The 72,089-nt window shown below is 41.2% G+C and overlaps 1 protein-coding gene and 2 pseudogenes across 1 annotated transcript; 1 reads left to right on the top strand and 2 right to left on the bottom strand.

The window, feature by feature from the left end:
* Positions 1 to 28,441: 28,441 nt before the first annotated feature.
* On the bottom strand, positions 28,442 to 29,202 carry LOC101614729 (annotated as a pseudogene).
* An 8,514-nt stretch (positions 29,203 to 37,716) lies between these two features.
* Positions 37,717 to 38,115, bottom strand: LOC101594228 (annotated as a pseudogene).
* Positions 38,116 to 51,822: 13,707 nt separating this feature from the next.
* Gja1 (gap junction protein alpha 1) lies at positions 51,823 to 64,495 on the top strand. Its single transcript, XM_004651237.3, has 2 exons — positions 51,823 to 52,038; positions 61,606 to 64,495. The coding sequence occupies exon 2, from the start codon at positions 61,622 to 61,624 to the stop codon at positions 62,768 to 62,770; it is 1,149 nt and encodes a 382-aa protein (XP_004651294.1). The 5' UTR covers positions 51,823 to 52,038; positions 61,606 to 61,621; the 3' UTR covers positions 62,771 to 64,495.
* The last annotated feature ends 7,594 nt before the right edge of the window (positions 64,496 to 72,089 follow it).

Genomic DNA, 72,089 nt, shown 5'->3' with positions numbered 1-72,089 from the left:
TGACAATATAAAGTAAGGCTAAAATTAGAGTTAGATATTATGAAAAAGTAAGGACTGATTCTGAAAGTTTTCATCTTCATACCCACAAGTGAATATGTATGCATTAAATATGGCCACATAGGGGTGGAGAGATTGCTCAGTGGTTAAAGGCACTTGTTTGCATAGTCTGACATTCCCAGTACTTATGTAAAGCCAGATGCAGAAAGTGGCACATGCATCTGGAATTTATCCGCAGTGGCAAGTGGTCCTGTTATGTCTGTTCTTTCTCTCCCTTACCCTGTCTCTGTCTCCTTCTCTCTCTCTCCTTGCAAATATTTTACAAAATAAATATGACCACATAAAACAATATAGTATTTATGGTTATACAAATAATCACCATAAAAATGAAAAAGATGAATCACTTTTTGCAACTGGCTTTACATGTGTGCTAGATAATTGAACCTGGCTTGGTAGGCTTTGCAAACAAGAACCTTCAACCACTGAGCAATTTCCTAAGCCACTGTACCCAGGATAAAAATGTCTGTGAGTGTGCTTGTGATCACTCTTCTGGGTGAGATCAGCATTTAAACTTAGTAGGTTAATGGGACCGGTCCATCCACAGAGACCCTGCACACATTCCCCTTTTGCTTACTGCCTGTCTGATAAGCACCTAGTTTGCACCTGATTTTCAGGACCTCAGGCTTGGACTGAGTAATATCGCTGTCTTTCATGGGTATTCAGCTTGCAAATGCAGATTGTGGGATTCTCAGTTTCCATAACTATGAATTGACTCCATGTTTTTACATACACTTGTACACACACACACACACACACACACACTCATGAGAGAGAGAGACGTTCTGGAGTTGTGTAGAAAGACAGAAAATAAAGGAGATATGGGAAAGGAAAGGAACTCCTCCCTAGAGTCTGGTTGAGCCTCTCAATAGGTGGAAGTCAAGGCATCCAGCATAAGAAAATTTGCTGTGGAGGTTGTCAACATAGTCAATATTCCTTTCTAATAGAGATATTTCAAATAAGAATGTTCCCATAGCAATGAACCATACTTAGAGCTTATGTACATATGACCTTAAAGTATGACCTTACTCTTTTCCCAGATGTAAACTTGCAATTTTATAGGAAACTTATAAAGAGGACTATGAAGTTCAATAATAAAAACATGCCTCGGGTCCCTTGTGCAATCGTGCGACATGGAGTATTAATTTATCAGCTGGAAATCCTACCCAGTGCACCTCTGGCACCACGCTGTGATTGCGTTTACCAATAGGAAAAAGGGAAAAGTTGATATTGGGACTGGAGCGATGACTCAGTGGATAAAGCACTCCCTGCTCTAGCCTGGTATCCAGCTTTGATTCCCAGGCCCCATGTAAAAAGCCAGAAGCTGCAGAGTGGGGTGGGGGCTTCTGTAGTCGGAGCAGGCTGACAGTGAGAAAAGATCAACACCAGGGAGAAAGAGCAAACCCTGCCTCAAAGAGAGACAGAAGGCACAGGACCAACACCCGAGAGCTGTCCTCTGGCCTCCATGTGTGTGCTGTGGTGCAGCCACCTGACCTCACACATACAAACACAAGCACACAAGTCTATTTTTTTTTTTTTTATTTATAAAAAGAAACCTTGAGCCAGGCATGGTGGCACACACCTTTAAATCCCAGCATTCGGGAGGAAGAGGTAGGAGGATTGCCTTGAATTCGAGGCCACCCTGAGACTACAGAGTGAAATCCAGGTCAGCCTGAGCTAGAGTGAGACCCTACCTCAAAAAAAAAAAAAAAATAAAAAATAAAAAAAAAACCTTCTGTGATATAAATTCAGAGACTTCAAAAAACAATAACCATCCTTATGGCAGTTTCTAAGACACTTAAGTACAACTCTCTCTTCAGAAACCCACAATCTTCTTGGGTGCTGTTAAAGTTATTCATGGTTGTCAACTTAACAGTATGTAGAATAAATAAGGATGTGTGTTGTAGGGTATGGGGGTGTGTGCCTTTAATCCCAGCACCCTGGAGGCCCCAACGTAGCAGGATTGCTGTGAGTTCCAGGACAGCCTCACACTACAGAGTGAATTCCAGGTCAGATTGGGCTAGACAAAGACTCTACCTCAAAAAGAAAAAAAAAAAAAAAAAACAAGAAAACAAACAAACAAAAAAACAGAAATAAAAATAAAAAGAAAAGGAAGAAGAAAGGAAAGAAAAAACAAAAAAGAGTTTTCATTGTAGTTTTTCATCTCTTTGGTTAGATTTATTTACACACACACACACACACACACACACACACATACACACACACACTCACACATAAACACAGCTTTTGTTTCATTCATACTTTATTTATTTATCTATTAACTCCCAGCAATCCTCCTAAATTTGAGACTGAGAGAGAATAGGTGCACCAGGGCCTCTTGACACTGCAAACAGACACCAGATGCGTGTGCCAATTTGTGTGTGTGGTTTTACGTAGGCAGTAGAATTGAACTTAGGGTTTGCAGGGAAACATCCTTAACAGCTGAACCATCTCCCCAGCCCCATGTTCAACTTTTCAGAAAACTAGCCTTTTGTTTGTTGACTGTTGTAATTAGTCTCCATTTCATCAGTTTCTCTTTATTTCTATTTACTTCTGTGTGTGAGTAGACTCATGCCATACGTGCAGCACTTTGTACCCGGCTTTCCATGGATGTTGGGGAATGGAACCCAGGCCAACAGGCTTTTACAAACAAGTGACCTTAACTGCTAAACCATCTCCCTGCCCCATTTCATCCATCTCTGCCCTGATCTTTATTACTTCTTGTCATATGTAGCTGTTTAATTTGGCTAGGTCTTAGTTGTCTACAACTTTGAGGTATATCATTAAGCTATTTGTTTATTTACACAGGGTCTCATGTAACCTAAGGTGGTCTCAAGTGTGCTATATAGATGAAGTTGGCCTTGAACTCCTATTCTTCCTGCTTCTATTATCAAGTACTAGGAATATAGACATGCACAACCATTCATGGCTTCAATGATTTATACAAGATCCCTCTGATGTTTTAAGGTAAGCATTCAGAGAATGACCTTCCTCACAGAACTGCCTTAGCAGTTTACAGCCATGGTTCACACACCTACAATCCCAAAACTTGGGAGGCATGACAGGGGATCAATATAACTTTGAGGCCAACCTGGTCTACATAACAAGTTCCAGCCCACCATAGTAAGACCATGTGATGGTTAGACTTAATAAGATTTAGAGTCACCATGGTAATAAACCTTTGGATATATCTGCAAGAGATTTTCTAGATTGGGATAATTGAGCTGACATGACCCACCCTAAATCTGGGCAGCACCAATCTATGGTCTGGACTTATGCACAATCCAGGAATACAGGAAAAGGAGGAACTTAGCTGAGCTTCAGCATTCATTGCTATCTGCTTCCTGATTGCAGATGAGAGCTGCCTCATTCTCCTGCCAGCATGACTTCCCTTACGTTATGGCCTGTTCCCTGAACCTGTGAGCCAAAATGAACGTTTCCTTCCTCAACTTGTTTTTGCCAAGTATTTTGTCACAGCAATGAGACAAGAAATGGATACAGACCTCATCTTACACAACGAAAACTAACAAACAGAACCCCTAACCAAAACACAAAGCATTATCTGTATTCCAAAAGTTCTGGTAAGGTGTGTTTTTATGTCCAGTGGATCTATCTAAGAGACCCCTAAAGAACATTGACAGAGTATAAGAAGACAGCTCTGGAAGAAAATGTTGGGGAGAAAGAATGAAAGCAAGGAGTTAAAGGAGTAGACACAAAGCAAACTGGAAGTCCTTATGGCTCCTATTCTTGTAGACTTCAGGCCTTGGAGTGCGGCTGACGGAACCTGTCCTGTGGCTTGCTTTGTCTCTTCAAATTCTGGGTTAAAGTCTGCTTTATCAGATTATCAAAACAGCTATGCCAGCTATTTTTTTACTTCCATTCACTTGACTCTGTGTGTGGGTATATTTCTTGAAGAAAATAAGCTAGTTGGGCTGGAGAGATGGTGTAGCTGTTGAGCACTTGCCTGTGAAACCTAAGGACCCCGGTTCGAGGCTCGATTCCCCAGGACCCACGTTAGTCAGATGCACAAAGGGGTGCACACGTCTGGAGTTCGTTTGCAGTGGCTGGAGGTCCTGGTGAGCCCATTCTCTCTTTCACTCTCTATCTGCCTCTTTCTCTCTCTGTCTTTCTCTCTCAAATAAATAAATAAAAATCTAAAAAAATAAAAATAAAAATAAAATAAGCTAGTTGGACCAATTTGTATTTTTGCTTTGTTGTGTATACAATTTTGTGCATCTAGCTTTACATGGATACTGGGGAATCAAACCTTGGCCTGACAGGCTGTGCAAGCAAGCACCTTTAACCATGGAACCATCTCCACAGCCCTAGTTTTAATTTTTTTTAATTCCATCAGCCTGCATGTCTTTACTGGTGAGTTCAAGTCATTTCTCATCACTGTTGAGATTTTTACTCACCCTACCAGTGTGCTGGTTGTTTTGCTGGCTGATTTGAATGTTTGTTTTTTCCTTCCTCTCCTAGTAGCAATGTGGTTTCCTGGTTTGCTTTGGTGGCACGGTGAATTCTTTCCTAGATCTCCTTCTTTATTGATTCCTCATGACCTCTCGTGTTCTCTGTGTCTGGTGACGGAGCTGCTACTTCTGTCTCCTCTGCTGTGTCATCTACGGCGCTGCTCTCATGAGCATGAATCGCCTTAATTTGCTGTTATCTTGAAATGTCCTCATTTCTCCATAATTTTTTTTTTTTGAGGTAGGGTCTCACACTAGTCCAAGATGTGGTACTCACTCTGTAGGCTAGCCTTGAACTCACAGCAGTCCTCCTACAACAAACTCCTGAATACTGAGATTAAATGTATAAGCCACCATGCCCAGTGTGGTAATTTGAATGGATGTCCTTCAATAGATTCAGGAATTTTGTTTTAAAGATTCATTTTTATTTATTTATTTGAGACAGACAGAGGGAGAGAGATTGAGAAAGAGAGAGAGAATGGGCATGCCAGGGCCTCTAGCCACTGCAAACAAACTCCAGATGCATGTGCCACCTTGTGCATCTGGCTTATGTGGGTCATGGAGGATCTAACCTGGATCCTTAGGCTTCACAGGCAAACACCTTGACCGCTAAGCTACCTCTCCAGCCCAGATTCAGGAGTTTTATTAAAGCTTCTTAGCTCTCCAACTGTCTGGCTGGAGAAGGTGTCACTGTGGACAGACCCTAGGGTCCAGCTCTAAGGTGTGTTTGGGGAGTTCCAGCCTCAGATATGCAAAGTGCTTGAGCATTGCTTGGAGTTCATGAAGTGTGTTTGCTTGTGCTGGTGGTGGTTGCTTTTGGTCTCTCTCTCTCTCTTTCCTTGGATCTGGGAAAGGGGGCCAAGTTCCACCATTATGGAACTTTCCCTGGATCTATAAGCTTCAATCAATTTCCTTCCTCTCATAACTGTGCCTGGTTTGGAAGTTCATTCTAGCAATGTGAGGATGTCTGCTACACCCAACTTCTCCATCAATTTTAAAAGACAGTTTGCTGGATTTAGCAATCTATGTTGCAGTTATTTGTTTCCAGAACTTAACACATATAGCAACATGCACTCCTGAGTTTTAGGGTTGTTGAGAGAGAGAGAGACAGGCAGATAGAGGGAGAGAATGGACAGAGAAGGGCCTCTAGCCACTGCAAATAAATTCCAGATGCATGTGCCACCTTGTGCATCTGGCTTTTATGTGGGTACATGGAAATAAAACTCAGGTCCTTAGACTTTGCAGGCAGGCATTTTAACCACTGAGCCATCTCTCCAGCCCTTCAGCTTTTAATATTATTTCTTACTTTTTATTTGACATTTTGACTATAGTGTTCATGGACAGTTCTCCTTCCATGTCTAGTTGAGGCTCTAGATCCCTCATGTGGCCAAGCATGGTGGTGCACACCTTTAATTCCAGTACTGCAGAGGCTGAGACATGAGGATCATTGTGAGTTTGAGGGCATTCTATAGATACAGAGCGAGTTCCAAGTGAGCCTGGGTTAGACTGAGACCATGTCCTCCCTGCCCCCACAAAGAAAATTGAGGGTCCGGAGAGAAGACTTAGTGGTGAAGGTGTTTGCCTGCTAAGCTTATGGACCCAGGTTCAATTCCCCAGTACCCACATAAAAGCCACATACACTAGATAGTACATGAATCCGGAGTTTGTAGTGGCTGGAGACCCCGGAATGCCCATTCTTCCCTCCTCTCTCTCACATGCTGTCTTTCTTTCTATCTGCTTCTTTCTATCTCTCTCAAATAAATAAATAAATAAATATATTTTTAAAAAAATCTAATTCTCTGTGTCTGTATTCCCATTTTTTTCTGTTGATTGGAGACATCTCTTCTACTTTAAAAAATATATTTTATTTATTAATTTTTAGGACCCAAGTTCAATTCCCCGGCGCCCATGTAAGCCAGATGCACAAGATAGCATATGCATCTGAAGTTCGTTACTGTGGCTAGAGGCCCTTGTGCCTACAAAGTATTCTTTTTGTTGTTGTTGTTTATGGTTCAGAGCTTTATTGTCTTGCACTAAAGGAAAAGCATGTGGTTGGTATACAATTTTTTTAATGTTCTATGTTTTATTTTTTGACAACTTCCATAATTCTAGACAATAACCCATGGTAACTCCCTCCCTCTGCCCCCCCCCCCACTTTCCCCTTTGAAATTCCACTCTCCATCATATGCCCTGCCCCTCTCAATCAGTCTCTCTTTTATTTTGATGTCTTGATATTTTCCTCCTATTATGATGGTCTTCTGTAAGTAGTGTCAGGCACTGTGAGGTCATGGATATACAGACCATTTTGTGTCTGGAGGTGCACGTCGTAAGGAGTCCTACCCCTTCTTTGGCTCTTAATGCTTTCTGACATCTCTTCTGCAATAGACTCTGAGCCTTGGAAGATGTGATAGAAATATTTCAGTGCTGAGCACTCCTCTGTCACTTATTCTCAGCACCATGGTGCCTTCTGAGTCATCCCAAGCTCACTACCATCTGAAAAGAGAAGCTTCTCTAATCAAAAATGAGAGTAATATTAATATATGGCTTTGAACATTAAGAGAAGCACTTACCAGGCAGTTTGGTGAGCATAGTCTATGCATTTACCAGCAGACCCCAGCAGACATTACATCCCTAGGGCTCATGACTATCCTGTTGTAGGTTTTCAGTATGAGAGATGTATTCCCTCCCATGGAGCAGGCCTCCAGTCCAATTAAAGAGCTGTTGGTTTCCTCCATAGCAGATATGCTACTTTTGCATCTGTAGGTTCATTTGGCCTGGGTGGCAAAATATAAGGCTTGCAGTGTCCACTGTTGAGTATATCCACTGGTGATTTTTCTCTCTCTCCCATTGGACTGTATGCAGCATAGGTTTTTCCAGCTTTATGTCAGCTGCTCTACATGGACAAGGTTTTCAGCTTAGGTCCAGCAGGATTTCTCAGTGAACTTGCAGCCCAATAGGGTCTTACCATCTCTTCGTGGTGGGAATCCAAGAGCCTCATCAATGGCCTGTAATGTTTTGGGGTATCAGTGAGTTCCTTGGCCAATAGCTCACTAGAAGGTATCCCATCCCTGGTACTGAAATTTTTCTAGTAACAATCTATGGCTTCTAGGTGTTCCACTGTCCAAAAAGTAGGTTTCCATATGACCTATTTATATCCTCTTAGATTTTGATTATCCCTGCCTCCACCTTCCTTTCCTATATCTCTTTCCCTGACGTTACTTAGGTCTTTTCACCCCCCATTAATCTGTTCTTCTACTTACATATTTACAATACCATCCTATTAAGTCCCCTCTCCCTCCCTTTCTATTCCCTGTATAGCCCCGTTCTAGCTTACTGACCTCTGTTACTGAGTTTTATTCCTAATCACATAGAAGTCTTTTATATATTTTATTTTATTATTTATTATTATTATATTATATATATTTTATATATTTATATATATATTTATATATATGACTTATATATAGTTATATATATTACTTATATATAGTTATTATATTTTTATATATTTTATATATTTATAGCTAGGACCCACATATGAGAGAGAAAATGTGATGTTTGACTTTCTGGGCCTGTGTTACCTCACAAAATATAATCCTTTCCAGATCCAGCCATTTTCCTGAAAATTTAATGAATTCATTTTTCATTACTGTGGAGTAGAACTTCATTGTATAAATGTGCCACATCTTCATTATCCATACATCAGTTGAGGGACATCTAGGCTGGTTCCCTTTCCTAGCTCTTGTAAGTAGAGCAGCAAGAAACATGGTTGTGCAAGTATCTCTAAGGTAGCAAGATGAGTCCTCAGAATATCTGTCTAGGAGTTGTATAGCTGGGTCATAGAGTAAATCTATTTTTAGTTGTCTCAGGAACCTCCACACTGATTTCTAAAATGGCTGGACCAGATTACATTCCCACCAACAGTGCAGAAGGGTTGTTCTTTTTCTACATCCTTGCCAGCATTTATGAAAATTTGTTTTCACAATGGTAGCCATTCTGACAGGAGTAAGATGGAATCCCAATGCAGGTTAATCTATATTTCCCTGATGGCTAGGGATGTAGAACATCTTTTAAGATGTTTATATGCTATCTGTATTTCTTCTTTTTTAATATATATGTTTTTATTGACAACTCCTATACTTACAGACAACAAACCATGGTATTTCCCTCCCCTCCCCCACTTTCCCCTTCATAACTCTTCTCTCTGGCATATACCCTCCCTCTCTCCATTAGTCTCTCTTTTACTTTGCTGTCATCATCTTCTTCTCCTATTCAGAGGGTCTTGTGTGGATGTTGCTAGGCACTGAGAGGTCTTGGATATCTAGGCCAAATTCTATCCAGACAATTGTATGTAAGTTGTACCCTCCTTTGCTCTTACATTTTTTTTTCCAAATTTTTATTAACAATATCCCTGATTATAAAAAATATCCATGGTAATACCATCCCTTCCCTCGCTTTCCCCTTTAAACTCCCTTCTCCATCATATCCCATCCGCATCTCAATCAGTCTCTCTTTTATTTGGGTGTCATGATCTTTTCCTCATATTATGATGGTCTTGTGTAGGTAGTGTCAGGCACTGTGAGGTCATGGATATCCAGGCCATTTTGTGTCTGGGGGGAGCACATTGTAAGGAGTCCTACCATTCATTTGGCTCTTACATTCTTTCTGCCACATTTTCCACATCAGACCCTGAGCCTTGGAAGGTGTGATAGTTTTCATTATTAGGGATGTATTCCCTCCCACAGAGCAGGCCTCCAGTCCAATTAGAGGGCAGTTGTTTCCACCAGGACATATGAGCCACTATTGCACTGTTGGCTCATTTGGCTGGCCAATTATAAGGCTTTCAGTGTCCACTGCTGAGTATCGTCACTGGTGATTTCTCTTTCTTTCATTCAACTGCATGCAGAGTGGCTTCTTTCAGCTTTCTGTCAGCTGGTCTACATGGAGGAGGTTATCCATGGAGGAGCTCAGTTCCAGCAGGATTTCTCAGTGGCCTTGAAGCCCAAGTATGTGGAATCTTCAGCAATAGGATCTTACCATCTATACCTGGGGAAACCAAGGGCCTCAGCAATAGCCTATAATGTTTTCGGGCCATCAGGGATCTCCCTGGCCAACAACTCACTGGAAGGTATCCCATCTTGGCACTGAAAATTTTCTAGCAACAATCTATGGCTCCTGAGTGTTCCATTGTCCAAAAAAGTAGAATTCTATATGATTTATTTATATCCTCTTAGATTTTGGTTCACCCTCCCTCCACCTTTCCTTTACTCAATCTCTTCCCCTGAACTTACTTGTGGCCTTTTCACCCCCATTAATCTATTCATCTACTTACATATGTACAATACCATCCTACTAAGTACCCCCTCGCTTCCTTTCTCTTCCTTTTATATCTCTTTTCTACTTTACTGGCCTTTGCTACTGAGTGTTCTTCCTACACACACAGAAGTCCATTAATCTGTAGCTAGGATCACATATGAGAGAGGACATGTGATGCTTGGCTTTCTGGGCCTGGGTTACGTCACTTAGTATAATACTTTTCAGAACCATCCATTTTCCTGCAAAATTCATAAATTCATTATTCTTTACCGCTAAGTAGAACTCCATTGTATAAATGTATCATATCTTCATTATCCACTCATCAACTGAAGGACATCTAGGCTGGTTCCATTTCCCAGCTATTGTGAATTGAGTGGCAGTAAACATGGTTGAGCAAGTATTTCTAAGGTAATGAGATGAGTCCTTAGGATATATGCCTAGGAGTGCTATAGCTGGGTCATATGGTAGATCAATTTTTGGCTGTCTTAGGAACCTCCACACTGATTTCCACAATGGCTGGACCAGATTGCATTCCCACCAACAGTGTAGAAAGGTTCCTTTTTTTCCACATCCTCACCAGCATTTATGGTCATTTGTTTTCATGATGATAGCCAATCTGATAGGAGTGAGATGGAATTTCAAAGTAGTTTTAATCTGCATTTCCCTGATGACTAGGGATACAGAACAGTTTTTAGACGTTTATATGCCAACCATATTTCTTCTTCTGAGAACTCTATTTACTTCCATAGACCATTTTTAAATTGGCTTGTTTGGTTTCTTATTATTTAATTTTTTGAGTTCTTTGTATATCCTAGATATTAATCCTCTATCAGATGTATAGCTGGCAAAGATTTTTTTCCCATTCTGTAGGTTGCCTCTTTGCCTTATTCACAGTGTCATTTACCATACAAAATCTTTGTAATTTCATGAGGTCCCAGTGGTTAATCTGTGGTTTTATTGCCTGAGCAATTGGGGTTGTATTCAGAAAGTCTTTGCCAAGACCAATATGTTGAAGGGTTTCCCCTACTTTTTCCTCTAGCAGTTTCACAGTTTCAGATCAAATGCTAAGGTCTTTAATCCATTTGGACTTAATTCTTATGCATGGGGAGAGAACAGAATCTATTTTCATCCTTCTACAGATAAATATCCAGTTGTCCCAGCACCATTTGCTGAAGAGGCTGTCTCTTCTCCAATGAGTATCTTTGGCATTTTTATCGAATATCAGGTACTATATCTACCTGTACTTATATCTGGGTCCTCTAGTCTGTTCCAGTGATCTAAATATCTGCCAGTACCATGCTGTTTTTGTTACTATAGCTCTATAGTATAGGTTAAAATCAGGTATGGTGATACCACCAGCCTTATTTTTGTTGTTCAGTATTATGTTAGACATTTGAGAATTTTTGTGATTCCAAATGAATTTTTGGATTGTTTTTTCTATTTCTGTGAAGAATGCCTTTGGAATTTTGATGGGGATTGCTTTAAATGTATTGATTGCTTTTGGTAAGATTGCCATTTTCACAATATTGATTCTTCCAATCCAGGAACGAGGTATGTTTTTCCATTTCTTTCTCTTCAGCATGGATGATTCTTTCAAGTATTTTCTGTAGCACTTTATTGGTCTTCACATACTCCTTTAGTCTGTTTTTGTTGTGGAATGTCCTTATTTCTCCATCTATTTGAATGGATAGCTTTGCAGGATAAAGTAACCTTGGTTGACAGTTGTTATCTTTAAGGACTTGGAATACATCACTCTACGCCCTTCTGGATTTTAAAGTTTGTATTGAGTAATCTGCTGTGATCCTGATCGGCTTGCCTTTGTAGGTAACTTGATTTTTTCTTATTCTTTTTTTTTTTTTCCTTTCCTTATTTTTATTTATTTTTTTTAATTTAATTTATTAGTTTTCATTTCAGTGAATACAGGCAGTTTGGTACCATTATTTAGGCTCATCTGTGATCTACCCCCTCCCATTAGACCCTCCTTGTTAATGAAAATGGGTCGTGCATTGTGGAGTTAGCCCCCAGTTATTAGTATGATAAATGTCTCTGCAAATCATGACCCAACATGTAACTCTGACATTCTTTCCGCCCCCTCTTCCGCAAGATTTCCCTGAGCCATGTTGGGTTCATTTTTGGTCTGCTTCAGTGCTGAGGTGTTGGGGGCCTCTGAGGCTTTGGCTCTCTGATTTGGTAGGAGTTGATTTTTCTCTCCGTTGATCTCCTTCCCCTTTGTGCTGGTATCCGGTTCACAGGAAAACATCACCCTTGCTTATTTCGCCAGTTGTCCTTAGTTTCAGTCGGGCCCCTTTTGAGGTATGTTGGGGCAGCTCTCATCTTAGGATCTGCATCTATCTGGAAAAGAGAAGCAGATTCTCCAACGGAGAGTAAGTTAGCACCCAGAAAATGGAGATAACACTTACTTTTTTGATAGACAGTTTGATAGGTGTAGGCCCTCTTATACCCCGTGATTGATGGTAGCTTGATATTGTAGAGTGGGCTTGTGTTTGGGTATGGTTCTGACTTGTTTCCCAGCTCCAGCTAAGGGTCTAGTACCACTGAGTGGATCAGTTAGCCAAATCAAGAGCAATTGATTCCTCACCATGGCTGTGTACCACTATTGCACTTGTGTGGGCATCACATCCGGTTATTTGTTGCTAATTAGGTTAAACAATGTGTTGCTTGGACAGATCTTGGTCATGTCCCCCAGTCGCCTATGTAGCGCCTTCTGGCACTAGACACGCTGACTGTCTGGGGACTGACTCTCTCCTGGCTTCCAGCCATGCCATTCCATTTTACGCGTCAGCTGTGTATGGAGTCTTCAGCAATAGGGTCTTGTCACTGGCCTTTGGTGGGTCATCAAGTACTCTGACAGAAGTCTGTCATTGTTTTGGGAAACCGTGTAGGTTTCTCTGATCAAAAGCTCATTGTGGATGGTAGGCCCAAGCTGGAAGTGGGGGTTACAGGTCAGTGTCCACTAAGAAATTGAGGAAAAAGATAACTAATATACAAGAGTTAGAGAGGAGAGAGATAGAGGGGAGAGGGGGAGAGGGAGGGAGGGAAGATGTAGGAGATTTAGGTCAGTCTTGATCCTACCCTCTCCAGTGTCTTGTGGTTCAGGTGTTTCCTGTAAGGGTCTAGTGAAGGTTCAGCCATTTGGTCTGTCTTTTAGGAAGTAGAATTTTATGGTACCATTGCCCTTTGGGTCCGGATTACTGTTTTCCACCCTTTGATTCCCTCCCCGCCCTCCCATCCATCTTATTGTCTAGTCCATGAGGTGCTTGCTGGGTATGTAAGGCATCTTGGGCAGATTCAGTTTAGGTGTTGCAGATGAGTGAGACTACGTGTCGATTTTTTTTCTGTGATTGGGTAAGTTCGCTGAGAATGATCTGTTCCAGGTTCAACCATTTTTCCTCAAATTTCTTTATGTCGTTTTTTCTTACTGCTGTATAGAATTCCATTGTGTAGATATACCACATCTTTGTTATCCATTCTTCTAATGATGGACATCTGGATTGATTCCAGCTTTTAGCTATTACGAATTGAGCTGCTACAAACATGGTTGAGCAAATCTCTCTGGCTTTTGGTTTGAAGGTTTTAGGGTACATGCCCAGTAATGGTATAACTGGGTCTGTTGGTATTTCTATAGTCAGCTTTTTCAGGAGTCTCCATATTGCTTTCCAAAGTGGTTGTACCATCCTGCATTCCCACCAACAGTGAATGAGTGTCCCTGCTTCTCCATATCCTCGCCAGCATTTATTTTCATTTGACCTTTTGATGTGGCCATCCTTATTGGGGTAAGGTGGAATCTCATAGTTGTTTTAATTTGCATTTCTCTGATGATTAGGGATGATGAACATTTTCTTAGGTGTGTGCTTGCCATTTGTATCTCTTCCTCTGTGAATTGCCTGTTTAACTCTGTGCCCCATTTTGTGAGTGGGGTATTTGTCTTCTTATTGTTTAGACTTTTGAGTTCTTTGTAAATTCTAGAGATAAGGCCTCTATCAGTTGGATAACCTGCAAATATTTTCTCCCATTCTGTGGGTATTCTATTGGTTTTGCTTATTATATGCTTGTCTGTAAAGAAACTCTTCAGCTTCATATGATCCCAATGGTTGAGTGACTGTTTAAGAACTTGAGCCACTGGGGTTTTATTCAGGAAGTCTTTTTCCATTCCTATATCATGGAAAGTACTTCCTAAATTTTTTTCCAGTAGTTTTCGAGTTTCTGGTCTTATGTTGAGGTCTTTGATCCATTTGGATTTGAGTGTTGTGCATGGTGAAATGTGTGGATCAAGTTTTAGTTTCCTGCATGTGGTTATCCAGTTTGTCCAGCACCATTTGTTGAAGATGCTATCTTTTTTCCAGTCTATATTGTTTGGGCCTTTGTCAAATATCAAGTAGCTATAGTTGCTTGGCCCAAAATCCGGGTCCTCAAGTCTATTCCATTGGTCTATACTCCTGTTTTTATGCCAGTACCATGCTGTTTTTCTTACTATGGCTTTGTAGTATAACTTTATATCGGGTATGGTGATGCTACCAGAGGTATTTCTTTTGCTGAGGATATGTTTGGATATGCGAGGCCTTCTGCCTTTCCATATGAAATTTGAGATCATTTTTTCTATGTCTGTGAAGAACACTGTAGGGATTTTAATTGGAATTGCGTTAAATCTATATATCGCCTTTGGTAGGATTGTCATCTTCACAATGTTAATTCTGCCTATCCAGGAGCATGGGAGGTCTTTCCATCGTTTCAAGTCCTCCTCAATTTCTTTTTTGAGAGTTTTTATATTTTCATTGTATAGATCTTTTACTTCCTTGGTTAACGTTATTCCAAGGTATTTTATTTTTTTTGTTGCTATTGAAAATGGGACTATGTCCTTTATTTCTTTTTCTGTGTCTTTGTCACTTGCATACAGAAATGCTTCCGATTTTTGTGTATTGATTTTGTATCCTGCTACTTTGCTATAGGAGTTAATCACCTTCAGGAGTTTTGGGATGGAGTCTCTCGGGTCTCTTACATATACAATCATGCCATCGGCGAATAGCGCTAACTTAACTTCTTCCTTTCCAAATTGTATCCCTTTTATTTTATCCCTTTTATGATTTTTTCATCTAACTAGTTTCAATATTTTTTCTTTGGCTTGTGTGTTTGGTAGTTTGATTATAATATGGCAAGGAGAGGTTCTTTCCAGGTTTGTCTCATTGGTGTTCTAAAGGATTCCTGGCTGGGCATGGTGGCACATGCCTTTAATACCAGCACTTCGGAGGCAGAGGTAGGAGGACTGCCGTGAGTTCAAGGCCACCATGAAATGACATAATGAATTCCAGGTCAGCCTGAGCTACAGCGAGACCCTATCTCAAAAAAAGAAAAGATTCTTGTATCTTTATTGGCACCTCTTTCCCAATTTGGGGGAAATTTTCCTCTATGATTTTGTTGACGACACCTATTGTGCCTTTGGAGTGAAATTCTTCTCCTTCTACTATACCCTGAATTCTTATGTTTGATCTTTTCATAGTGTCCTGAATATCTTGAAATTCCAATTGCATACTTTCCTATTTGTTTGTCTTTCTCTTTGTTGGACTGCATTATATCTGCCACCTGGTATTCTATATTAGATATTCTGTCCTCTCCTTTATCCATTCTACTGATGAGATTTTCTACAAAACTTTTTATTTCATTAACTTCTGCATTACTAGTATTTCTGACAGTTTTTCTTTATTTTTTCTACTTCCTTATTTATGTCTTGTATTGACCTCTTTATTTCATTAAATTGGTATCCTGTGTCTTCTTTGATTCCTTTGATTTCCTCTGTCATTTCTTTGATTTCTTCTTTGACTTCTTTGAGCATAATTATAATCATTCTTTTGAAGTCTTTCTCAGGCATTTTCCTCTAACTCATTCTCATTGGAGGTCATTTATGATGCACTAATACTTTTGGCGGATTTATATTATCTGGACTTTTGGTGGTTCTTGTGTTATATTGTATATATATTTGCATCTTGGGTTAATTTAATGCTTGGATTTTCTAGTTAGCTACAGTAGCATTAGATGTATCAATCAATCTGATGTTATATATCTTCAAGATAGGAGCTTACGGTGCTAGGTGTGGCTCTCAAGACTCTCAGAGTTTCTACAAAAGTGACCCTAGGTGATGGGTTTGTCTGCTATGAGAGTATTCAAGTAGGCTGAGTGGAACCAAATACAGATAGTTTCTAAAGTTTAACTAAACAATGTACACTTTCAATGAAAGATGGCACAGAGTATTTATGCAAGAGTAGGTATTATGACAACCAGATCCTCTAACTGTCCCTTAGGACATGTGGTGCCCCACACCCTTAATCCTAACTACAAGGAGGTTAAGATTTCTGGTCTGTTGAGGGTTCAAAGCTAGGTTGTGACCAAATGAAACTCTTCCCTAATGTATAACAGAAGAGGAAACAAAGATACTATAAATCAAGAAGCAACAAATAATAAGCCCAAAATATAGCTTATTTAAGAATGGCAAATCTGGGCTGGGGAGATGGCTTAGTGGTTAAGCGCTTGCCTATGAAGCCTAAGGACCCTGGTTCAAGGCACGATTCCCCAGGACCCACGTTAGCCAGATGCACAAGGGGGCGCATGCATCTGGAGTTCGTTTTCAGTGGCTGGAAGCCCTGGCGTGCCCATTCTCTCTCTCTCTCTCTCTGTCTCTCTCTCTCTCTCTCTCCCTCTGCCTCTTTCTCTCTCTGTCTGTCACTGTCAAATAAATAAAGAAAAAAATTTTAAAAAAAGAATGGCAAATCTGACCATCCATCAGATTTAATATATAATTTATTGTGATATGGAAGGTGCAATGAGCACTTCCAGTTCAGTCCTATGTACCAGGTTTATTTGGCAGGTACTGACCTGGTGTGATCCCAGTTATCTTTTGGTATGATTTTGGTCTCAGTTGTGCTACACTCCTGTTTGGGTCCCTCTTTGGTGCACTGTGGGTTCAAGTCAGCTGGCTGCATCACTGGATCACTGCTCTGGTCGCTGGTGCTGGGTGCTGTGATCTCCCTTCTGCTGGTCTCTGGTGCTTGCTGGTACTTGCACTGGTGGTGGGGAAGGGGAGGCTGTCAATGGTTGCTCTAGTTCTCTCACTGGTCCACGTGATCCTCTACTTCATGATTTGCTCCTTCATTGTTCACTGCAGCTCTCCACGTTTCTTGAGTTTGGGAAGAGCTCCAGTGTGAGTGGAAATTCCCCTCACCTGGCTTTTCCTGTGGCTCAAGCTGAGCCTGGCAGCTGTGGCCCTGTGGACCTGGTGCCAAAACTGCTGGAGCTGCTTCTGTCTGCCTATGTGAACTCTGGATGCCCTGGATCTCTCCTGCTTTTCTGCTGCCATTTTCATTTCTTATACACCTCTCTTTTTAGTAGAAGAGTTTATTTTGCTGGGGTTTTTTTTTGTTTGTTTGGTTGGTTTTTTTTTGGCTTTTTCTCCCCTAGGCTGCTTTGGCGTGGTTCCTATACCACCATCTTAACGGGAAGTCCCACTTTTACATTCTTTCTGCCACCTCTTCAGCAATAGACCCTGAGCCTCAGGGTGTGAGATGTTTCAGTGCTAGACACTATTCCACCCCTTCTTCTCAGCACTATGTTGCCTTTTGTGTCATACCAGTGATCATCACCATCTGAAAAGAGAAGTTTTGGTAACCAGAAGTAAGAGTAGCATTGACATATGAGTATGAACATTAAGTGTAGTGCTTTCAGGATAATTTGGTGAGAGTGATATATGCATTTATCTAAGCAAGAGCAGACTTTATACCCCTAAGGCTCATGACCTCCCCTGCCATAGTCTTTTGATTAGGTTTTCAGTACCAGGCTTGTATTCCCTCCCATAGAGAGGACTTTCAGTCCAATTAGAGAGCAATTGGTTTCCCTCAGAGCAGGCATGCCACTATTGCACTTGTTCAGTCATTTGGCTTGTCTGGCCAAACATGAGATTTCCAATATGCAATGTTCACTACTGATGACTTCTATCTCCCATAAGACTGCATACAGGACAGCTTTTAACAGTTTTCAGTTGGCTGGGCTACAGGCAGAAGGTTTTTGCTCAACACCAACTAGAATTCTCAGTGACTTTGCCATTCAGGCATGTGAAGTCTTCAGCAGTAGGGTCTAACCATCTCTTTCTCATGGGGAATCAAGGGCCTTGGCAATAGCCTGTAATGTTTTGGAGGCAACAGGGACCTCCCTGGCCAACTACTCACTGGAAAGTATCCCATTCCAGGCACTGAAAATTTTCTAGTAACAATCTATACCTTCTGGATATGCCATTATTTAAAAAAGTAGATTTTCTTTCTTTCTTTCTTTTTTTAAGAAAGTAGATTTTCATATGTCTTATTCAGACTACCTTGAATTTTGATTGACTCTCTCCCACACACACCACCTTTCTTTTATACAATCTCTTCCCCTGACCTCACTTACGCCTTTTCCTTCCCTGTAATCTGTTCTTCTACTTATATATATACATTACCATCCTCTTAAGAACTTCCCTCTCCTCCCTTCCTTATAGACTTTTGATAGATCAGGGGCTTCTGCTACTGATTTTTGGTTTCAGATCACACACAAGTCTATATATTTCTAGCTAGGATCCACATATCAGAGAGAACATGTGACATTTGGCCTGCGTTACCTCCCTTAGTATAATCCTTTCCAGATCCATCCATTTCCCTTTAAATTTCATAATTTATTTTTTCTTTACCACTGAGTAGAATCCCATTGTATAGATGTACCACATCTTTATTATCCATTCATCTATGGATGGACATTTAGGCTGGTACCATTTCCTAGCTATTGTGAATAGAGCAGCAATAAACATGATTATGCAAGTATCTCTAAGGTAGTGAGAAGAGTCATTAGGATATATGCCTAGGAGTTGAACGATATGACAAAACTCTCTTTAGCTGTCTCAAGAACCTCCACACTGATTTCCACAATGGCTGTAAAAGATTACATTCCTACCAACGGTGCAGAAGGGTTTCCCTTTTACCACAACCTTGCCAACATTTATTGTCATTTGTTTTCTTTTTTTTCTTTCTTTTTTTTTTTTTTTTTTTTTTTTTTTTTGGTTTTTCGAGGCAGGGTCTCACTCTGGTCCAGGCTGACCTGGAATTAACTCTGTAGTCTCAGGGTGGCCTTGAATTCAAGGCGATCCTCCTACCTCTGCCACCTGAGTGCTGGGATTAAAGGCGTGCGCCACCATGCCCGGCATCATTTGTTTTCTTGATGGTAGCCATTCTCACGGGAGAGAGATAGAATATCAAGGTAGTTTTAATTTGCATTTCCCAGATGGCTAAGGATGTAGAACACTTTCTTAGATGGTTATATGCCATCTGTGTTTCTTCCAATAAGACCTCTCTATTTAGTTCCCTAGCCCATTTTTTTTTCTTTTTTTAATGTTTATTAGCATTTTCCATGATTATAAAAAAAAAATCCCATTAATTCCCTAGCCCATTTTTTGATTGGGTTGTTTGATTTCTTATTGTTCTGTCTTTTGTGTTCTTTGTATATTCTGGATATTAATCTGCTGTCAGATGTGTAACTGGCAAACATTTTCTCCCATTCTGTAGGTTGTTTCTTTACTCTATGCACAGCATCCTTGGCTGTATAAATGCTTTGTAATTTCATGAGATCCCAGTAGTTGATTAGTGGTTTTATTTTCTGAGCAATTGGGGTTACATTCAGAAAGTCATTACCTATGCCAATATGTTGAAGGGTTTCCCCTACCTTTTCCTCTAGCAATTTCAGAGTTTCAGGTCTGATATTAAGGTCTCTGAACCACTTGGATTTGATTCTTGTGCATGGAAAAAGACAAGGATCTATTTTTACCTTTCTACATATAGATATCCAGTTTTCCTAACACCACTTGTTGAAGAGGCTGTCTTTTCTTCAATGAATATTTTTGGCTTTTTTGTCAAAAATCAGATTGCTGTAGCTTCCTAGATTAAAATCTGGCTCATCTATTCTGTTCCACTGATCTACATATCTGTCTTTGTGCCAATACCATGCTGTTTTTGTTACTATGGCTTTGTAATATAGCTTAAAATCAGGAATGGTGATACCACCAGCCTTATTTTTGTTGCCCAAAATCATTTTGGCTATTCAACGGTATTTTGTGTTTCCAAATGAATTTTAGGGTTGTTTTTTTTTTTTTTTTTCTATTCCTGTGAAGAATGCCATTGGAATTTAATGGGGATTGCATTAAATATATAGATTGCTTTTGGTAAGATTGACATTTTCACAATATTGATTGTTTCAGTCCAAGAACATGGGATGTCTTTCCATTTCCTTGTGTCTTCTGCAATTTCTCACTTGAATGTTTTAAAGTTCTTATTGTAGAGATCCTTCACTTCCTTAGTTAAGTTTATTTCAAGGTACTTTATTATTTTTGTTTTGAGGCAATTGTGAATGGGAGATGTTCCATGATTTCATTCTCTGCATGTTTTTTCTTAGTATATAGGAATGCTACTGATTTCTGTGTATTTATTTTGCTGCTAAAAGTGTTTATCAGCTATAACAGTTTGTTGGTGGAGTTTTTAGGGTCTTGTATGTATTGAATCATATCATCTGCAATTAGTGATAATTTGATCTCTTCCTTTCCAATTTGTACACCTTTTATGAGTGTCTCTTGCCTTATTGCTATAGCTAAGACTTCCAGTACTATACTAAATAAATGTAGGGATGGTGGACACCCTTGTTTTGTTCCTGAATTTAGTGGCAAAGCTTCCAGTTTCTCACCATTTAGTATTATGTTGGCTGCAGGTTTGTCATAAATAGCTTTTATTATGTTGAGATATGTTCCTTTTATTCCCACTTTCTGTAATACTTTTACCATGAAAGGATGTTGCATTTTGTTGATTGCCTTTTCTGCATCTATTGAGATGATCATGTGATTTTTGTCCTTTAGACCGTTTATATGATGTATTACATTTATTGATTTGTGTATGTTGAACCATCCCTGCCTCCCTGGGATAAAGCCAACTTGGTTGGGGCGAATAATCTTTTTAATATGTTCTTGTATTTTGTTTGCCAATATTTTGTTCAGAATTTTTCCATCTATGTTCATGAGGGAAATCAGTCTGTAATTTTCTTTTTTTGTTCTGTCTTTGCCTGGTTTTGGTATGTGGGTGATGCTGGCTTCATAGAAGTTTGAGAAGCATTTATGTTAGTTCTTCCATAAAGGTCTGGTAGAATTGACCAGTGAATCTATCTAGATCTGGGCTTTTTTTAGTTAGGAATCTTTTTATAACTGCATGGATCTTTGTACTTGTTACATGTCTATTTAAATGGTTTATATCATCTTGATTTAATTTTGGTAGGTCATACTAATCAAGAAAAATCATCCATTTCTTTCAGATTTTCAAACTTTGAGGCATATATATTCTTTTTTTTTTCATGGCCAAACATAACTTTATTAGTTTTTTTCTTATAAACATTCAGTTTCTTCCTTAAAAAACAAACTAGAATTTAAATACTTCCCATCACATACAAGTCTGTGTATATTATTTACATATTTCAAATAAAACATTACAGATTTTCTAACATTCAGTAACCCCTTGAAAATAATAATGATGAAACAAAACTGATCAAAAACAGTACACCATGCATGATCTTGGCACAATTTACAATACAGCACCCATGTTACATTTCCTATTTTAAACCACTGTTCCCCATCCAGCTACTTTAATGGAGACACTGTCTCTGGGCATTCATTCCTGTAGATAACTGCACAATCTCAACACTGCCCACATGCTCCCATTACTTGGCACTGGCAGTATTTCTCTGCTTTTTGTTTTCAGAAATGATATCTCTACTTAAGTGTTCTTATATTTACTGTATTTTTCCCTCAACCAGTATGTCTTGACACCGCCTAGCAATATTTTTAAGTAATAACTTAAATGTATAAGAAAATTTCAAATAGAACAAAAGTGTTCCCTAAAAGATCAATGATCTCACCACCCTGGTTATGCACTTACAAAAATAAGAAATACAATTTAGTGGCTGTAAAAAAGTATTTTCCCTAAAAATATTTATTTCTGCAGAGCAGTTTAAGGAGAAAAGTGATCTTAAATCAAAATGCACTCATCTATTTTATAACCTGCACTACCAACAAAATAAAAATGAAAACGTGTGTGAAAATCTAGGAAATATTCACCTACAAGAATTTAATAATAATATATGAAAGAAATAAATAAGGTTTACCTTTACATCACTAATAATGCAGCTTCAGTGACATGAGGAAAGCTGTTAACCAAAACAAACCCAAACCTATATACTAAGAAAAGTACTTCAGAATCACTAACAATGAACATCAGCAAAAATCAACCCACTGTGTGTGAGAGAGAGAGAGACACAGACAGACAGACACAGATGAGGAGTAGGAAAATAAAATAAAACTCTGGAAAAAAGCCAGTGGTTTTACTATTTATGTATGAGAACTTTAATCCAAAGTTTTCTATTATGTAATAGTATATGCACAGAAGAAGGGAGATAACCTGTGTTAACACTCAATATTTTAGTCTGTATATTTTTCTCTTCTCAAAATAGAAATAAATGGAGCTACGAGTGGCAGGTATAGAGCACAATCTTTTCCTTCAAACTGAATTCTCTAAATTGTTGCTAAAACCTTAAAAATGCTAGCCATCTTCAGTCATAATTTTGCTATGTAACTAAATTTCTCAATTATATCTTAAGATAACTTTACTTCTAGAGATTTAGCATCTCATACAACAAACTGCTAACTGATTTCTATGGTAAATGTCAACATGTCAAAACTCTGACATTAACACTACATTAGCAGTGGTCCTTGAAGCACAGATCTGTGTCTATAGGAACTGGTATATTCTTTAATGTCCCAAGTAAGTTTCAAAATCAGATGTTTTCATAGTGTACAATCACAACCTAAATTACAAATGTACTTTTGGTCCCATTTCTTTTCTAAAAGCAGTTACAATTTAAAGTTACAAGTTACATGTGAAATACTTATGGAATTGCATATATTTCAGAAATGGCATAATTAGTACATAAAACTTATTTCAATTTCGGTGTGCAACAATCTCCAGTCTTTTAAAGTCAAATGGTTCACTTGAAAGAAAACCTATTTTAAACAAAACACAAGACTTTCTTCTCTTTTTTTTTTTTTTTTTGGTTTTTCAAGGTAGGGTCTCACTCTGGTCCAGGCTGACCTGGAATTAACTCTGTAGTCTCAGGGTGGCCTTGAATTCATGGCGATCCTCCTACCTCTGCCTCCCGAGTGCTGGGATTAAAGGCGTGCGCCACCACGCCCGGCTAAGACTTTATTTTCTTAAACTACTTCTATTTTAAATATTGGATATAGTTTTCTATACTGCCCTTTCAATCAAAACTATCCTACAGTACTCCAAAAAGTCAAAAGTTTATTTTTTAAAAAGGAATTAAAATAGGAAACAAGTTCTGGGGGAAGACCTTGATTTTTAAATATAAGGAAGTTAAACTAAACTTTTTAAAAATAAAAGCTTACTCATTCAAATGGTGTGTCCCCTTCAAAGCAGTGACAGTAAGAAAGCAATCCTTTATTAAAGGAGGGAAGCAGAGTTTCTGTCCTCAGAGAACTGTCAAGTGACTGGACTTTGTTTAGTGGTAAAGGTGGGTCACACTAAGTTGTTAAAATAGCTTCTGTGCAATTAAAACGATGAAACTGATTTTCTTGCATAGTCCCTAGCCACTTATCATGGCATCTATGAAAACGTCTAGAAACATAATTTTGCAGCATTGCTGAAGTAAGTATTGCTCCCAAGGGAGCTCGTTTGAAGACCAACTCTCATTGGGATGTTATGGTGTGACATACTTACTTTTTAAGAAGTTCTACAACTCAGTATTTGTATCTCACATATTCTACTATTTTAGTGGTTATCAAAACCTCTCTTAGAGAAGGTGTAGACAAAGGTAGAAAAGAAATCTGTCATTTTGCAATTTTTTCAAAGCAAGGAAAATATTAACACGCACAGAAAGGGAAACTGGTGATTATATATGTAAAGTATAAATGTCCACATTCCTGCTTTGGGGCCAGGGATTGTAGTGCTCCATCCGTCCTGGCCATCCAGGCAGTAACTCAGTTTGAAATACACTCCAGACATGCATTCTGCCACCAAAGATAGTGATACTACCATTCAGAATTTACAATGACTAACAAAAAGAAGGCAAGAGACAGTAAAATCTTTCAACTTAAGGCAAAGTGACTTTCAAGGCCACCAGCCAACTAATGCACACCTACTGTTCCAGGGCAGTATAAGGTGCATTGCTGTGGGAAGGGAATCAAGTCAGCCAGTGAAAACCAGCAGTGCCCATTGCTAATGGAAAATACTTCACTTTCTGTTAGCTTCTCTTCACAATGCTAGTCAGTCTCTGTCCCTGGACTCCTAAAACCTGCTTTGGCTTATCAACATTTAACCAAAGCACTATGAGTGACAAGTCTATGGTAACTTACTATGTGATATTTGTTGGGATGCTCCTATCAAAGGATGAGGGAGAACACCATCTGTTTTATAGCTCTATATAAACATCAAAGGAAAATAATTAGCTTAGTAATGAGTTAGAATTTTTAAAAGATCAGGAAAGACAGACAGACATTTATAAGCAAGCTCTTCTGTAAACTCAAGCTTCAATCTTACTGTCATGGGGTCTGTGGTGGTTTGATTCAGGTGTCCCCCATAAACATAGGTGTTCTGAATGCTAGCTCCCCAGCTGATGGATATTTGGGAATTAATGCCTCCTGGAGGGAGTGTGTTGTTGGGGGCGGGCTTATGGGCTTTATAGCCAGTTTCCCCATGCCAGTGTTTGGCACATCCTCCTGTTGCTGTGTCCCACCTTATGTTGGCCAGGGGGTGATGTCCACCTTCTGCTCATGCCAGCATTTTCCCCTGCCATCGTGAAGCTTCTGCTCGAGCCTCTAAGCCAAAATAAACCTCTTTTTCCCAGAAGCTACTCTTGGTTGGGTGATTTCTACCAGCAATGCGAACTGGACTGCAACAGTAAAGTGGTACCGAGGAGTGGGATTGCTGCTAGACACCTGACTGTGTGGCTCTGGCCTGTTGGAGCTGATTTTCAAGAGGAATGTGGAAGGAGTTGAAACCTTGGCCTAGGAGATGCCTGGCAGTGCTGTAAGTACAGCTTGATGGACTAATCTGGTCAGAGCTGGAAGACCGGAAGGCAGTAAGAACTATGGACTGTGAGGTTTGGCTTATGAGGGTGAGAAAGAGCTTTGCTTGGACTGGGATAGCAGTTTGTGTGAGAAGCTTGCTCTTATGCCCATGTCCTGAGAAGTTGTGCAGGGTTGCTTTGCGTAGAAATGAACTGATGTGAGCAGAGGGATATGGCACAGAAAGTAAAATCTTTGGGTGAACTGTTGCCCATTCAGCTGCAACTGAGAGATTACAACCTTTGAGACTGGGCTAGCTGACCTGCGCTGGGGCAACAAGAAGAATTAGATTTTTTTGAAGGGGTCTGGGTGCTCAAGGAGTGTCATGTTCTTCAAAGTCTGCTTTATTCCCCCCTGGATTAACAAATTGGCACCCTACCTGGTATCGTGGAATATAAGAAATGCTGGAAAGAGGGTCATGGTCTTGTGTTTTGGAAATGGCCATGGGCAGTGTGAAGCGGGTTTGCTGGTTGCCTGCATAGAGACCCCATGGGGCCATGAGGATGAACCGTGGCTTGCAGTGGAGACCCAGTGGAGATGCCGGGACCATGAGATAGCTGCCAAGGAGCTGCCAGCCCTGATGAAGTTTCCCAGGACTGTGAGTAACCTAGCTGGAGGGGCGGAATTGGAATGCCAGAGACTTGTTGCTGGTTAGAATTATCGGACTTGAAGATTTGTCACTGGCTAGAGTTGCTGGACTTGAAGCTACAGAGTTTGATGTTTGCCCTGGTTGTTTTAAATCTGGTATTAGTTGAATGTTTCTTTGCTATGCCCAATGCCATCTTTTGCAGTGTGAATATTTATTCTGTGCCATTATGGGTTTTTTGAAGTTATTTTTTGGTATTATGGCTCAGTTAAAAGATCTTGGACTATGGGATGTATGAACATCATTGGGATTGATAAAAACTATGGTGACTTTTAAAGTTAAACTGAATGGATTGTATTTTACATCATGTATGGATATCAGTTTATGGGGGCCAGGGGCGGAATGTGGTTTGATTCAGGTGTCCCCCATAAACGTAGGTGTTCTGAATGCTAGCTCCCCAGATGATGGATATTTGGGAATTAATGCCTCCTGGAGGGAGTGTGTTGTTGGGGGCTGGCTTATGGGTTTTATAGCCAGTTTCCCCATGCCAGTGTTCGGCACATCCTCCTGTTGCTGTGTCCCACCTTATGTTGGCCAGGGGGTGATGTCCACCCTTTGCTCATGCCATCATTTTTGAAAGCAAGTGTTTATTGAGCTGCATCTTTCGCCTGTGTGTTTCCTTGGCTGTGGTCATCTAACGCCATGTCCAATGCCAGGCCTCTCCTTGGGAGAGTGGCTGTTCTTCATCATGTCACACACGTCTCTCTTCATTTCTCCTAAACTCATTAAATGGAACACTTGGAAACATGGCACTTCAAGATTCTGGCCCACTGAGAGCAAACTCCTATCTAATATACTGGGACAATAAGCCCAACTACCAAGTACTGATTTACTGAAATAGCTTTCCACTTTTATAGTGCACTATGTAAAGTCTTAAAAGAACAAACACAACTTTCACTGTCCTCTCTACACATTGCTACTGGAACCCTTGGTCACCAGGTTGACAGGACATCTATGTAGGGCAGAAGATCATTTGAGTGACCATGTAAATTACAATGTCAGATTTTATTCCCAAATCAACCCATGATGGTTGTTACTACCTACTTTGACACTAAAAGATATGTTCTAAGAAAATTAGTTAGGTCTCTCTATGGTTTATAAATAAGCATGTAACAAACAATTGTCTAATATGTTTGCCATTAACAGGCTCTCCTGTTGCTTTTATAATTGGTACTTGAATACCTGCTAGAAATGAAGTGAGGGGAGGCAGCTCCCCAGGATCTTAATTATAGTTACACTGTCCTACCTATTAATGACAAAACCAAACTGACTTCATTTTAGATTCTTTCCCACTAAGCATTTGCAGTCTGTGTAATTTCAGAGCAAACATCTCTATTCTACTATGGAAAAGGCCTAAGTTGCTATTAGAAGGGTATGCATTTCTAATTGAGGACAGCAGATTAATCAGAACTGACAAAACTACAACTAGAAGTCTGAAAAGCATACATCTAAAGAACAAAGCTGACATGAAAAAACTAGATACTTGCTCAAAAATCTAAGTTCCTGAACTTGCTCCTGACAATAATTCATTAGAAAATCATGTCAAATAAAATTTCCAAGTCACTAACGAAGTAGCATTTTCATTATATACCACTTCAAAGAGAAAGACTTCACAGTGGAAAAATGAGGAAGTCACAATGCTTCACACTGGGCCAACTGTGGAGGTAGTTATCATTTAAAATGATAGGCAAATACCAGCTCCATTCACTGAATAGAAATGCTAAAAGGTGATGAACTTCCCTAACCCTTTGTAAATTCCATGGGTAATGTCTGTTCCCAAAATTAATAATATATATTTTAACTTCTCATGGAAGTTGATTCCTAAAATTAAGTCTTTAAGACTCTGTTTATAAGTAATTCATTTAAAATCTACATGCCATTCTAATTCCAGGGTTTTGAAAAGATTTTTCCAGAACTTGACTCCCCATAATCAATCTATTCCCTATGCTCACAGCACCTACTCCAACCACACCCTCCTTCCCTTCTCCTGTGAAGTAAAAGGGGATTCCACAGGTTTATGGCTTACTTGGCAATTGCTAGGAAACCTCGCAGTTTAGCATCACCTCTGAGGATGGCAATCCCATACTTAACCTGAAGGATTACACTAACAGTGCGAAGGTCAACATGTTGAAAGGAGCCAAAACGCAGTAACTTACATTTCAACCTCCCGAGTTTCAATATCACAGATATTAAGAAATGGAGAAAGACCTACTTGTAGAACTTTAAACATCTGTTGAACAAGTATGTGAGTCCATATCAAAAATAACTAAGAAATCATTTTTTTCTTGTTTTACAGTTATGTCCTACATGCACACCTTTACTAATTATGTGTCTTTAATGTAGTAAAACATGGAGATCACCAATTTGAGTAAACTATGGCTTTGATGACAGACTATTTTACAGTGTGCACAAGTGGGTAGTAATCCTAGCATTGTTTTGAGTCCTGTTCAGTCCTATGTTTGTGCCTGCACCTTGGAAGTGAGGCTGGCAGAGTGCTCCAACATAGAAATCTTTTATGGACTTCACAATGCACCATGGTTTACACAACACAGAATCCAATCCATCAGCATTTCATTCAGTAGGCATTTTTGTTTCTAGCACGATATTACAAAAAGTCCTTAAGTAAGGTTAATTTTTTAAAAATTACTGCATATCAGTAAGATAGAATTTACCCCTTTCAAATGTAGAGAATGGTTCTTGGCTTCCTCTCACAACAGGACATAGTTTTATGAACTCAGAATAGATAAGAGGAAACCCAACCAGCCCCCAGACCTAAGAAAGAAACAATCCAGATAAAAACAAAACAGAACACAACCCCAAGTACACTCCACACAGCTCCACCAGGAGACAGCTGCTCAGCTCCGCATACTCTTATCTGTCTTTGGAAGTGAGTTTCTCAATCAGTTCTTGTAGTGGCGCCAGCTCTCGTCTGTCAATAAGGTTGAACTCCTGGACCAAAAAATAAAGTGCTTGAAAGATGTATTGAGATGAGCCTCCTCCTGAAGCTGGATCAAATCAGGGTCAAAGTGCTGGTGGTAAATGTGAGCGTAAACCCTGAAGAGTCGTTTGAGGATCGTTGTTGCCACTGACATGAAATTCTTCGGAAATGGGGCACCAATTATTGATGGAAACAGTGTCTCATCATCTAACTGGTCTTGAACCCATGTCATCAGGTAATCAATATACTTCGGCGCAGAGCACTTGATGGGTTTTTTAATGTTTGTTCCATCTGCCCAGTGATACTCATATTTTGGTCCAGCTGACATCACGGGACATCTGTCCTCTGTGCAGAAGTCCGTAATGGTCCCGTACAGCATGTTGATCTGATTGAAGAAGTCCACCGTGTTAACTGCTACCCACTCGGTAAGGTCTTCCCCCTCGGGAAGCATGATAGCAATGCGCAGGTTGCCACTCTCAAGTGTGGCTTCCGCGTGTTTCAGGAGCTCATACTGGTGTGACCCTTCAGGGATCTTCTTTGGTTTAAAAGTTTTAGAAGAGCAACTACCAAACAAGAAGCTCATGTCGGCTGCTGCGGCTGCGGGATTGGCGAGGTCGGTGGACACCGAGGCATATATATTGTTAAAATATGTCCTTTTAATTGTCTGAATTTCTTTGGTATTTGTTGTAATGGTACCTTTTTCAACTCTAATTTTATTAATTTTCATCTCTTCTCTCTTCTGGTCAAATTTGCTATCGGTTTATCAATCTTGTTTGTCCTTTCAAAGAACCAACTCTTGGTTTCATTGATTCTTTGGATGGTTTTTTGGTTTCTATTTCATTAATTTCTGCCCTAATCTTTATTTTTTTAATTATTTATTTGAGAGTGACAGACACAGAGAGAAAGACAGATAGAGGGAGAGAGAGAGAATGGGCGCGCCAGGGCTTCCAGCCTCTGCAAACGAACTCCAGACACGTGCGCCCCCTTGTGCATCTGGCTAACGTGGGACCTGGGGAACCGAGCCTCAAACTGGGGTCCTTAGGCTTCACAGGCAAGCGTTTAAACGCTAAGCCCTCTCTCCAGCCCTGCCCTAATCTTTATTAGATCTTCCCATCTACTGATTTTGGGTTTGCCTTGTTCTTCTTTTTCCAAGGCTTTAAGGTGATGCATTAGGTCTTTTACTTGTGACCTTTTTAATTTCTTAATATAGGAACTTAAAGCTATAAATTTACCTCTTGGCACTGCCTTCATTGTGTCCCAAAGGTTTTGGTATATTGTATTATCATCATCATTTGATTCTATGAATTTATTAATTTCCTTTTTGATTTCTTCAATGACCTATTTATCATTTGATAGTGTACTGTTTAGTCTCTGTGGTGGTTTGATTCAGGTGTCCCCCATAAACTTAGGTGCTCTGAATACTAGGTTCCCAGCTGATGGATATTTGGGAATTAATGCCTCCTGGAGGGAATGTATTGTTGGCGGCGGGCTTAAGGGCTTTATAGCCATGTTCCCTATGCCAGTGTTGGGCACACCCTTCTGTTGCTGTGTCCCACCTTATGTTGGCCAGGGGGTGATATCCACCCTCTGCTTATGCCATCATTTTCCCCTGCCATCGTGGAGCTTCCCCTCAAGCCTGTAAGCCAAAATAAATCTCTTTTTCCCAGAAGCTGCTGTTGATTGGGTGATTTCTACCAGCAATGCGAACCGGACTGCAACAGTCTCCATGAATTTCTGTATGCTCTGTAGCTTTTCTTGGTGCTGATTTGCAGTTTAATGCCATTGTGGTCAGATAGAGTACAAGGGATTATTTCAATTTTTCTGTGTTTGTGGAGATTTGTGTCCAAATATAAGGTCTATTTTAGAGAGTGTTCCATGTGCTGCCGAGAAAAATGTATATTCTGGAGCATCTAAGTGGAATGTTCTGTAGATATGTAGGTCCATTTGTTCCATGACATCACTTAACTCAGATGTCTCCCTGTTTATTTTTTTGCAAGGATCACCTGTCAGTTGATTAAAGTGGGCTATTGAAGTCTCCCACTACAATTGTGTTTGATGTTATCTGTGACCGTACATCTAATAGTGTTTGTTTGATGAAACTGGGAGCCCCCATGTTAGGTGCATATATGTTTAGGATTATAATGTTCTCCTGGTGGAGTGTTCTTTTATCAGTATAAAATGACCTTCTTTATCTTTCCTCACTAATGTTGGTTTGAAGTCTATACTGTCAGATATTAGGATAGGAACCCCTGCTTGTTTCCTAAACCTGTTTTTTTGAATAACATTTTCCATCCTTTCACCCTAAGGTGGTGTCTATATTTTATTGAGATATGACTTTCCTGGAAGCAACAAGTGGAAGGATCCTGCCTTTTAATCCACAGTCTGCAAGCCTGTGTCTTTTGGATGGTACATTGAGGCCATTGATATTAAGAGTTATTATTGAAAGGCAAGTATTTAGTCTCACCATTCTTCTTATTTTGTAGTGTTTCCTGTTTTCCCTTTACTCATTTGTTTTAAGTGTTACTTGGGTGTGGTTTATTTTTTCCTATTTCCTCCTGTGTGTGTTTTGCTTTCTCTTCAGCATTAAGAATTCCTTTAAGTATTTTCTGTAGAGCTGGTTTAGTTGTCATAAATTCCTTTAGCCTGTTTTTGTTGTGGAATGTCCTTATTTCTCCATTAATTTGGGTAGATAGCTTTGCAGGATAAAGTAGGCTTGTTTGACAGTTGTTACCTTTCAGAACTTGGAATACATCATTCCAAGTCCTTCTGGTTTTTAAAGTTTGTGTTGAATAATCTGCAGTTATTCTGATGGGCTTGCCTTTGTAGGTGACTTGCTTTATCTCTCTAACAGCTTTCAATATATTTTCTTCGGTTTGTGTTTAGTACTTTAATTATAACATGGCTAGGAGAGGTTCCTTCCAGATTTTGTCTGTTTGGTATTCTAAAAGCTTCTTGTATCTGCGTTGGCATTTCTTTCCCAATTTGGGGAAATTTTTTCTTATATGTTTTTGTTGAAAACATCTACTAAACCTCTGGATTGAAATTCTTCTCCTTCTGTTATATCCTGAATTCTTATGTTTGATCTTTTCATATTGTCCCTGATATCTTAAAATTCCCATTCATACCTTGCTATTAGCTTGTCTTTCTCTTTGTTGGATTGTATTAGATCTGCCACCTGGTCTTCCAGTTTAGATATTCTGCTCTCTCCTTCATCCATTCTACTGGATAGACTTTCCACAGAGATTTTATTTCACTGGCTGCATTCTTCAGAGCCAGGATTTCAATCTGGTTTTCCTTCAGTATTTCTATTTCCTTACTCATGTCTTATAATGGCCTCTTTATTTCATTAAACTGGTTTCCTATATCCTCTTTCAGAAGTTGTTTTCTTCTTTAATTCCTTTGGTTTCTTCTTTGATTCCCTTCATTTCTTCTCTGATTTCTTTGAGCATAGATACCATCATTTTCTTGAAATCTTTGTCAAGCATTTCATCTAAAACTGTCTCACTGGTGATCATTACTGATGGACTTATAGTTTTTGGTGGGACTGTATTGTCTTGATTCTTTGAGTGTCTTGTATTATATTGTAGTGAGTTTTGCATCCTGAGTTTATTTGCTGCTTGGATTTTTTACTTATCTGCAGTGTTCCCAGATGTAGCAATCCACCTCTATATACCCTCAGGATATCAGTTCAAGTTGCCCTAATCAAGCCACAGAAGTAATCTTAGAAGTTGAGTTTGCTTGCTAAGTAAGTATTCTAGTGGACTGTGTAGAATAATTCTAAACTTCAACCAAATAACATACACAATCAATAAAAACAAGCATAAAGTATGCAATTGCGGGGATTAAAACAGATAGTCATATAAAGCCAAAATACCTAAGGGTATGTGTTGTTCTACACCCTTAATCTTGTCAGAATTCTGAATTGGATTTCAGGTCAACCTGGCTCTGGATCAGACCCTGCCCCCAATAATGACAGAAGCAAAAATAAAAAAGGCCCTATATATATGAAAGCACCAAAGGCAACAATATTCAACCCCCAAATACAGGTTATTTGAAAATGGTAAGCCAATGGGGAGGTAATATGATGGAGAATGGAATTTCAAAGGGGAAAGTGGTGGGGGGGGGGAGGGAGGGAATTACCATGGGATTTTTTTTTTATAATCATGGAAAATGCTAATAAAATTTTTTAAAAAAAGAAAAGAAAAAAGAAAATGGTAAGCCAACCAAGAACATATACCCCATAACCTGCCCTGACAAGGAAAGAGAGATTAGCTCTTGCAGGACCGTGTAGCTGAATTTTTTGTTTTTTTGTTTGTTTTGTATTTTTTGCTGTTTGGTTTTTTTGTTTGTTTGTTTGTTTTTTGTTTTGTCAGTCAGCCTCTTTACCTTTTGGGATGGCTTCCAGTCTCACCAATGCTGAGGACTCGCCTCATTCCCTCTGTGTTGTGCTGTGTAGCTGTGCCTCTGATCTGTTCTTTGGGCTGTGCTGCCATGGGGGGCTGAATGCTCGAGGTTCGCAGTTCTGATGGTGGGGGATGGGAGAGTTTTGACATCTGGAGTTGCTTGCACTTTCAGTAGCTCTTTAGTTGATCTCAGTTGTCTTTCCTTCAGACTTCTTAACTTTGCAAGAAGGCTGATGAAGTTGAAAAACCTGTTGCTTGGTCTCTGCTGCTGCTGCCATCTGGCACGCCTGGGGGACTGCACTGGGCACACACGATTTGCAGGCCACGATTGCCCCAGTGGGACTCTGGCCATTTTCCTCCTTTCTGGTGGGTCTTGGTCTCTCCAGCTTCTCCACTGTGTCTAAGAATAACCTATACTCCTTCACTTTTCAGAAGAAGAGTGTATTTTGCTGAGGTTTTGCTTATATCCCTCCCTAGGCTAGTTTGGCATGGTTCCTAAGTCACCATCTTACCTGGAAGTCCTGCATTTCTTCTTTTAAGATCTCTCTTCTTAGTTCCATAGCCCCCCCCCCTTTTTTTTTTAATTTGGTTGTTAGATTTCTTATTATTTAGGTTTTTTTGAGGTTTTTTGTATATTTTAGATATTAATCCTTTGTCAGATGTATAGCTGGCAAAGATTTTTCTCCCATTCTATAGGTTGCCTCTTGGTTCTGTTCAGTGTGCTTTGCTGTACAAAAGCTTTATAATTTCATGAGGTCCCAGCAGTTGACTCTTGCTTTTATTTCCTGAGCAATTGGGGTTCTATTCATGAAGTCTTTGCCAAGACTTTTCCCCCTACATTTTCATCTAGCACTTTCAGAGTTTCAGATCTGATATTAAGATATTTTATCCATTTTGGACTTAACTCTTGTGCATGGAGAGACATAAGGATATATTTTCATCCTTCTACAGATGCATATACAGTTTTCCCAGCACTATTTGCTAAAGAGGCTGTCTTTTCTCCAATGAGTATTTTGGGCATTTAAAAAAAGAAATTGTGTTCATTTATTTATTTATTTATTTGAGTGTGACAGAGAGAGAGAGAGAGAGAGAGAGGGCGCGAATGGGTGCAGCAGGGCTTCCAGCCACTGCTAATGAACTGCAGATGCATGTGCCCCCTTGTGCATCTGGCTAACATGGGTCCTGGGGAATTGAGCCTCAAACCAGGGTCCTTAGGCTTCACAGGCAAGCGCTTAACCACTAAGGCATCTCTCCAGCCCTATTTTGGGTATTTTCTTGAAGATCAGGTGTCTGTAGCTACCCAGACTTACATCTAGGTCTTCTATTCTGTTCCATTGACCTACATGTCTGATTTTGTGCCAGTACCATGCTATTTTTGTTACTACAGCTCTGTAATATAGGTTAGAAGCAAGTATGCTGATGCCACCAGCCTTATGTTCTTTTTTTTGTTTTTGATTTATTTTTATTTATTTATTTGAAAGTGACAGAGAAAGAGGCAGATAGAAAGAGAGGAAGAATGGGAGCACCAGGGCCTCTATCCATTGCAAACGAACTCCAGACACATGTGGCCCCTTGTGCACCTGGCTAACATAGGTCCTGGGGAATGGAGCCTGGAACTAGGGTCCTTAGGCTTCACAGGCAGCAACTTTACCACTAAGCCATCTCTCCAGCCCAACCAGCATTATTTTGGTTGCTCAAAATTGTTTTAGATATTTGAGGATTTTTGTGCTTCCAAATGAATTTTTGGATTGCTTTTTCTATTTCTGTGAAGAATGCCATTGTAATTTTGATGGGGGTTGTATTAAATGTGTAGATTGCTTTAGGTAAGATTGCCATTTTTACAATAATGATTCTTCCAATCCAAGAACAAGGGATGTCTTTCCATTTCCTACTGTCTTTTGCAATTTCTGTCTTGAGTGCTTTAAAGTTTTCAGTGTAGAGATCCTTCACTTCTTTGATTAGGTTAATTCCAAGGTAATTTTTTTTTTAATGCAATTGTGAATGGGAGTGATTCTCTGCTTTCATCCTCTGTGTGTACATTGTTGGCATATGGGAAGGCTACTGATTTTTGCATTTTTATTTTGTATCATGCTACATGGCTATAAGTGTTTATAAGCTCTTACAGTTTGCTGGTAGAATCTTTAGGGTTCTTTATGTATAGAATCATATCAACTGCAAATAATAATAACTTGATCTCTTCCTTTCCAATTGGTACCCTTGCTATGGCTAAGACTTCTAGTATGATATTAAATAAAAGTGGGGACAGTGGCCTCTCTTGTCTTGTTCATGATTTTAATGGAAAACCTTCAAGTTTTTCTCCATTTAGTATTATGTTGGCTGTAGATTTGTCATATGTAGTCTTTATTATGATGAGATATGTTCCTTCTATTCCCAGTTTCTGCAGGACTTTAACATGAAGGGATGTTGGATGTTTCAAATGTTTTATTTTATGTCTAATAAGATGATCATGCGATTTTTGTCCTTCAGTCTATTTATGTAATGTATTACATTTATCAATTTGCATATGTTGAACCATCCCTGCATCTCTGAGATAAAGCCTAGCTGGTCAGGATGAATGATCTTTCGAATATTCTCTTGTATTCTGTTTGCCAATATTTTGTTGAGAATTTTTGCATCTATGTTCATGAGGGAGATTGGTCTGTAATTTTTGTTGTTGTTGTTCTATCTTCATCTGGTTTTGGTCTCAGGGTGATGCTGGTGGCTTCATAGAAGGAGTTTGGTAGGATTCCTTCTTTTTCTATTTTATAGCAAAGTTTGAGCAGGTCTGGTAAAATTCACCAGTGAATCCATCTGGGTATGGACTGCTTTTAGTTGGTAGATTTTTTATGACTGCTTGGATCTCCATACTTATCTATTTAAGTGGTCAATCTCAATCTTGATTTACTTTTGAAAGGTCATATACATCAAGGAAATCATCCATTTTTTTCAGATTTTGAAACTCAGTGGCATATATGTTCTTATAGTATGTCCCTGTGTCTTCTTTTAAATTTCTCTGTTATCTGTTGTGATGGTGCCTTTTTCATCTCTAATTCTATTAATTTGTGTCTTTTCTCTCTTTCTTTTGATCAAATTGCTAAAGGTTTATCAATCTTGTTGAGCCTTTCAAAGAGCCAACTCTTTGTTTCATTGATTGTTGGGATCATTTTTTTTTATTTCTATTTCATTAATTTCTTCTCTAATCTTTATTATTTCTTCCTGTATACTGATTTTTGGTTTGTCTTGTTCTTCTTTTTCCAAGGTCTTAAGGCAAAGCATTATGTTTTTTACTTGCAACCTTTCTAGTTTCTTAATACAGGCACTTACGGCTATAAACTTCCCACTTAGGACTGTCTTCATTGTGTCGCAAAGGTTTGGGTATGTTGTGTTCTCATTATCATTTGATCCTATGAATTTTTTAAATTTTCTTCTCGATTTCATCATTGACCCATTTATCATTTAGTAGTGGGTTATACAACTTTCAATTCAGTTTTGAAATCCTAAAGGACTTTCAAATTCTTAAGAATACTCTTGGGCTGGAGAGATGGCTTAGTGGTTAAGCACTTGCCTGTGAAGCCTAAGGACCCCGGTTCGAGGCTCAATTCCCCAGGACCCACATTAGCCAGATGCACAAGGGGGCGCACGCGTCTGGAGTTCGTTAGCAGTGGCTGGAAGCCCTGGCGCGCCCATTCTCTCTCTCTCTCTCTCTCTCTCTCTCTCTCTCTCTCTGTCTCTTTCTCTCTCTGTCACACTCAAATAAATAAATAAAAATGAACAAAAAAAAAAAAAAAAGAATACTCTTGCCGGGCGTGCTGGTGCATGCCTTTAATCCCAGCACTCAGGATGCAGAGGTAGGAGGATTGCCATGAGTTCGAGGCCACCCTGAGACTCCATAGTGAATTCCAGGTCAGCCTGGGCTAGAGTGAAAAAAAGAATACTCTTGCCACCAGATTAGAACAGTAAGCATAATCAATTTCTTAGCAAGAAAGGTCTTACAAATAAACATGTTTATAAAGCTTTACTTGCAAATTCATTCTTCACAAGTAATTCACATATTTTAAATTATGTTCACTTGTGTTTCAGAATGAAAGCAAATATTACTTTGATGGAAATATTGGAGATCACTCATTCATGCAATATACAGTGATAATATTCAAGTCAAAAGGGGAAAAATCTCACTTTTGGAGGTTTTTGTAAATGTGTCTATATATACTCATCTACCTGATAAATAAGTAAACCTATGTTTCTCACAAACCAGATATACAATTGCAGTTCATCTGAAGCACCTGATATCTACAGCTAATTTAGAATTGGATGGCATTTCAATAAAACCAAAATGGGTCCTACAACTTCCTATAAACAAAGCTGTCAATGGACTAGTCAGTAATTAATGCAATCATTTCGAGGATTATGGCTGTTCCTCAGAGTACAAGTTCAAATCTGTCAACACCAGAGGTAATCATTTTATATTAATTTATACAGAATTTCACTTAAAATTATTTATCCAAGTATAACATGGAAACAGTCTTTCCACAAGCAAAAAATGTAGAAACACTTAAAAACTAAGAAGTTATTTTTTAAAGTAACTGATCAGATTCCACACGCTACTCTTGGAAACAGGATCTCTTGATAGATACAATCCCTTCCTTTGGTGGCCTTTTGCATGCACCTAACTGGACCAATTCTTCTGTGTTGCTCTAAGAGCTCACCAATACAAAGATCATGCCATATAGGAATTTTTTTTAAAAAATGCTAGGAGGTAAAAAGCTAATTTGCACCACCGTTCTTTATGACAGAATGCTAGAATATCTGCATTCATGATGATTGTCGTCACACAGTCCTGGTCCACTCATATACCTCCAAATATGACATGCCAAAAGGGGCACATTGAGCCCCAGTGTAAGCCACTCTGCCGCATCACACAGAAGAAAGAAAGCATGGATGAGGTACTTTGGAAGTCCAAGAAGGTTCAGGGTATTACACTGGTCTATAGGATTCTTGTAACCAGTCTTCAGCTCATCAAATGTTATAATGTGCCAAATGGCAAAGAAGCTGAGGGCCATGAGCAGCAGCAACAGCGTGTAGCAGGAAGCCATGAAATGTTAATGCCATGGCCGGGGAAGAACTGGTAGACTTGCTGGTGCCAGCAGACAAAGTCAGTGCAGGGCCCACTGGGTAAAACACAAAGAATGTTCTTAATTTAAAAAAAAAAAAAAAATCAGGGCTGGAGAGATGGCTAGTGGTTAAGGCGTTTGCCTGCAAAGCCAAAGGATCCGGGTTTGATTTTCCAGGATCCATGTTAGCCAGATGCACAAGGGGGCACATGTGTCTGGAGGTCGTTTGCAGTGGGCTGGAGGCCCTGGCATGCCCATTCTCTCTATCTCTCTCTCTCTCTCCCTCTTTCTCTCTGTCAAATAAATAAATAAGTAAATAAAAATATTTTTTTAAACAAAAACACACTTTGAACCATTCTCTTTCTCTTTCTCTGGATCCCAAATAAATAAATGTAATATTTTTCATCTCAATTTATTTATTTTTATTTTTAATATTTTTACATGTCATACAGAAATTTAGGTATTCAAATTCTTAATTTCTTTGCTGAACTTTTCTCACAGGTCCTAACTTTTTGAATCCATATATCTTGTTTTCTCATCCTTTTTGCTATCTTATTTTCACTCTATAGTGTTGACTTTCATCTCCAGACCCTGGAGTGAATTAATTTGCATGTTTAAATCTACTTGTAGGCCATTGATTATTTTTACTGGTAAATGTTTGAAATAATCATCTGGCATGTTAGCCTATTTCATTATCTTTGAGTTCTGCAGTTGAGGAATTATTGTCTTTTGGAGGAGTGGCTTTTTCATGCTATGTTGTGTTTCTGGGTTTTTAATTGTGCATCTGTATGTTTAGGTATCTCTTCTGGGTTTGTTTTGAGATTTTTTTTCAGTGATCAGCTTACTCTCAAGGACTCAATTCCCAAGGCTTAACAAAAACAAGCTGCTATGACACTCACAATGCCAAAGAGGAGAAGAAATAAACATTCTTTTAAAATCAAAAACAGAGCAGGGCGTGGTGGTGCATGCCTTTAATCCCAGCACTGGGAAGCAGAGGTAGGAGGATTGCTGTGAGTTCGAGACTCTATAGTGAATTCCAGGTCAGCCTGCGCTAGAGTAAGACCTTACCTCGAAATACAAACAAACAAACAAAAAAAAACATGCTACTATAATACTCACTATCCCACACAAGAGAAAATACAGAGATTCGCTTAAAATCAATTATAGTCCACTAATACATCCCTAATAATCATAAGACCAAAATGGCAAACACAATGTAGAGTGTACTATGAGTTAAAATATTTATGGTAAATAAATAAATCATAAATGAATAAGTTAAGGAAGGTAGGGACATAACAAAATAGTAGAAAAGCAAGATTAAGTAAAAGAAATAAAAGAGCGCAGAATATTCTGGCCGGAAAAGAGTAAGAAATTAGAAAAAAATAATAATAAATGGTAACTGGAAGTCTGGTGCGGTGGTGCACGGATTTAAGTCTGAGGTAGGAACATTGCCATGAGTTCAGGGATAGCTCAACAGTCAGGTCAGCCAGGGCTAGAGTTAGATTCTACCCCAAGGGGGAAAAAAAAAAAAAAAAAAAAAAAGATTAAAAAGAATAACTGGTCACCGTGGAGGAGCCAGAGATGCGGCTGGGGGGCAAAAAAGGCTGACATGCGCAGCTCTGGGAGGAGCAGAGCCGGGAGCCTTCTACACCATCTACACCGCGGAATATGCCTGCAGCGCCGTGAAGAAGCCGCCTGACAGTGGAGTGTGCTGCCGCAGCGCCGAAGGCCTACTCCGACATCAGCATCCGGGACCACATGAATGCCAGCTCACAGGGACAGAGGTAGCCTCTGCGCACCCACGTGCGCCCCACTCTGTCACCAGCATTGCCAGCCCAGCTGCTCAGTGTCTGCGGATTTCTGCTTGTCACTTGTCACCAAACTCTGTGTGTGCCCAGTGATGTACCGGAGCAGGGCACCAGGAACACAGCTGGGGCGAGGCAGCTGGCTTCTAAGGATACAGTAAGCGAGTCAAACCACAGCAGGCAGGCGCATGTAAACCTGGTTGCAAGGGAAGCGACAGACTCTCCACAATGGTGTAGTAGAGCGGTAGGAGCCAAGGCAATGCTAAGACCAAGCAGCCCGTGCTCTGGACTTGCTGGAGGAACCGGCTTGTGGTGTAGCCAGTGAGCCAGGCAGGAACAGCAGATTATAGCAGGGCCTCCCCACCCTGACCATACTCCCCTCAAACTGAGGGAAGGTCAGAAATGAAAACCAAAAAAATGCTTGCTGTCCTGGAACAGAAGGGGTATGGAGAGGTAACTTGTATTTCCTTTGTGTTTGTCATAACTTAATAAACATGCCTATGACACACAAAGAAAAAGGATAACTGGAGGGGACTGTGGTCAAAATACATTATAGACATGAATAAAAATTGTCAAAAAATGTTTTAAAGGGGCCAGAGAGATGCACATGGTGGCATATGTTCTGGAGTTCGCCTGGCATGCCCATTCTCTCTCTCCCTCCTTCCCTCTCTCAAATAAATAAACATGTTTTAAAGGAGTGGAAAAATGCAATTAAAGGTGCTTTCTTGAAAGGCCTACTGGTCCAGGTTCAATTTCCCAGTTCTCACATAAAGCCAGATGTGCAAAGTAGCACATGCATCAGGAGTTCATTTGTAGTGGCAAGAGGTCCAACTCAACCAATTCCCTGTCTATCCCCCTCTTTCTCAAATAAACAAATATATTTCTAAATGTTTTAAAAATAAAATATATGGATGGGCATGTTGCTGTATGCCTTTAATCTCAGCACTTCAGAGGCTAAGGTAGGAGGACTGCTATGAGTTCAAAGCCAGCCTGGTGCTACAGTGTAAATTCCAAGTCAGCCTGGGCTAGAGTAAGACCCTTTCTCAAAATAAATAAAGAAGAAAATTAAAAAAAAAAAAATTAACTGGGCATGGTGGTGCACACCTTCAATCCCAGAACTCAGGAGGCAGAGATAGGAGGATCACCTTGAGTTTGAGGCCACCATGAGACTACACAGTGAATTCCAGGTCAGCCTGGGCTAGAGTAAGACCCTACTTGAAAGACAAAAATAAACAAATAATAAATAAAATGAAATAAAAAAGATATGAGCTGTTGAATCTACTTCTTTCTGGATCCTAAGCCTTTGAGACTGGCAGGCATGTATAAAAGTGAAAATACTAATGAAAGTGTAATCAAACAGGAGACGGGCATGGAGAGCGTTATCTTTCTGTTGAGGCTGGTGTTGAGTCTGGACTGGACAAGCTCAGGGCTCATCACTTAGGCAGCTCCCCTTCTCTGTATACCACCCTTAGCATTCTGTGGCCTGGGCAGCTTCTCTCACCTTCCTGAAGACTGTCCAGCTCACACCCCATAAGGTGATGTTATTCTAGTTGGGGCTATCTCCCAACTGGACAAGTCTTCTGGGAAGCAGCCCTAACAGGTGGAAGACCTGTCTCTACACTTCCCAGACTTTCTATAATCACCAGCTGCAGGGTTGTCTTGCAGGCTCAGACGTTCTGGCTCTACTGAAGATAGGCAGCCGGAGAGGTTCATCCACTCACTGACCTCAGGCTCAGGCCTGTGAACTCCAGTTATCCTCACCCTATGACATCAGCCCCCATGGGCATGGCTGCCTTTGCTTGTGCACTTCCTGGCAGAGCCACATTTCCTGTGGACTGCACCTTTCTGCTTGTCAGCATCTGGCACCCTCTCCACAATGCCTTCCAGGGCGGTCTCTCACCGGGGGTTGTTTGGTTAAACTAGGGACCCCCAGATTGTGGCTGTTCTTAGGTCTCAGGGTAACTCAGTTTTAAATGATAACTTCCCTCTCACGATGGCACCCAGCCCATTGTGATGGTGCACCATAGTAGGAAATTGCTAAAGAGACAGAGGCAGGAGGATCAGGAGCTGTGGCCAGCCTGAACTACACACTGAAAGGAAAAGAAAAAAAAAAAAAAGATGGCACCCAGCCACTGTCCTCTGAGTCACACAGAGTAACAAAATGGACTTGCTCTTCACTGCTTTTCTGCCAGTGGTCTCACTAATTGCACTGAAACCTACAACACCAGAGGCTGGTGGTCCTGATGGTAGGGTGCCAGTCCTTTTTATTGCAGATCTTCATCAGGTTCATGGACGATGAGGAGTGAGCAAAGGAGATTTACTAAGACGCAGATCAAAAGGCTCTAGCCTGTCAGGGCAAACATGCATCCAGCCAGAGAGGAGAAATAGAAAGTCGAAACTCATAGAAGTGGGCAGGCTCAGCAGTGAGGGTCAGTGAGCAACTGTGCCAAGGGAGGGGCTTCTGGGAGGATCGTGCATTATCTCATTAAGGGTAACTATACCTCCTACCTCTTTAAGTAAGGGCTGTTTTCTTCTCCAGGTGAGTAAGTGACAGGCTCTCTCTATTGGATTAATTCTTAAAGGAGGGGTCCATAGCTCTGACACCTCCACCTTCCTCCCATTCATACCAGTGAGACAGAAGGTGGGCTCCCTTCTTCAGTAATCTGCAAAATTATGGCTTACCTATTGGATGAGTTTTCTGCCTCCTCTCCAGCCCCCAAGGAGCCATATTGCTGGGAGAATTGCCTGTCTTTGTCAGCATTTTTCATCATTTTGTCCTTACATTTGTAAATTTCTGAAGCTCCTCCTCTTTATCTATTTTGAATAGAATCTATCCTTTTCTCACACTGCCTCTTCTCCTTTACTGGGTCACACAAAAGCAGCTTCTAGTCCATCACCTTCCCCAGAGGTCTAATATTACACTATCCTAATCAAAATGTGGACCTTGAAGCAAAGTGTGATGCTGCACACTTATAATCCCAGCACTTGGTAAGTGGAGGCAGAAGGATCCAGAATTCAGTCATCCTCAGCTACATAAGCAAGTTCTAGGCCTGCCTGGACTACATGAGACCCTGTCACAAAACAAAATAAATGTAGAACTGTGGAAAATTCATATTCCATAGGAGATCATTGGGGAAGACGTTTCAAATCTAAAAAGGTTTGGGGTGTCTTTAAATAGTAATTCATGGATAATTTCGTATTGCGCTGATCATGAGCTCAGGTAATTTGTTGTGACTGTATGAAGCTCCTGCTACAATAATTTTGAACTTCATTTTTTTAAATTTTATTTATTTATTTATTTATTTATTTATTTGAGAGTGACAGACAGAGAGAAAGACAGATAGAGGGAGAGAGAGAGAGAGAATGGGCGCGCCAGGGCTTCCAGCCTCTGCAAACAAACTCCAGATGCATGCGCCCCCTTGTGCATCTGGCTAACGTGGGACCTGGGGAACCGAGCCTTGAACCGGGGTCCTTAGGCTTCACAGGCAAGCGCTTAACCGCTAAGCCATCTCTCCAGCCCTGAACTTCATTTTTATATCCAAAACCATCTAACAGGAACTAATGTACTTCCATTTGTTAATAGTAAGTGGAAGTCTGTCTTAAAGGCCTAACAATCATTTGTAGAGTTATTCAAAATGAAATATTTTTAATACACATAGAATTTATAGTTACAGTGGTACATAATTACTTAGAGATAGTATTGTTTCGTGCTATACTAAGTGAAACTATTAAATTTGCCATCATCCACAAAGGACATGGACTGCATAAAGCTGTCCATAGGTACCTCTTCCTGTGGCCCAAAGCCACTGAGACATACAACAGAAAGGCATGTTAACGACTTTGGTAAGTGGTGCTATAACCAAGCATTGTAAATATTTCATTTGGGAATTTTTATCTCAGCTGACTTTTAAAAGCAATGTTAAGTCTTTTCTTTGTTTTTATTTCAATTCAATTAAAGAATTATGGGAATAATTTTGTTCTTGTACCACTTACACACTTATTAACATGCTGAAATTTGAAAAATTGTACACATGAGGACTACTTTCACAGTTCCCCCAGTTCTGAAGTTTCCCATGCTCTGAGAACAATGTGAAACATAAGAGGAGGGCAAGTATCACACAGAGGAGAGAACTACTTTGCTAAATGATTTAAAAATTTATTTATTTGCATCTCTGTGTATGTATATGAATATATGGGTGTATCAGGGCTTCTTGCTGCTACAAACCTACTCCAGATACATGCTCTCTGCTTTACATGGGTCCTGGGGAATCCAACCTGAGCTAACAGGCTTTGCAAGCAAGTGCATTTAACCACTGAGCCTTTTCTCCAGCCCACAAAATGATTAAATAATTGAATAATATTCATTTTACCTAACCTTAAGTAGAATATAGAAATATGTTCTCTAGCCAGGTGTGGTTGTGCACGCCTTTAATCCCAGCACTCAGGAGGCAGGGGTAGGAGGATTGTCGTGAGTTCAAGGCCACCCCAAGACTCCATAGTGAACTCCAGATCAGCCTGGGCTAGAGCGAGACCCTACCTCAAAAAACCAAAATAAATAAATAAATAAATATGAGAAATATGTTCTCATTTGTTGGATGGCTGACAGACTATAATTCCTATTCCTATCATAATTTAATTATTTATTATTTGTTTTCAAGGCAGTGTTTCATAATAACCCAGGCCAACCTAGAACTTATTCTGTAGTATGGCCTCCAGCTCACAGTGATCATCCCACATCTCCCTCCTGAATAATACTATTATTAGGAATCTTTTTTTAAAATTTTTTGTTTATTTTTATGTATTTTATTTGATAGCTACAGACAGAGAAATAGAGGCAGAGAGAGAGAGAGAGAGAGAGAGAGAGAGAGAGAGAGAGAGAGAGAGAGAGAAAGAGAGAGAGGGGGAGAGGGAGAGAATGGGCGCGCCAGGGCCTCCAGCCACTGCTAACGAAATCCAGACGCGTGCGCTCCCTTGTGTATGTGGCTAACGTGGGTCCTGGGGAATCCAGCCTCGAACTGGTGTCATTAGGCTTCACAGGCAAGTGCTTAACCCCTAAGCCATCTCTCCAGCCCTATTTTTAAGAGTCTTGACAACAGCACTCCTGTGCAATCACAGAGAAAAGGCGCATGCTTGCTCTTTGAGCTTCTGCCTTTACATGGATACTAGGGAATCCAACACGGGATGTCAGGCTTTTTGAGGAAACGCTTTTCACTGCTGGGCTATCTCCCCAGCCCTGATGCTCTCTTTTTGAAAAACCAAATTTGTGTTATTTTTTAACTGTTCTTTGCTTGTTTTTTAAAATTCCATTAAGGAACTCAAAGAGTTAAGCTAAGTCAGTGTCACACCACGATTAATAGTTCTCCCTGGCATCTAGCGTAGTTCTTGAGACATAATAAATACTGACCAAATAACTAGATAAAATATTCACAGTAATAATAATAATAATAATAATAATAATAATAATAATAATAATACCTCACCAAGATTCATTTAAAGAGTTGAAATCAAAGGCTGGAGAGATGGCTTAGCGTTTAAGGCGTTTGCCTACAAAGCCAAAGGATCGGTTCGACTCTCCAAGACCCACGTAAACCAGATGCACAAGGGGCACATGCATCTGGAGTTCAATGCAGTGGCTGGAAACCCTGGCGCGCCCATTCTCCCTCTGCCTCTCCCTTCCTCTGCCTCTCTCTCTCTCTGCCTCTCTCTCTCTCTCTCAAATAAATAAAATAAAGTTTTTTAAAAATGTTTAAAAAGAAGAGTTGAAATCAAACAAACATGAAATAGTCAAATGTTTTATCGGTTACTTCTTTTGATGTTATTTTGCGCTTTGTACAGTAGGTGGAGCCAAAGACATATTTATCTACCGACAAGGTTTCCCTTCCAACACAAAAGAAAACAAGACAAATCTTTCTAATTCAGGTACTCTTTTTGTGTTGCTTCACAGTAATAATCATCTGAAAATAAATGTGGACTACAGAAATGTGTTGAGATTTTACTCAGAAAAACCTGGGCGTGGTGGCGCATGCCTTTAACTCCCAGCACTTGGAAGGCAGAGGTAGGCGACTTGCCATGAGTTTGAGGCCAGGCTGGTAGTACAGAGTGCCTGGTCTACCTGGGCTAGAGTTAAACCCGACCTCAATTGTACTCAGGTGGAGTCAGACTGATTCTTAAATTGTTTTCAAAGCTGTTGAGAAAATGAGAAGCAAGTTATTTATCAGTTAAGGGAGTAATGTGGAGTTAAGCAAACTGTCAGATTTCAGAAACATACTGCTTGGGAAAAGATTCTCCTAGGGTTTGGTAACAAGACGGGCACCTCTACTCTCCAGGAAATAGAGCTGACCACGGTCCTGGGAAGAACAGCTCACTGACCACCTGACCAGCTCAAGTGAAGCACTCCTGTGTTTGCACCTTGTTGAGCCCCAAATCCACTAGTCCTCCTGCTTTGCTGAGGAATAAATATTAGTTATACGAAATCTGAGACATAGAAAGAAAGGATTATTCTGGTGCTAATGAAAGCAAATCTAAATCAGGTTGGCTGCTGGAGACGCCTATAATCCCAGCACTGGAGGTGGAGGGAGGAAGATCTGGAGTTACATAGTAAGACTAAATTTTTTTTAAAAAGGAATTCTGTAAAATATTAATATCTTATCCCATTGCAGTCATCTTAGGACCTCTTAAGCCTAAACTGCTCTTTCATTGTACAGATCCATTTGCATGATCTCATAGATCTTACAAATTTAATCCTTTAGCCAGGCATGGTGGCTCAGGCCTTTAATCCCAGCACTCGGGAGGCAGAGGGAGGAGGATCGCTGTGAGTTCGAGGCCACCTGAGACTCCATAGTGAATTCCAGGTCAGCCTGGGCCAGAGTGAGACTCTACCTGGGGACAAAAAAAAAAAAAAAAAAAAAAAATTCAATTCTTTAAATCCAGTGGTATCTTTGAGATACGACCTTCCGGCCATCTCAGCACTTCACTTTCGGTAAGATCTGAATATTCTGTTTTAAATGAATGACTCGCCTTTCAGACTTGAAGTCCTTAGCCTGCTCTGTGGGTGCCTTCACTAGCCGTGTTAAATATCCTTCCCTTCCCAGACTTTGCTCCCTTCTTTTTGTCATTCATTTTCTTTGTCTTCATTAAATGGAGAGCTCCACTAGAAGCCAGTGCTTTGTCTTGTTGATGCACTACCTACATTCCATCTGGTAGAAAACATATCAGCGGCCTGGCTTCAAATATCAACTCCTGGAGATTACTCAGAAATGTTACGATTTTAACTTGGACTCCACAGCACATGTTTAAATGTTTGTCCAGGTCTGTCTGGGTAGGTATTTTGATTCATTCTGAGACTCCAGAATGAAGTTATATCTTTCTGCAGGTGAGTCACCCCCAAACTTCCTATTCTTGTTAGCAATATTTCCCCAGTCAGAACCCCAAAATCATTTCTACTACATTCTCCGCTCTTGTTGAAATGCATCATCAAGTTTCGGTGACTGTACCTTCTTTTGCTTTCTAACTGTGACCACAGCATTCTAGTTCACGTACTTCACACCCTTCACGCTCCTAGTTGTCTCTCCCACCTCCGGGAGCCTTGTTTTTTTTTTTTTTTTTTTTTTTTTCTCCAAGATAAGGACTCACTGTAGCCCAGGCTGATCTGTAACTCACTCTGTAGTCCCAGGATGACCTCCAACTCACAGTGATCCTCCTACCTCTGCCTCCTTAATGCTGAGATTAAAGGCTTGTGTTACCACACCTGGCCTGAAGACCTTTATAAAAGACTGGTTCTCACCATTGTTGTCTAGGCTGGCTTCAACTCTTGAACTCGATTCTCCTGCCTCCGATTTGAAATATGGAAAAGGCCCATATAAATGTGTCTGGAGTTCATTTGCAGTGGCAGGAGGCCCTGGCATTCCCCCTGTCTCCCCCCCCCTCCTTCCTTTATGTCACTCTCAAATAAATAAATAAGTTAAAAAGCTGGCCATGGTGGCCCTATGCCAGAAAAAAATAATAATAAAAATAAATAAATAAAAATATTTTTTAAATTTAAAAATTAAAAAATGAATATAGTGCTGGACTGATGCCTTAACAGTTAAGGCACTTGCCTGTAAAACTAAAGGACTGATGTTCAATTCCCTAGTACCCATGTAAAGCCCGATGCACAAGGTAGTGTAAATATCTGGATTTCATTTGCAGCAGCTAGAGGCCTTAAGACACCCATTCTCCCCACCCTTGTCTCTCTCAAATAAATAAATAAAATAAATAAATAAAATATTTTTTAATACTGAATTTCAGGTCAGCCTGTGCTAGAGCAAGACCCTACCTTGAAAAACCAAATAAATAAATATAAAGATGTGCCGGGTGTGGTAGTGCACGACTTTAAGGCCAGCACTTGGGAGGCAGAGGTAGGAGGATTGCAGTAAGTTCAAGTCCACCCTGAGACTACCAAGTGAATTCCAGGTCAGCCTGGGCTAGAGTGAAATCTTACCTGGAAAAGACAACAGCAACAACAAAAATTTTAAAAGGCAAATCTAATTAAGCAACAACTGCAATAACATTCCCATGAAGTCAAGCTTCTAAGTACAGATAAATACTTTTTTTTTGTTTTTGTTTTTGATTTTTCGAGGTAGGGTCTCACTCTACCCCAGACTGACCTGGAATTCACTCCGTAGTCTCAGGGTGTCCTTGAACTCACAGCGATCCTCCTATCTCTGCCTCCTGAGTGCATATTAAAGGCATATGCCACCATGCCTGGCAATAAATAGATTTTTTTTTACACATATATTTTATTTATTCGAGACAGAGAGAAACAGAGGAAAGGAGAAAGGGAGGGAAAATAGGTGTGCCAGAGCCTTCTGTTATGGCAAATGAACTCTAGATGCATGTGCATTTTGTGCATCTGGCTTTATGTGTGTATTAGATCAAACCAATGCCATCAGGCCTTGCAAACAAGTGCCTTTTACCCCTGAGACATCTCTCCAGCCCCTTTTTAAAAGAATTATATGATCAAAACCAAATTTTATTTATATATATATATATGTGTGTGTGTGTGTGTGTGTGTGTGTATGATTAGTCAAAATGTAACTCAGCAACATTCAAGTCTCTACTTGCCATTTTGGGATGCTGCAAGGTGTCCATGAGACAAAATGTGTTCTCAATGTTCCAACATGGAGTCCAACTTCCTTTCAGTATTAATATTCATAGGATCACATTTTAGCCACATTATTCCAAAGAGAAAGAAGAAAAGAAAAAGAGAAGGGGAGAAACTGTAGAATGCCTTTTATTAATGAACTTTGGGCAAAATCTTTTGGGGACCTTTAGGAAAATGATCATGGGAAAATAATATTAGAAATAGAAGAGATAGTGCATTTGTTTTAGAAAAATTAGTGGATTGTGCTATAACTAATGTCTTTAGCTCTGAAAATGTTTCAAGTGATATCCATGATCTAATTTGGTATGTAAATAGGTTATTTAACTCCATTTCCAATGGATCATACAAGCTAACAGGTTAAAGAAAAAGGGTAAGAAAATACATAGACATCAACATCCACGTAACAAGCAAAACTGGAAATGCATTTTGTAACTGGGCATGGTAGTGCATGCCTTTAATCCCAGTAGAGGTAGGAGGATCACTGGTGAGTTTGTGGTGCCCTGAGACTACACAGTGAATTCCAAATCAGCCTGGGCTACAGCAAGACCCTACCTTGAAAAAAAAAGAAATCCATTTTTTTTTAAGACAGGTGTGCTGTTGCACAGCTATGATTTCAGCACTTGGAAAATGGAGGCAGGAGGATCAGTAGTAGTTCAAGGTAATGCTTGGTGACACAGCAAACTCAAGGTTACCCTGAGCTACTTGAGGTCCTGTTTCAAAACAAAACAAAAGCCAGGAGTGGTGGCACACGCCTTCGACTCCAGCAGAGGTAGGAGGATCCCTGTGAGTTCAAGGCCCCCCTGAGACTGCATAGTGAAGTCCAAGTCAACCTGGGCTACAACAAGACACTACTCCCCCCCCAAAAAAACATAAAAACCCCACAAAATTTAATACACCATTTTTCAATTTTATTTACCGATTTTTTTGCCTAGTAAAAGTTAAGCTGGAGCTAGGCATGGTGGTGCGCACCTTTAATGCCAGCACTCAGGAAGCTGAGGTAAGATTATTTTGTGAGTTCGAGGCCAGCATGAACTACAAAGTTAGTTCCACTAGGCTAGAGTGAGAACCTGCTTCAAAAAAATTTTTTAATTAATTTTAATACTAATGAAAGAAACATGTAAAAGAGAGGATAATATAAATACAAATCCAAAACTACTTATATATTACAATTTCCACTGCTCTAATGTGACCTTCCCCCTTCTTTAACTTAAAGCATACATACCCTTGCTAACAGGATAATCAAAAAGTAAGAGAGAAGTGTCGGGGGGAGTGCGGAGGGAGGGAATTACCATGGGATTTTTTTTATAATCTTGGAAACTGTTAATAAAAATTTAAAAATTTTAAAAAAAAATTAAAAAAAGAAAAAACTAAAAAAAAAAGTAAGAGAGCAAAATTGTGTCTTGAAACAGCACTATTTCAAATGCTATCTTATGTACTGGGGGAAGAGTGCGGACCAGGAAACGTTTGCCTTCCTTTTTTCTGATGTTTGCATGCGTGAGAAAAAACATTTAGCAATATTAGATAGCCAAGAGGTTTTCCTGCCCAACCTCAGGAGCATCACTAAGCCTGTATATGGGAACTGTCCTACCACAGACCTTGACAAAGCAGGGAGCCTTAGAGGAGCTCTCCACTGCAGGAGGCCACAAGACTCAAGCTGTCATAAACCCTGATTTAGCAGGGTCTGGAAGAGCCACAAAGCATTGGTAGAAGCTGAAATCATAGCGTCCCCAGCACTGCTGTTACCGGGCAGAAATCCCTGTAGCAGCTTCAGAGGGACATGGTCCTGAGTTGGGACAGGGGATGACACTTTCCCATCCAGGTAATGGTACCTTGATACAGTCTGTTCTTATGCCAGCCCACCACAGGTTTCAATGTTAGAATGGTGGTATGAATAGGCCTGAAATAAAAATTTTCAGTTTCTTTTTTTTTTTGGTTTTTCGAGGTAGGGTCTCACTTTAGCTCCGGCTGACCTGGAATTCACTATGGAGTCTCAGGGTGGCCTCGAACTCTGCCTCCTGAGTGCTGGGATTAAAGATGTACGCCACCACGCCCGGTTTAAAACTTTCAGTTTCTTAAGTTCTGGTAGGAGTTAGATATCAAAATTTCATAGTCAGAACACATATATGACACACAATATATGAAATATATTATTCATAAAATAGAACATTTTCCTCTTTCTGCTTAAGTGGAAGTAAAAATGCAAAGCTGCAGAGAAACTGCCGGATGGGGGTGTTGATAAACAAGGGATGCGTCTGGGTTTGAAATACTTTTCCCATCCCCACCATTTACTTCTTTTGTTAATTGTCCCTGTTTAAGAGGAAGGGAATTAGGTAATGAGCTAGGTCATTCACACCCACCACAAACTTCACACACCTTGGTCAACATAAAACAAGTTTGCACTAGCTATACTCTTCACCCCAATTTTTATGGATTGTTCTTTAAAAAAAATCTTCAAAAATGTAATGTAAAATAAGCAAGCTCTGTGGCCCTTAGTCATTTGGTAAAAAAAAGTACTAAACAAGTTTTTAGTCTGTGACGCGTCACTCCACGCCGGGGCGTTCGTGTTTCTGGTGCTACTTTGTGTTTTCTCATCAGCACATTTAAAGTACAACTTTATCTTGACCTCGCTGCTCCAGCCTCTCCTCTCCACGTTAGGCTGCCTCCTCCCCACCTCCCCGCCTCTCGGTCTTCCCTCCCCTTTCTCCTGGCCCCTCCTTCCAGTTGAGTCAGTGGCTTGAAACTTTTAAAAGCTCTGTGCTTCCAAGTTAGAAAAGCGCTTTTACGAGGTATCAGCACTTTTCTTTCATTAGGGAAGGCGTGAGGAAAGTACCAAACAGCAGCCGACTTTTAAACTTTAAATAGACAGGTCTGAGTGCCTGAACTTGCCTTTCTTTTGACTTCATCCTCCCAGGAGCTCAACCACTTGGCGCGCCTGCTGCACTTCCATTAAGCGAAAGAGTAAGTTTCTTACCAACTCCCTCTACCTATTAGCTTCTTTTCTACAAGTAAAACTTTTCTATTGGAGTTTCCAAATGATTTATGGTACTGTAAATGGAAAGATGAGCTTCAAAGCCCTCCTGTAGTTTCCATTTAAAAATGTGGATATATATTTTGGCTGATTTTCAAAGTTTGTATAGCCCGTGCAACAAATAAAAGGTCCAAACTTTTCCCATTAGGATAAAGAACCAACTTACTAATTTAGGCTCTTTGTTTTGGGCCTGTTTTATTTACGTTTTTGTACTCACTAATAGTGTAGGTGATGTTTTTCTGTGTGTGTGTGGGGGGGGGTCAGAGGCCTGGCCCGGGACTTGACTGACGTTACAAATATCAAAGCGCAGATTTGCTTAGCGTGCTTCCCTAGCCGCGCACCCCGCGCTTTTCCATGTGGAAATCGTGATTGATGTTCTATAGCTTTGAAAAGCAAACTTCCTTTGTACCAACGTGCTTTGTTAGAGCGCCCTGGCCACTTGACGTCCACGTGGTTCCTTCTCAGATCCTCACTGTTGAACAAGACGTGCGGATAGACCCGCGTGGTGGTGCTGCGGGTTCGATGCCCACGGTGGTGACTGCCGCCGGCTCTGCGGGGATTTGATCCGCAGGCACCGGCGGCTTTCACCCGAGCACGTCGGCAGCTCGGAGGCGGGGAAGCTCGAATGGACGGAGGAGGAGCGGGGCTTAGGACGAGGGGCGCCGGCGGAGGCTAGCCCCCGGGCCGAAGAGGAGCACCTCGAGCCCCGCGGAGGGCCCCGCCCCGTCCCCTCCCGGCGGACGTGCGGCTCGCGGGGTCCCGGGGCTCCAGTGCGGCGCCCGCGCTTTCCTGCCCGTGCCCATTGTGCGGCCTCGCCGAGGCCGGCGCCCTGCGGGGGGCGGGCGGCGCGGGCTTCTCCACCCGGGCCACCCCAGCCGCTGCGCGCTCCGGGGCTCGAGCGCTGCCCACGGCCCCGGGACCTGGGCAAGTTCTAGAAGCTCCTGGGGAGCCAGGCTGGGGGAGGGGGAGCCGCGGGGGTCCCTCACCCGAGACGGGGCGGGCACCGCCGAGCCGGGGCCTGCGGACGTGGGCTTCGTGTCCTTTGTTCCCAGAGCAAGACGGCAGCCGTGAAAGGCGCCCCCAAACTGGCCACACTTAAACGTCTCATAGTAAAAGTGAGGCGCATTATGGACCGAGTATGAAAATCGTCGGTGAAAGGGTTTAAACAATGAGTGTGCCTTGAGGTGTCCGGTGTTTAACCCCATAGGAGGACTGTAAACGCCGCTAGTACGGCCGAGGTCTTAAGGAGCGCACTGCAAGCCCAACTGAGCGAAAATTCCCCAGCCCCTAAGTGCATTCTGTGCGGTGCGGCGTCGAGGGCTCAGTTACTGGAATGTGTGGACGCTGGGCACGTCCGGGGCTGGGGCCACCTGCGCTTTGCCTCCACAGGCAGTGGGGCCTGGCTCTCGCCTTCTCTGTCCAAACACAGTCCGCATTTTTCTAATACCAGCCGCCCTATCCACTGGCTCTCGGGCCCTCCGCAGCTGTGACCAGAGATGCCTTGCCGAGCTGCCAGCCTCAGATGTGAGGATTGCGTTGTTTCCAATACCTGTGCGGAGAAAGGGGGAGAGCTTCACCGTAGCCAGAGGTGTTGCCTGCTGGGAACTAGAAGCTTCTGTACCCTGAGGGAAGGACAGAAAAGTCACCAGGGATTATTGATATCAGCTATTCCACCTGGCCTGTGTTCTGACTTCCTTTTGGATTCTGTTAGATCTTCTTGTGCTTATCTTGAATATTAAGGCTCTATATACATAACTGTAAAGTCAAGAAAAAGAACTCTTCAGAGCTGTTAATCTGTGTTTGAGATGTTCAATGGGGGCAAGGGGTAGTATTTGGGGTCACCATTGTTCCTTTTTTTTTTTTTTTTCAGATAGTCTCACTCTAGCCATGGCTGACCTGAAGTCAACTGGCCTCGAACTCTGAAGTAGTTCCACCTCTGCTTCCCCAGTGCTGGGATTAAAGGCGAAGGCCACCGTGCTCAATTTGAATGTAGTTTTTGTTTTGTTGGCTGGGTTTGTTTGTTTGTTTAAGATAGGGTCTTAATAGTAACCCAGCCTGCCGGGCGTGGTGGCGCAGCCTTTAATCCTAGCACTCGGGAGGCAGAGGTAGGTGGATCGCCACCCAGAGACTACATAGCGAATTCCAGGTCAGCTTTGACTAAAGCGAGACCCTACCTCAACAACAACAAAAAATCCCAAGTAGTAACCCAGGCTGACCTGGAATTCACTATGTAGACCCAGGTTGTCCTTGAACTCACAGAGATCCTCCTAACCTCTGCCTCCCCAGTGCTGGGAGTAAAGGTTTGGGACACTAAGCCCCACGGCTTTTTTTTTTTTTTTAATTCTTGGGATAGCTGGTTAAATTCTCCACTTTCCTTAACTTCTTTATCATTCAGTTGTGTGCTTGCAGAATGTCTAGCCAAAATTCAAACCAAGTTTTTTTTTTTTTTTGTTAAATTGTGTAAATTTCATGACTCAATTTCCCTGAGCTGTCTGAATAATTGCTAGAAAATACATTAAGTGAGTTTGGTAGTTATTTTGCTAAGGAACACATGCCAAACTTAAAAGATAAATGAACTTCATCTAAAGATTTTGTTACAGAAAAATAGCTCTTGAGGTCTTAACGAAGAGTCTCACTTCCCTGGGTTACCAGGGCTCCTTGAGCTAAGACTGCTGCTAATATCTCATACCCTGTGAACAGGGTCACAGAGTAACAGGATTGTTTAGTAAAATTGGAGGCGGGCGGGGGGTGGAGACCAAAGAAACATAGAGAGGTGATAGAAGCTGTTGAAGTTCTCAGATTAGAGTTGAGTGTGGCTGTTTGCCTGCAGTTTCTGACTTAGAGGGGGTTTCCCCTTTCTACACCCTCAAAGTGAGAAACTGAGTGACATGTTGAGTGAGGAAGAGAATGTCTTTGGGTCACCCACTGCCTTTGTCTGGGGGAGTCCCTGCCTCTTATTCAGTACGTGGGGGGCTGAAGATGTAGGGTAACTATGTAAAGGGAAAAGCTTGTCTCTCGGCTTTACTGTTGTTACCTCTCCAAAAGCCAAAGACAAATGGGCCGGCTGTTCAGTGTGAGAATTGGGATGCTAAGAATTCTTTATAAAGGCATGGAACATAGTCAGGGGCCTTTGTGACAGAATTTGAAACAAAGAGTGTTTATACAGGATGCTTTAATAGACCCAAGGGTTAGGCTTACCCTCCAGGGAGAAGGATGCAAAGGTTGGGTGGTATGTGATGAACTGAAGGTATTCCCTCTGGGGCTCATTCAAATCACTTACTGCATGGGCTCAGGCGGTACAGATTCTACATTAACTGGGATTTATCAGTTCCTCTCTTCACCCTAACCATCCCCCATATTTGTCATTCTTAAAGCAAACACAATTTCAAACAGGCTGCTGGTTCTGCTGTAATGTCCTTGGCCACAATAAGATAGTGATTTATCATCTCAGTTCAAAGCCCAGGACTGAGAACTGCAGTCCTGTGAGTCTCAGCCACCCTGAGGCCTCACCCTCTGAACTCAGGATGCTCAGGAATCACTTGAAGTGCATTGTTTCAAACGTACAGGCCACTTTCAGCAACTGTCACTTGAAATTTTAACAGCATAATATGAGAGGCTGACAATACTGTTACTCTCAAGTTCCCTTTCTATTTATTTGAAACTTGAGTGGGTTGAAATTCCCAATTAAAATTAAGGAAACGGGGTGGAAAGATGGCCTAGTGATTAAGGCACTTGCATGCAAAGCCAAAAGGACCCCGGTTTCTCCAGGACTCACGTAAGCCAAATGCATGTGTCTGGAGCTCATTTGCAGGGAAGGGCTGGATGCTCTGGCTTGCCCATTCTCTATCTGCCTCTTTCTCTCTTGAATAATAAATAAAATATTAAATAGCATGCAATTAAGAAAACCACAAACAGATGGTCAAAACTATCTTTTAAAATAATATAGGCACCACTTAATCAATTCTTATTTCTAAAAGCTTTTTATATCTTGAGGCAGAGCCTTGCTACATAACCTGGCTAGCCTGGTACTTGCTATATAACCCAGGCTGGCCTCATACATGGCATAAAAGCTGCTTCTCAAAAAGTGGGACAAGGGGAATAGGAAATGGCAGGACCTGGGAGAGGATGCTGCTGTTTCACACTTGTGGGCAGGAAAGTTGGCTAAGGAAGTTGACCCAGACAAGTGCCAGATTGTGTGGGGGCAGGGCTCAGATGAGAGCAGCTTGGCTGAGTGAAAGCTGAAAGCCATGCATTGGGTGGCTGAGGTCAGGGTACTGCATACTGGAGGGAGGGCAGATGCCTTCCAGTCCTATTGTATTTTGAAGAGAAAGCTTATCTGCAGACTAAATGTTGGCTTTGTTAATTATGTGCCATGAATGCTACCCTGTCCCCAAATCTGCCTGTTGGAAGTAGAGGAGAGACACAACTCAGCTCCCTAAAAATGTCATTTAGTACAAAGTCTTTGTCTTCAAGATTTATGGGCATACTCTTTGGGGACATTGCAAACAGCACAGAGCATGAAGCTGGTCCTGGGTGGTGCATGCCCATGAGTGAGGGAGGGGGGAAGGAAGATTAGATCTGGCATGTTTAGGGTGGTAGGACCATAAACAGAAAAAGAAAGGAAACACACAGCAATAGCTCCCATTAAATGACCTCTTCAATGATTTTATCAAAAACTTCCACTGGGTGTGGTGGCACACACCTTTAATCCCAGCACTTGGGAGTCAGAAGTAGGAGGATTGCCCGTGAGTTTTAAGGCCAGCCTGAGACTACATAGTGAATTCCAGGTCAGCCTGGGCTAGAATGAGAACCTACCCTGAAAAACATAAAACAAAACAAAAAAACCCAAAACCACATATGCATGGGGACTCACACCTGTAATCTTGGCACTTGGAAGGTAAAAGCAAAAAGATGAGGACTTCAGTGAGTTTGAGACCCTGACTTTAATCCCAGCACTCAGGCTGTGAGGCTGGAGGACCACCAGAGAGAGAGATCTAGACTGAGACCCTGCATCAAAAAGAATTAATAAACTGGGTGTGGTGGTGCATGCCTTTAATCCCAGAGGCAGAAGTAGGAGGATCACTGTGTGTTGAGTCCACCCTGATACTACATAGTGAATTCTAGGTCAGCCTGGGCTAGAGCAAGACCCTACCTGGAAAAACAGGAAAAAAAAAAAAAAAAAGAATTGTTAGAGATGAATATCAAATCTCATTTTAGTTACAGTCATTTTATTTGCTTTCTTTTTTTTATAGTTGTCTTTGTGTAAATGTTTAAAATTAAACCATTTTCTGATCTTAGAAATTATTAGGATATTAATGATATGGACAGACTGTGCTAATCTCCTATGGGGTGACTTGCTATTAAGGTTTTAGCAAAAGGGACAATATAAAATTTACCCTTTTAGCCAGGCGTGGTTGAACACGCCTTAACTCCCAGCACCCCCCGGGAGGCAGATGTGGGAAAATCACTGTGAGTTGGAGGTCAGCCTGGGCTAGAATGAGACCCTAACTCAAAAAAACCAAAAATAAATAAATAAAATTTATGTTTCTTTGTTTTGTTTCAATCCTACCACTGCCTCCCATATGCTGGTTATGCTTTAATTTTTTTTATTTGTTTTTTGGTTTGTTTTTTGGTTTTAAGAGGTAGGGTCTCACTCTGGTCCAGGCTGACCTGGAATTAACTCTGTAGTCTCAGGGTGGCCTTGAACTCATGGCGATCCTCCTACCTCTGCCTCCCGAGTGCTAGGATTAAAGGCATGCGCCACCACGCCCGGCTGCTTTAATTTTTTTTAAACTTTTATTTATTTGCAAGCAGAGAGAGAGAAAGAGAAAATGGTGTACCACAGTCTCCAGCTGCTACAGACGAACTCCAGACACATGTGCCACTTTGTGCATCTGGTTTATGTGGAAACCTGGATCGTTAGGTTTTTCAGGCAAGCACATAAACCACTGAGCCATCTTTCCATCCCCTCGCTTTATTTTTAAAACAACTTATTTAGATTATAGAGTTAAATTCCTGTGATCTCAGGGAGTGGCTGAGAGAGAAGGCTCAGAGGAGCCAGGGTGGCCTCAGTTCCCAGGGGCCATAGAACTGCTTTTCTTCATGAACAAAATTATGTGGACACTTTGGCCCTTTCTGTTCTCCAGGCATACCCTTCACTCCTAAGTGTTTTGGGCAGGGAAACACCCAGAGTGCTGAAGGAGCATTGTTTGCCTGCCAGCCTAGAGCCTTACTTCAGAAAATCCATCGGGGACAGTTGTTGAAAATGCAATTATGAAAAAGCCTAGCCAGCATGATAGTATACAATTTTAGTTCTGAGAGGGAAGCTCTTGGAGGCTGAGGGGAAAAAGCACCTTGAGTTTTAGGACACATCTTGCAGGCTACAGAGTAAATTCCAGGTCAGCCTGGATTATAGTAAATTCCTGTCTTAAAACACACACCCCCAACACCAAGGTCTAAAAGGAGAGGAAAGAAATGGATAGTAGATATAAATGTTGGCTTGTGGCAAAGTGAACAACTGGAAGTTGAAAGGTAACTAACTACATTTGTTCTTCCTCTTGGGAGTCTCAAAATGAGGCATCACATTAAACATTCTTTGATGGTGTCTATGATAGTGGTAATGATGAGTGTCTGCCTGTTACTGGAGGTAGGGTGTCCAATTGGATAATTCATATCTTATTCAGATGAAAGACTCATTAATGTAAATGGCTGCTGCGTGGGTGCTTAAAGAAAAGACAGTTTTGCAATTAAGTTGCTGGTGCGTTAAAAAAGAACTAGCAAGAGAACTACCTGGTGACCCAGTTCACATACCTGGCTGTCCAAATAACATGAAAGCCAGGTTTTCTGGTGCAGAATGTGGAGACCTTCTCAGTGAGCTGGCACAGGCACCTACACGATTGTTAGCACTAAGACATGTACAGTGTAGCTCTCAGCAGCTAAGTTTGTCTTGATCTATTGTTGCACAAATGTGATGAGATGTATGCAAACAGCTTATCATTTGGAACTTGTTTTTGTTATTTTCCTCCAACAATTGGAATATCTGAGCAAAAGCAGATGACATTGGCAAAATATTATAATTCTTTGCAAACAGAATTAAGGCCAATTTACACATCACCACATAGAAACGCTCTATTGATGTTGCTCCAAAGATTGTGCTGTTTGCTTGACCTTCATGGACGTTCCTTTATTCCCAGTCTAGTATTTCCTACTAAACTGTAGGTTTTTCCTTTTATGTTCTCACCATTAAACTGTCCAGTAAGACTAAATTACTCTCCTCCCTTCTTTACACTTAATCTTGCTGATTAACTCTTGTGAACACCGCCAGCCTTTTTTTCTGTTTCTCTACCCTCACACATCAATTTCCCTTGCTGACTGGTCATTTCACAATCTAAAATGGCTCTTCTTAAAAGTAGAAGGAAAACCCTCTTATTTATGACTAGTGGGAGAATATAATTTCTTGGCCCTGCCCACCCACCTCCCTGACTCTTATTCCAGCATTTCTGGCACCAGTCTGCCATCAAAGGTACCTTTGACTACTAGCTGGTGCAGCAAGTAGCATTGTGGATCAAATAGCCAGGAAATCCTATGTCAGATTTTTACCTTAATTTTTTTATGGCCTCTCTGACCAAGACATGCAGTCATTAGACAGAAATGTAATGTTGGATACTAAGAAAACTCCCCTGGGTTTCATTTGCTTCTCTTTTTGTTTTGTTTTGTTTTTGAAGCAGGGTCTCACTGTAACCCAGGCTGACCTGGAACTCACTCTGTATTCCAGGCTGGTCTCTAACTCTAAGATCCTTCTACCTCAGCCTCCTGACTGCTGGGATTAAAGGTGTGCACTACCATGCCCTCATTTGCTAAGGAAAATGGGCAGAGTTCACACCAGAGGAGCTCCTGTATATGCAGCCGGTTAACCTCAGAAGCCTGCATTCAGTTGCACTGTTCAGAATTCATCATTGATGGAAAGTCTCTGGCTGGCTTATTTTTGATTATAAATAATTTTTGACTATTGCATCCTTGCTGCATCCCTGCATTGACTGCTCTCCTAGAAGTCCTGGTCTCTCTGGTGCTTGTTATTCACGTCCTTTCATCTATAGCCCTTGTTGGCAGCATTGCCCAGACTTAAAATCCAGTGTGTGGCCATGGCCATGCCTTAGCCAGCAGCTATTTTCTATAACCCTAGGACCTCAATTTTCATTATTTAAATAGACTGGTGTCTGCACTGTAAATTGAACATGGGATCTCTGTAGTGTAAAAAAAAAAAAAAAAAGAATTTTCATACGCAAGAATAGGAAAGTCTTAGGCTGAAGAAACCTGGGAAGAAATGAATTCAAGTCTGGGGAAACAGTGTGTGTGTAGGTGTATGTGTGCACCAGTGTGCAGAGGTCAGAGTAAGGTGCTGGATACCCTAACATGCTTCTACCTTATCTCCCTGAGATAGTCTTTCACTGAGCCTGGAACTTTCCATTTTTTGTCTGGACAGGTTGAACAGGGAGTCCTAGTAATGCTTCTGTATCAGCCACACCTGGGATTTTACATGGTGCTGGGAATTGAACTTCAAATCTCCATGCCCCATACTTGTACAGCAAGCACTCTTACCCACCGAGCTGTCTCCCCAGCCCCCATTTTCTTTTTTGGTTTTTTGAGGTAGGGTCTTGCTCTATCCCAGGCTGGCCTTGAACTCATGGTCATCCTCCTGCCTCAGTTTCCTGAGTGCAGGTGTGTATCACCATGCTCAGCTATGTTGGTTGGTTTTTGTTGTTTGTTTTGTTTTTTTCTGGTGGGGGTGTTATGTTTTGGATTTTGTTTTGAGGTAGGGTCTTACTATGCATCTCAAACTGGCTTCAAACTCATAGCAATCAATCCTCTTGCCTCAGGAGGGCTGGGAAACCAGCCAGACATTCAAGAGACAGATGTAGGAGGATCACATGTTCAAGACCAGCTTGAGGTACATGAAGGAGATCCTGTTTCAAAACAGAAGGCAGTGATGTGCTATAGATTAAAGCTGTATGTCTGTGGATGCTCCTGGATGCACTTGGGTCTATTCCTTGATACCTGAACTCTGAATAGCACACAGGGACATTTTGCTTACACATGCGTCCAGACCCAGGCCTCCCAGGCAAGAACTGTCCTCGTTTATCAAGCAAATAAAAGCAGCAAAGGTGCTTATAGAGACAGGCCACGCGGCAGGGTGGTGCACAGCCATTCATGCATCTGACCTTGGCTAATGCTGCAGTTCACTGGGTACTTGCTGCCCCTTCTTAGGCCTGACCTTATCTTTGGGGTGGGGAAAGTTCTGCATATGGAAATGCAGTGTGGAAATTGGCACTTTGGTGTGTGGATTTTGTTGCTTTGGTTTTGGAGAATGTGAGAAAGATATGAGACAATTTGCCATATTTTGACTGTCAGCTGAATGAAGACACTGTATATTATTAAACTAGTAATTTGAAGCCTATAATCATGGAGTTGCCTTCTTGTGTTTTTCTTTTTTTTCTCAGGAGGTGCCCAGGCGACATGGGTGACTGGAGCGCCCTAGGGAAACTTCTGGACAAGGTCCAAGCCTACTCCACTGCTGGAGGGAAGGTGTGGCTGTCTGTCCTCTTCATTTTCAGAATTCTGCTACTTGGGACAGCAGTTGAATCAGCTTGGGGTGACGAGCAGTCTGCCTTTCGCTGCAACACTCAACAACCAGGTTGTGAAAACGTGTGCTATGACAAGTCCTTCCCTATCTCTCACGTGCGCTTCTGGGTCCTGCAGATCATATTTGTGTCTGTGCCCACACTCCTGTACCTGGCCCATGTGTTCTACGTGATGCGCAAGGAAGAGAAACTGAACAAGAAAGAGGAGGAGCTCAAAGTGGCCCAAACAGATGGTGTCAACGTGGAGATGCACTTGAAGCAGATAGAAATCAAGAAGTTCAAGTACGGAATTGAAGAGCATGGCAAGGTGAAGATGCGTGGAGGCCTGCTGAGAACCTACATCATCAGCATCCTGTTCAAGTCGGTTTTTGAGGTGGCCTTCCTGCTCATCCAGTGGTACATCTATGGCTTCAGCTTGAGTGCTGTGTACACCTGTAAGAGAGACCCCTGCCCGCATCAGGTGGACTGCTTCCTCTCCCGCCCCACGGAGAAAACCATCTTCATTATCTTCATGCTGGTGGTTTCCTTGGTGTCCCTGGCCTTGAATATCATTGAACTCTTCTATGTCTTCTTCAAGGGCGTTAAGGATCGTGTGAAGGGCAGGAGTGACCCTTACCATGCCACCACTGGTCCCCTGAGCCCCTCAAAAGACTGCGGGTCTCCAAAATATGCTTATTTCAATGGCTGCTCCTCACCGACCGCTCCTCTGTCGCCTATGTCTCCTCCTGGGTATAAGCTGGTGACTGGCGACAGAAACAATTCCTCTTGCCGCAATTACAACAAGCAGGCCAGTGAGCAAAACTGGGCTAATTACAGCGCAGAGCAAAACCGAATGGGGCAGGCAGGAAGCACCATCTCCAACTCCCACGCTCAGCCTTTTGATTTCCCCGATGAGAACCAGAATGCCAAAAAAATCGCTGCTGGCCATGAACTCCAGCCGTTAGCCATTGTGGACCAGCGGCCTTCAAGCAGAGCCAGCAGTCGCGCCAGCAGCAGGCCTCGGCCTGATGACCTGGAGATCTGAGGAGGCAGCAGCAAGATGCCACTGCTCGTGGAGAAGAAAAAGGTGCTGTTGCAAGAGCACCTGAAGTGTTCCTTTTGTCCAGTAGAGGTGGTACTCAAGGGCCTTAGCAATGAGGCTTAGAAACAGACATTATAATACCTTAGGTTCTTTGGGGGTAGGGGGTGTAGGGGATAGGTGGGTGGAGCAGATGGGGATAAGGGAGGTACATGTTGGTATTTAACGTAGTGCGCATTCAAAGAACTTAAGTTTTAAATAAGAGTTGCATTAGGTGAACATAAGTAAGGGCTTTTTCTCCTTTTCACCCCAAAACCCTTAAGAATGGTTCTGTATATGTGGATGAGTGGGTGATAATTGTGACTAAATGTTTTTTAGTTTTGTTTTACCAAGAAACTGAGATAGCTTTGGCCAATACTTCCTTAGCATTATGTTTCTTTTCAACAGCAAAAGACAGAAGATTGTTCCCTTGTCCTTGCTAAGACATTCCATTGTTAGAATTTGCACTTTGAAGGTAAGCTTTCTAGGCCTGACCCTCAGGTGTCAGTGGACTTGGGCTACTATCTTTTTTTTTTTTTTTCTCTTTCTATGTTTGATAGCAGTTGAGGCAGGCTCACAGATAAAGGTTTTCCATGTATTTACATCTCAGCTGTTCCTTTTTATATCGGTTCCATCATGTTACTATCACTTGTTCATCATTCCTCAATTATTCTTCACATTGACTGGTTCTGGAAACCTTTTTATAAGACAGTTGAGATGTCAATTAGAGGTTTTTTGTTTTTTGTTTCTTTTTTTGAGTCAGGGAAGCAAGCCATGCTCAATGTCCAGGAGTCACTTCTAGGTATCCATGCATGGAAGAGTGTGTTTATGTGTCAAGTATTGGTAGAAGCAGATGCAGTATAAACTCATACACAGATTTGAATAGAATTTGAATAGAATACAGTGTTCAAATTTGAAACATCCTCATGGATTTTTGTGGTGTGGGCCAATATGGTGTTTACATTATATAATTCCTGCTGTGCAAATAAAGCACACTTTTTTTCCTAAAATGTTTTCTTCCATGTATCCTATTGTGGATACTGGTCTTGTTAATTATGATTTTCTTTCTCTTTATTATTTTTTGTAGAGTGTAGCAGTGATGCTATTACTGAGATGAGTGATTTTTCTCTGAGATATAATCATTGATGCTTGAATGATAGAATTTTAGTACTGTAAACAGGCTTTAGTTGTTAATGTGAGAGAATTAGAAATGCTTAGAGTAGGCTATTATGTGTGCCTAAATGAATTTTGCAGCCATTGGTATTTTGGTTTTGTCATACTTACTACACATTAATTCAAAACTGTATTTGCTCATGAGTTTGACAGTCTTGGAGTGACCTGCAACTTTGATGTTTGCACTAAGATTTTATGTGGAATGCAAGAGAGGTCAGGTGGGTTCCAGTAGTTCACATGGAACTAATTTATTTGAACTAAATCCTACAGACATCTACCAATTTCTTCAAGTGCCTTTTGTAAACTCGTCACAGATGACTGGTGACAATGTTGAGTGTCATACTTCTTGCATGTCAGCTACATCAACAGTTGTGTACAATGAAAGATACTAATTTGTTTGACATTCCATGTTCAACTACTGTCGTGTTCAGCTTCATTGCATGTAATGTAGACCTAGTTCATCGGATCATGTGTTCCAGAGAGTGTTCTTTATTCAATAAAGTTTTAATTTAGTAGAAAGATGGCTTGTGTGGTATGTATGATTAAAAAAGAAGAAACCTTTAACATCTGTTCAAGATTATCAAAGATACCCAGTGTTTATGAGGACTTGGACAAATCAGGTTTGTACTTTTAGTGTTCAGATCAATATTGAAATGGGATGTAGGCCAGTTAGTTGAGTGCTTACCCAATGTGCAGAATGCTCTGAGTTTGTGCCCTAGAACCATCAAACTGGGTATGATATAGCATATTCCTCTAGTATAAACACTATCAGGTAAAAGCAGGGGGGTCAGAAGTTCAAGGTCATTCTAGGCTATACAGCAAGTTTGAGGCCAGAGTGAAATAAGGAAGATCCTGTCAGAATAATTTTCTATTTATTTATTTATGAGAAAGGCAGATAGACCAGGTTCTAGGGCCTTCAGCCACTGTAAACAAACTTCAGACTCATACAAGCTTGTGCATCTGGTTTATGTGGGTCCTGGGGAATTCAACCTGGGTCCTTTGGCTATGCAAGCAAACACCTTAACCACTAAGCCATCTCTCCAGTCCATGTCAGAATAATCTTCATCGTTAGCTACATTCTGTGCAACAGTGATTATAAACATCTCTCCAACCCTGAACTAGATTTTGATCTTTTTTTTTTTTAATTTTTATTAACATTTTCCATGATTATAAAATATATCCCATGGTAATTCCCTCCCTCCCCACCCCCACACTTTCCTGTTTGAAATTCCATTCTCCATCATATTACCTCCCCATTACAATCATTGTAATTACATATATACAATATCAACCTATTAAGTATCCTCCTCCCTTCCTTTCTCCACCCTTTATGTCTCCTTTTCAACTTACTGGCCTCTGCTACTAAGTATTTTCATTCTCACGCAGAAGCCCAGTCATCTGTAGCTAGGGATCTTTTTATTTAAAAAAAGTTTTGTGCCAGGCTTGGTGGCACTCCCCTTTTTTAATCCCAGGACTTGGGAGGCAGAGGTAGGAGAATTGCCATTAGTTTGAGGCCACCCTGAGACTACATAGTGAATTCCAGATCATCTGGAGCTAGAGCAGGATCCTACCTCAAAAGAAAAAAAAAAAAGTCTGAGCACTGAAGAGATGACTCCATGGTTAAGGCACTTGCCTTTAAAGCCTAATGACCCTGGTTGATTCCCTAGTACTCATGTAAAGGCAGATGCACAAAGTGGCCCATGCACCTGAAGTTTGCTTGCAGGGGCTGAAGGCTCTATCATACCCATTCTCTCTGTCTCTTGGGCCTCTTGATACCATCTCTTGCCCTCCCATTCCTGTTGCTGGTGGCCATTCCACTGATCTCTCATTCACATATCCTCCCAGCCACCTTGCCAGTCTTCCACACAAGCCTCTGAGGTAGAGGCAGCTCATTCCATCAACTCCCATCTAGGCTACAGATCACATCAATCTTCATATTTGACTCAATGAACATTCTCCTCAAATACATCTTGACAAGTGAATGTCTTCTTTCTTATGAGACTCATTCATTTATTTACTGATTGAACAAAGAGTTTCTAATATTTCTGGGTGCCAAGAATAAGTGATAAATGATAAATCAAATAGATGGTATGATCACTGCATAGCTATTACAATAATATATCAAAGACGTAAGTACAGCCATGTATTCAATTAGTACATTAAAGTTTGGTGGTGGTGTTTGTTTGAGAGAAAATCTCCCTGTGTAGCCCAGCCATGTTAGCTTTAAACTTGTAGAGACCCTGCATCTCCACCCAAAACTCTAGGATTGCAGGCATACACCACTGCACCCAAGAGTAGCTCAGGATTCTGAACACTGCCCCTCAGTTCATAAGTTTGTACCTGGCTTCTGATTTATTTCCTTCCTTTACTGCTTCATTCCTTTATTTTTTAGATTGTTGGTGGTGTTCACATGTGTGCGTGCAGGCATGGTGTCTGCGTATGTGTATGTGCAATGTGTGAGTGTGAATGTGGAGACCAGGAGTTATCTTCCTCTATGACTTTCCACCTTATTTACTGAGGTAGGGTCTGTCACTTGAACCCAGAGCTCTCCACTTCAGCTAATCTAGCTAGACAGCTTGCCCTGGGGGTCCCCTATTCTGCCTGCTCCCCAGAGCTGGGATTACAGGTGTGCACAGCCACACTCAGCCTTTACTTGGGGACTGGGGTTCTGAATTCAGGTCCTCATGCTCACCCTTAGCTACATAGTGAGTTTGAGGCCAGACAGGCCTGCAAGAGAGAGGTAGGGTCTCACTCTAACCCAGGCTGACCTGGAATTCATTATGTAGTTTCAGGCTGGCCTCAAACTCACAGCGTCCTACCTCAGCCTCCTGAGTGCTGGGATTAAAGGCATGTGCCGATGCCTGGCTCTCCATTTAGTTTTTGATCCTCCTTACTGCAGCCTAGTGCAGGAGCTAAATCCAAAATTTATATAAGGGCTAGAGATAGCTTATGAGCTAAGTCATTTGCCTGCAAAGCCTAACAACTTGGGTTCTATTCCCCAGTTCCCATGTAAAGCCAGATGCACAGGGTGCATATGTCTGGAGTTCATTCTTTTTGTCTTCTCTATGTTTCTCTGCCTGCAAATACATATGTTTTTTTAAAAAGATGTAAAAAAAGAAAAAAGCAGGCTTTTTTTTTAATCTTATAGAGACATATTACCACACTCAGCCCAAAGATAAGATCTTCAAAGCTCCAGGAAAACTTGAGCACAGTGGCAAAGCAGAGTAAATCTGGCCAACTTATGTCTCAGCTTCAGACATAATTCAATCAGATGTGGTGGCTCAAGCTTATAATTTCAGTGTTTAGGAGGCTGCTACAAATTCAAGGTCACCCTGGGTTGTATAGTGTGAAAGTCTGTCTCAAACATAGAAGAGAAAGTGCCTTATTCATACTCACACTTTGAAGTCACATTTCCCATAAGTCAGCACTAAGAAGACTAGTTGAAGGCCACCCTAAAATAGATAAGGAGGACCTTGTTTCCAAAAGCAAAGACAGCAAGAAAAAGGTTTCCAACTAAGTTGCTTACATAAATAATTACTGGAGTTTACCCATTATAGCAATTTGGAAGTAATCTGGTCAGTTGCTTCTCCCCCACCCCTAACAAGGTAGGGTCTTGCTCTAGTCCAGACTGACCTGGAATTCACTATGTAGTAGTCTCAGGGTAGCCTTGAGCGCATGGTGATCCTCCTGGGATTTAAGGCATGTTGGGATTAAAGGCATAGGCCACCATGCCCAGCTGCCTGTTTTAATTAGTTTTTGAGATGGCTTTGGCCTATCCCTGACAAGTACGGAACTCAACACTTAGACCGGACTACCTGAAGTGGAGGCAGTTCTTTAGCCTCTGCCTCTGAGGTGCTGGGATTGGCACAGGTTGAGCCATCTTGCCAGCCCTTTTGTTTTAAGTTTCATATATATGGTTTTTTGTTGTTGTTTTGAGGTAGGGTCTCACTCCAGCCCAAGCTGACCTGGAACTCTATAGTTCCAGGCTGGCCTTTAACTCAAAGCCATCCTACCTCAGCCTCCTAAATGCTGGGATTAAAGGTGTGCACCACCACACCCAGCTGAGACCAGGTTAACCTTAAGTGGAGACACTTCTGCCACTGCACCATTGGGGTGCACTCTTTAAATTGCTTTAAGTTTTCTTTTTCTTTTTTGGCTTTTTGAGGTAAGATCTTGTTGACCTGTCATTCACTATGTAGTCTCAGAGGAGCCCCAAACTCACAGCCATCCTATCTCAACCTCCCAAATGCTGGGATTAAAGGCATGCACCACCATGCTTTAATAAGCTTCCAAACTTCATTATTTTGCTTCTTCTCCAAGTACACCTGGAAATTCTTTTATGTGAACAAAGGCTATGGAATACATCCAAAGTCTAAAGATCAGCTAATAACCAGTTTCCCAGTACATAATTTGGTATAATTAGTGTCAGCATTTCCTAAAGTACTCTCACTTGCCTGGTAAGCGAAGCAGAGAGAGGCCTGTTTCCCATGACCACATGTTTGCCTTTCTGTGGAGAATAGATGTGCATTTGAATGTGTGCTTCCTACACAGACCACATATGCTATAGTTGGACAATGATTATACTGTGGAATGATGAATAGTAGGGTGGACTAGAAAACTGGTACATGTGAGAGCACAGGGAACCAAGTGCATCTTTTAGAAATAGTCCTGCATAGGCTAGGGATGTGGCAGAGCACTTGCCTAGCATGCACAAAGCCCTGGATTCCACACTCAGCATTACATAAACCATGTGTGGTCGTACATGCCTGTAATTTCAGCATTGTGGAGGTAGAGGCCAGAGGGTCAGAAATTCAAGGCCATCCTAGGCTACACAATGATTGTGAGACCAGCCAGGGCTACATGAGATTCTGTCTATAAATAAACAAATGGGAAGTAGGCCAGGTGCGGTGCACCCAGGAGCATGGAGCAGAAAGTCAGAAGCTCAAGGCCAACCTAATTATATGAGACCCTGTCTCAAAAAGAACCAAAAAGGAAGAAAACATCACAGAAGCCACTCTAAATATTTCCCTACCTTAAAGCTACAAAGTTCTAGTCCAGCCTAGGCTAAATAGTGCTGCCCTGCCTTACAAAAAGACCCTTGGTTGGATTCATAGCTCATAAAAAAAATACCTACATACATATGCATGTATATGTAATATATATGTATATGTAGTACAAAATTTGAAATTGCAAGAGGCTATGAAACAGTCTCAAACACTACCAACTTGGGGCTAGAATTACAGCCTACTGGTGGAGCACTTGCCCACCATGTTTTGACCCCTACCACCACCAAGACAGAGGAGAGAGAGAGCAGGAAACACTAGATAGCATCCCTTATTCCATGTGCATATCAGAGAACCCCAATTTCCAGAAGAAACCACTTAAAGATTTCAGACACCAGTCATCTATCAGCCATTTTGTTAAACAGTGAGGGATATAGATTGATGACAGTTCCTACCCCTACCCCAAGATGCCTGAAATTCTGCTTTTCATTTTTGTTATTTGAGATAAGGCATCACTGAACTGCTCAGGCTGGCTACTTCTGGCACTCCTACCACCACATCCTAAATGCTAGTTTTTTTGTTTTTTTTGGTTTTCCAACCATACCCAAGTAGAAAATTCTTTTGTAAAAATAATTTATGATGATGAATTCCAAACCGTTCATAGTTTCCACCAGAAATACTATGTTGGCCAGCTTCTTCCTTGGTCATCTGAGAGACAGGAAAAAAAAAAAGACAAAAATTTATTTATTTATGAGAGAGAAGATGCCAAGGCCTTATGCCACTGCAAACGAACTCCAGACACATGCACCACTTTGTGTGTTGACTTCACGTGAGTGCTGGGGAATCAAACCTCAGCCATCAGGCATTGCAAGCAAGCGCCTTTAACCACTGAGCCATCTTCCAACACACACATGCACCACTTTGTTCAACTGGCTTAGAAATTCACTTTTTAAGCAAAGCCTCTGCCTTTATATAAAGTTCACTAGCATTTTTTCCTCTTTCTCTTTTTTCTTTTTTTGTGGGTGGAGAGGGGGTGAAGCTATATAAAAGTACACTGGCCTGAAACAAGCTGTAAGCTGAGATTGAACATGAATTCCACATCCTCTAGTCTCTGTCTCCCAAGTGCTGGGATTATAGGTCTGTGCCACCACATCCAGCAAAATTCTTTTGATTGTTGTCAAACAATTATCTGTTTTCTATTACCATTGTTTTGATTCAGCAGCTTTTACACAGCCAAGTGCAATGGCATAGGCCTGTAATCCTAGTTACTTAGGAGGCTGAGGAAGGAGGATGCAGAGGGAGAGACCAGCTGGAACAGTTCAGGAATAGCAAGTCTCAAGGGGGTGGGGCAGGGCAGTGGCTATATCTCAGTGGTAGAACTCTCACCTGACATGCTCAAGGTCCTGGGTTCAGTTACCAGCAAAACACACACACACACACACACACACACACACACACACACACACACACGGAACATATTCTCAGTGACCACATTACCCAATATCTCTGCTCTCATTGTGTGTAGTTGTAGTGGTCTTCAACCACATCCGGGAAGTTCTGGTGAAGGTTCCAGGCAAGAGCTATTCCTTTATTTTATTTTGAGAACATGGGTCAACCTCTTCACCTGCCCAGGGTGCTAGCTCTCTGCCCACACATTGCCTTTTCTAAAAATTCCAAACTTAAGCTTGCAACATGCCCAAACATCTGTGCTTTGTACTTGGAGGGAGAGCAAAATAATGAAGTTTGGAAGCTTATTAAAATCTTACAGCAAGTTCTCTCTATAAACAGCGTACCCTGATGGTGTAGAAACATGTTTATAGTCTTTATTGGCTCCATGGTTCTGCTTTTACCTTAGCTCATCTGGAAAAATATAACTGAGCTCTTGACAGGCCAGGATCTGCAGCTGGCAATTTTCAGAGCTGGACAGAGACATGGAACAAACAGGACAGCAACACTGCTTCAGGAAGATTACAAAGAGATCTGCATGAAAGAGCGAATTCAGAAAAGTGTTTTACATTTGCATCTTGGTCTTCACAAATGCTGAAAATTTAACTTAGATTTCTTTTTTTCTTTTTCTGGTCTCCAGATGTTTCTTGCAAGTGACCCAATGCTTACTTGGGCCACGACATGTAGCAAAATTTCAGTGCCCACACACTTTCCTGTTGCATAGAAACAGTTGCAGGAGGCAGCCAGTCACCTTAGAAGACCCAAGTCTGTCTTCATGCACTGAGTGCTCTGCTCTGCCTGCCCTCGGCCACAAAACAAGCAGGTTCTGGCCCTACCACTGCAGCCTGTTACTTTTTGTTACACTGACCATCAGATCTAGAAGAGACTGTGTAAGAGAGTTTTTAAGTGCTATGGCAGCAGAAACCAATAGGATTATTTGGTTTTAAAAGTAAATAAAGAGAGCCAAGCAGTGACTTGACACCTATAATCACAGCAGCTGGGAGGCTGAGGTAGGAGGATCTCCAAGACCAGTCTACTCTAGAGAAAGTTCCAGGTCTGGGATACGGTGAGACCCTGCCTCAATAAAACAAAACAACAAGAAGTATAGAGACCTGGCAAGTGTGACACACCTAGAATCCCAGATTGCAAATTCTATGACAGGGAAGGATACATAGCAAGACCCTGTATCAAAAACAAAATGAGGCCGGGAATGGTGGCGAACACCTTTAATCCCAGCACTGGGGAGGCAGCGGTAGGAGTGTCGCTATGGTCAGCCTGGAACTACAGAGTAAATTCCAGGTCAGCCTCAGCTAAAGTGAGATTCAACCTTGAAAACAACAAACAAACAAAAATTACCTGTTGTGTTATAATATGCATACTTGAATTAACTGATAATTTTATAATTCATGAGTACAAATAAAGGCAGCAGATATAATAAAAAAGAGGCCTTCTTTGAACTCAGAGTTCTGAGTTACATATGTACTCTCATTAGCCTGACCACTGAGATGTTTTCTGATTTGAGAGAGTTTAGTTCTCTGGTTTTTGATTGTATGGGGATTTTTTAATCATTTTGTGACTTTTCCCACCCCTGGTGCTGAGGACCAAACCCAGAGCCTTGTGCTTGCTAGCTAGGGCAAGCACTGGTCCATAAGCTAAGTCCCCAA

Source organism: Jaculus jaculus, chromosome 9 (assembly GCF_020740685.1).
Source record: "Jaculus jaculus isolate mJacJac1 chromosome 9, mJacJac1.mat.Y.cur, whole genome shotgun sequence".
NCBI lineage: Eukaryota > Metazoa > Chordata > Mammalia > Rodentia > Dipodidae > Jaculus > Jaculus jaculus.
This window is presented reverse-complemented; position numbering and strand designations above follow the sequence as displayed.

Excerpts from the sequence above, each read along its gene's own strand:
- Gja1 (XM_004651237.3), top strand. The coding sequence starts at position 61,622 with ATGGGTGACTGGAGCGCCCTAGGGAAACTTCTGGACAAGGTCCAAGCC.